General features: G+C 36.4%; 9 protein-coding genes across 15 annotated transcripts; 3 read left to right on the top strand and 6 right to left on the bottom strand.

The window, feature by feature from the left end:
• Positions 1-1,674: 1,674 nt before the first annotated feature.
• On the bottom strand, positions 1,675-4,708 carry LOC113694967 (thiamine phosphate phosphatase-like protein). Its single transcript, XM_027213907.2, has 4 exons — positions 4,421-4,708; positions 3,493-3,614; positions 3,190-3,388; positions 1,675-2,217 (listed from the first exon to the last, which is right to left on the bottom strand). The coding sequence occupies exons 1-4, from the start codon at positions 4,559-4,561 to the stop codon at positions 1,921-1,923; spliced, it is 759 nt and encodes a 252-aa protein (XP_027069708.1). The 5' UTR covers positions 4,562-4,708; the 3' UTR covers positions 1,675-1,920.
• A 1,163-nt stretch (positions 4,709-5,871) lies between these two features.
• LOC113694960 (protein NDL1-like) lies at positions 5,872-10,763 on the bottom strand. Of its 3 annotated transcripts, none has more exons than XM_027213897.2 (11): positions 10,087-10,757; positions 8,415-8,514; positions 8,181-8,278; positions 7,944-8,032; positions 7,733-7,793; positions 7,567-7,653; positions 7,369-7,470; positions 7,224-7,280; positions 7,051-7,106; positions 6,825-6,960; positions 5,872-6,380 (listed from the first exon to the last, which is right to left on the bottom strand). In XM_027213897.2, exons 1-11 carry the CDS (start codon positions 10,150-10,152, stop codon positions 6,171-6,173), a joined length of 1,062 nt encoding a protein of 353 aa, XP_027069698.1. In that variant the 5' UTR covers positions 10,153-10,757; the 3' UTR covers positions 5,872-6,170. The 3 variants fall into 3 exon arrangements, with proteins under 3 accessions (XP_027069698.1, XP_027069699.1, XP_027069700.1); XM_027213898.2 differs by having other exon boundaries at positions 7,393-7,470; positions 10,087-10,755; XM_027213899.2 differs by having other exon boundaries at positions 6,319-6,456; positions 10,087-10,763.
• Positions 10,764-12,375: 1,612 nt separating this feature from the next.
• On the top strand, positions 12,376-17,104 carry LOC113695037 (putative pentatricopeptide repeat-containing protein At3g15130). 3 transcript variants are annotated; one of them, XM_027213995.2, is made up of 3 exons: positions 12,376-15,787; positions 16,100-16,272; positions 16,610-17,104. In XM_027213995.2, exon 1 carries the CDS (start codon positions 12,630-12,632, stop codon positions 15,645-15,647), a length of 3,018 nt encoding a protein of 1,005 aa, XP_027069796.2. In that variant the 5' UTR covers positions 12,376-12,629; the 3' UTR covers positions 15,648-15,787; positions 16,100-16,272; positions 16,610-17,104. The 3 variants fall into 3 exon arrangements, with proteins under 3 accessions (XP_027069796.2, XP_027069794.2, XP_027069795.2); XM_027213993.2 differs by having other exon boundaries at positions 16,100-16,399; XM_027213994.2 differs by having other exon boundaries at positions 16,100-16,430.
• A 938-nt stretch (positions 17,105-18,042) lies between these two features.
• LOC113694676 (toMV resistance protein Tm-2(2)-like) lies at positions 18,043-20,628 on the bottom strand. The gene has a single exon (XM_027213529.2). The coding sequence runs from the start codon at positions 20,626-20,628 to the stop codon at positions 18,043-18,045; it is 2,586 nt and encodes an 861-aa protein (XP_027069330.1).
• Positions 20,629-21,027: 399 nt separating this feature from the next.
• On the bottom strand, positions 21,028-23,999 carry LOC113694675 (uncharacterized). Of its 2 annotated transcripts, none has more exons than XM_072054980.1 (5): positions 23,041-23,999; positions 22,706-22,758; positions 22,202-22,368; positions 21,968-22,032; positions 21,028-21,889 (listed from the first exon to the last, which is right to left on the bottom strand). In XM_072054980.1, the coding sequence occupies exons 1-5, from the start codon at positions 23,840-23,842 to the stop codon at positions 21,447-21,449; spliced, it is 1,530 nt and encodes a 509-aa protein (XP_071911081.1). In that variant the 5' UTR covers positions 23,843-23,999; the 3' UTR covers positions 21,028-21,446. The 2 variants fall into 2 exon arrangements, with proteins under 2 accessions (XP_071911081.1, XP_027069329.1); XM_027213528.2 differs by having other exon boundaries at positions 21,968-22,119; positions 23,041-23,996.
• A 956-nt stretch (positions 24,000-24,955) lies between these two features.
• Positions 24,956-28,997, top strand: LOC113694787 (uncharacterized). The gene is made up of 7 exons (XM_027213656.2): positions 24,956-25,276; positions 25,674-25,784; positions 26,122-26,190; positions 26,525-26,656; positions 28,241-28,318; positions 28,401-28,526; positions 28,605-28,997. The coding sequence occupies exons 1-7, from the start codon at positions 25,058-25,060 to the stop codon at positions 28,794-28,796; spliced, it is 927 nt and encodes a 308-aa protein (XP_027069457.1). The 5' UTR covers positions 24,956-25,057; the 3' UTR covers positions 28,797-28,997.
• A 940-nt stretch (positions 28,998-29,937) lies between these two features.
• Positions 29,938-33,862, bottom strand: LOC113697053 (probable protein arginine N-methyltransferase 1.2). 2 transcript variants are annotated; one of them, XM_027216481.2, is made up of 9 exons: positions 33,487-33,862; positions 33,043-33,053; positions 31,983-32,138; positions 31,719-31,782; positions 31,453-31,595; positions 31,176-31,263; positions 30,871-30,986; positions 30,574-30,724; positions 29,938-30,394 (listed from the first exon to the last, which is right to left on the bottom strand). In XM_027216481.2, exons 1-9 carry the CDS (start codon positions 33,755-33,757, stop codon positions 30,189-30,191), a joined length of 1,206 nt encoding a protein of 401 aa, XP_027072282.1. In that variant the 5' UTR covers positions 33,758-33,862; the 3' UTR covers positions 29,938-30,188. The 2 variants fall into 2 exon arrangements, with proteins under 2 accessions (XP_027072282.1, XP_071911080.1); XM_072054979.1 differs by lacking the exon at positions 33,043-33,053 and having other exon boundaries at positions 33,487-33,861.
• Positions 33,863-36,191: 2,329 nt separating this feature from the next.
• On the bottom strand, positions 36,192-45,030 carry LOC113697027 (uncharacterized). Its single transcript, XM_027216444.2, has 16 exons — positions 44,561-45,030; positions 44,379-44,428; positions 43,956-44,016; positions 43,509-43,604; positions 43,273-43,425; positions 42,723-42,854; positions 41,864-41,991; positions 41,202-41,244; positions 40,029-40,112; positions 39,287-39,328; positions 38,557-38,627; positions 37,878-37,931; positions 37,672-37,777; positions 37,507-37,575; positions 36,829-36,972; positions 36,192-36,516 (listed from the first exon to the last, which is right to left on the bottom strand). Exons 1-16 carry the CDS (start codon positions 44,690-44,692, stop codon positions 36,382-36,384), a joined length of 1,500 nt encoding a protein of 499 aa, XP_027072245.1. The 5' UTR covers positions 44,693-45,030; the 3' UTR covers positions 36,192-36,381.
• Positions 45,031-52,618: 7,588 nt separating this feature from the next.
• On the top strand, positions 52,619-54,492 carry LOC113696289 (1-aminocyclopropane-1-carboxylate synthase 7-like). The gene is made up of 4 exons (XM_027215723.2): positions 52,619-52,819; positions 52,934-53,062; positions 53,167-53,327; positions 53,439-54,492. The coding sequence occupies exons 1-4, from the start codon at positions 52,646-52,648 to the stop codon at positions 54,307-54,309; spliced, it is 1,335 nt and encodes a 444-aa protein (XP_027071524.1). The 5' UTR covers positions 52,619-52,645; the 3' UTR covers positions 54,310-54,492.
• Positions 54,493-54,962: the final 470 nt, after the last annotated feature.

Raw genomic sequence — 54,962 nt, 5'->3', positions numbered from 1 at the left:
CACTGAGAAACGTGTACAATATTCTTCTCGAAAATTGTTCAAAATATCCATCCCATCTTATAAAATAACTTTTTAGTTCCTCACTTTTAAAAGTGTAATTTTATATTCTTTATAAATTTACATTGATTAAATTTGATCCCTACCTAAAATTTCGACTAATTTTTAGCCGGAATCGATCACGTGCCTTGCACGTGATCATTTTTAAGGCAAAATTATTAAGTCAAATTTTATATAATTTAATTTATAATTACTCACATTTCACAAAATGAATTTTTTGGTCCCTCACATTTCATAAAATAAATTTGTTCATCCTTCACATTTTTCAAAATAGATTTTTTCACCCCTCATTGATCATATGTGCGAATAGTTTTTTTTTTTTTTTAAATCTATGTATATATTTATTTGATTTCACATGAACAGTATAAATAGTATATAATATATCTCTATTTGATTTCGTTAGGCGAAATCAAATAGAGATATATTAGATGTTATTTGTATTACTCCAGTAAAATCCAATAGATATATACATGAGTTTAAAAAAATTGTTAGTTTTTCACTCATATTCATTTCCTTTTACTTTAAAATTGAAAACAAAGAAGATATTTAATTCTAAACACTATCAAGTGTTTATATCGAATTAAATTTGGATAGAAAAAATAAACAAAGGAAAAGTATGACAAAAAGAAGTAAGTGATTGGCACTTTCAAATTTTAAAACAATTAGAAGACAAGTAATTCAACTGTTAAAAGTGGTGAGTAAAAATTTCAAATTTAAACTGTAATTTGTTAGCACGATCATAAAATTCGAGTTAGGACCCATTAAATAGATGACATTATTATACAACTTAATAAATAAATTATTACCAAAAAAGAAAAGTCACAAATATTGAATAGGTTCACATGGTGAAATCATATATGGGTTTAAACCAAAATTATTAGTTTTAAACCACTATATATATTTATTGAATAGCATGTGTACAACTACGATTAACCTGTTTTGATGAAATTAAATAGAGATATATTACATGATATTCATACTATTCAGGTGAAATCAAATAGATATATACATGGGTTTAAGAAAAAAACAGTATTTGTTCATATAATCATTGAGGGATGAAAAAATTCATTTTGAAAAATGTAAGGAATGAAAAAATTCATTTTGTGAAATGTGACGGACAAAATAATTTATTTTGTAAAATGTTAGGAATAAAAAAATTCATAAAAAATGTGAGAAACTATGAATCGAAATATGTAAAATTTGATTTGAAAATTTTGCTCTTAAAAAATGATCACGTGCAAGGTACGTGGTGAATTCCGACAAAAAACTAGTTGAAAACTTAAATAGGAACCAAATTTGATCAATATGAATTTTAAAGGACGTAAAATTACACTTTTAAAAGTGAAAGATGAAAAAAATTATTTTACAAAATATGAGAGATATTTTGAACGATTTTCCCTACTCTTCACATCACAAAGGAATCTCATTCATTCATGATAGTCCTATCCCTTGCGTACAATCGTTTATCATCTGTCTAGCTTTGAAAGGCGTAAATATAAAATCTTAACAGGTGTTTTGTTCTTCGTTTTCTTCTTCAAGAAGATAAGTTGATAGCAGATTCTGGGCAAATTTGAGTTTGCATTGCAAAGAGGAACTTATTCTCACCCTTTTACTTGATTGGGTTGTAAAGATTCTCCTCTTTGTTTCTCTAAATGGTATCCGATCTCAGAAGAAAGAGTTAATGGATATTTAGGTCATTCTACTACAGCAAACTAGCACAGAAGATCAAATTTGATGCAATAAGGCCGGGACCCCTCCAGAATGGTAATTAGCACCAAGTTGAGAGATAGACGACAGCGCAAAAGTTGATTATGGATTTATGGGCTTGTGCAGTAGTCACTGGCATAATCCATTTATACCATGCTAACGACTTTCATCCACCGGTGCCTTTTTGATGTCTTCACCAGAGATTCTGTCAATCAGTGCAAGAAGGATGTGCTCAAGTTCTTCACCATTGCACCATTCATGAACTTCTGCTTCAACAAACTCTTGATTGCTCCTGATAAGTTCCCATAAAGGATAATGCTTTCGAGGCAACGCGCGGTCTCCTTTACCAAGCTTCAGAATTGGGCAGAAATCACCGTTTCCATCCCCAAGATATATGAATTTGGCCTCCCTATGCGGAGCAATTGAAGCTTGGATCCGCTTAATAACAATACCCTGCGTGAAAAGTTTGCTGAAAAAGTTTAATTCATTAACACTGATAACAGGATTACTGCTACAATAACAGACTGGTAACTAGAAAAAGGATATGATTGTCAGGAGTTCAAAGCGTAACCACCATCACAAACATCTCTACACAATATTCACGACTCGCGAGATTCTCTCGGAAGGCCTCATTGCCATTGACTTGTGTAAGAGTAATTCAGGAAAGACTAAGCATCAAACAACATTTGTCTTCATATTATAAAGCACTTCAACCAATACATCTTTGTACTTGGAGAGCCTTTTTTCCCCTTGAAAGAATTTAAAATTCAATTGTTACTGCCAATTTTACCATTTTCATCATCAAAAGCAACTAAATGGAAAGTAGTAAAACATCAGCATTCAAGTCCAGTCAAATACCCAAAAACTAAATACAACTGCAGAAACAAAGTATTGCCAAGCAAATACCAATGTTAGCCAAATTGAAAGCACAGTTGAAGCTAGCTCTCTTAAACACATATATTCCATCAGGTAAATAAGAAAATAGCAAGCTGTTTTAGCCCCAAAGAATTACAGATCGTGGGCGAGAGGAAAAGTAAAAGGTGCAATATTTTCAAAATATGGAAGCCTCCATGCACAAAAGGTGCATGAGTTTTGACAGATTGACAACTGTCATCCAAGTTGCTCTTTATCATCTACTAAGTCATGAATAATGGGGGAAAAAAAGGAAAACAGAAGTAAATGGAGAGAACATCAAGAACCAAAAGCAGCTCAAAACAGTAAGAAAGTTTGCACGGGGGACAGTTTTTCTGCTCCTTCGCTAGTGTTTATTTAGATCACATCAGAAATGTTGGGCGTCTATCATGACAGCAGACGAATGCAACTTGTTTGAGGGACACTTTAATCTTGAGGAGAAAGTCTATACTAAGATGGTAAAGTAAGTAGAAAACAAAGTGGCGCGTCGCTTAAATGTAAAAATGAGAATACCTTGCACATGTTGGAAGGGCAGAGATGGCAACCATGAGGTGACGCCAAGTCATTGTAAGGGAAGATCTGAAGCCTTCCATGTTCATCCACCAGAGTTGGGTTTGTGATGATCTCTGAGAAACAGTCATACAGTCCATGATGCTTTAATATAGTCTCAATGTAGAACTTATTAGCATCACTAACCACCTTTAGATCACATCTGACATAACATGAAATAAATTAGCACAACCAAGAATTTTAGTTTCTTATAAACGAAAGTAGATGACATATGTTAGTCAAGATGAAGGCACACTAGAACTTTACCCCAAAGCATGTGCAGATTTAATGGCTGCAGCAGTACGTTGATGCAATGGAACCCCTTTTAAACACTCAGCAATGTCTTTTACTGTTCTTCCCTGTGAGTGTAGTTCCTTAACCATCCTATCCTAGAAAACAGAAGACCGTATCATAAGTGCCAATTACAGCTCATCAATCTTCAATCTAGAATTCCAGCCGTGAAGCCAAAAATAAAGATTATATACCCAAGATAGTTTAAATCCCCCAGTTTTTCTTTTCTTTCATTGCTCTTTTTTTTTTGTCAGTGCAATTATGGTTGGATACAAAATGGTTACAAAATGAATATTCATCTTCAGAAACATTATATGAAGAGCAAAAACTTGAATCACGTTATATTAGACCTTGACACTTGATTAAACATTCGACTAACTTATATGAATCTACCTCATGTTTCTAACTTTCTACACTTCGAAGAAAATCCCTGAGGCTCAGGGGCTTCGATAGCCAATTTTTGGATCCAGCGATCTCCCAAACAATTCAACATGCATTACATGCTTCAACTGTTCAAACCAACTTTAATTACTCAAATGTAAGTAAATGGACATGCATTACATGCTTAAACTGTTTAAATCAAACTTCAATAATTTAGATGCAAGTATATGCATGACATCCCAGCCCAGAAGGACCAACTTGTGATGAACAATTGTTTCCATCAGAAAAAAAAAAAAAAAAAAAGACGAGCTACATCTAAACAGAACCAAAAATCATAACATTCACAAAAAATCAAAGTTAATCCTCAACTAAAACCGATCTCATGCGCCAAAGAAAAAACTCAATTAACACAATCCAAAGTTTTCGACCCATAGAATACTCAAAGACATTAAACAAGTGAGGACCCTATGCATTATGATTGAGCGATCACACTCGGATATTTGCTATAACTACTACTGCTAACCATGAGAGATGTCCAAGATAGAATGGGTCGGAGCTGATTGAACAAGTGGGTCAGACCCATTCCTTTAATAACCCATCTGTCAGAATCGTCGTCTATCAGCGTCCGGTCGAAGTCGAATATTATCACGATCTCGCTAGCCATTTTCAGAGGTTTTTCGGCGACCCGAGAATAATATTAAAAAAATAAACAAATTTTCCCGGGCGCCTATGGTACCTGAAATATCAAATATGGCGGTAGAGTCCAACTCCGCCTTTGACTGCTGGATTTTCCTATTTTTCCTTTTCTGGGTCTGTGTTGTTGGGTTATCAATACATTTACTAAATGATTTCTATGCGCAAAATCAGTACCATTGTTATTGGACCAAAATTTCCCTTTTCCTTTTTTCCCTATTTCCTTCATATAGTTTTTTTTTGAACCTTTTTTTATAAATTTTTTCCCTACTTTTAGTCCTAAAGTTTCGACAATTACTAGATTAATTATCTTTTCGAAAAGCTTACCCAGTGGTTTCGATCCCTCTCCTCCAAAACCCTTTTTGTGTTATCTTGAAATTTGGAATTTTCATTTTTCTCTAAACCATTATTGTGTCTATTTTTAGATGGGTCACAAAATAAAAGGTGGTTTCGGTAGAAAAGTTTTTTTAAAAGCTAAAGTACAAGCAATTTTAAGGTAATTAACAATTTGTGTGTTTGGATTGAAGATTATTTCACTTTATTTACACCTTATTTACACACACTGATTTGCTTGCATCATCAACATATTTTTCAATCATCTTTTTATCTCACATACATCATATCAGAAAAAGTGTTACAATAAAAATATCTCAAATAATTTATACATTTCAAACACACTTTGCGTGGAGCACATATAACAAAACCGCAAACTATATGATTGTGGTGCCATAATTGTGTTGAAGTGGATCTATTTATCCATTTTCAATAATTATTTTAAATGTGAATAGTATTCTGCCATATTGATGTGATAACTTATATATTCAGTAAAAAAATAACAAAGACAGTAGGCATTTATCTACGCTCATTTCTTATAAAAAAGTGCCCAAAATATGGGGTATTAGTCCAACTTCAGGTGGGCGATTTGAGTCTACTCTTGAGGAGTCCAAGTCAACATGGAAATACAACGTCGTCTCCAGGGTGGTATACAAGACGTCCGCAAAACCAAACACCCAGTTGGCGCTTGCATCATATCTTCCCAGAACCACCTCGTCCCATGCAATATAACAGTTGAGAAAACGACTGACGCCAACCTTCTTTTAATTTATGTTAGTGGCTTACATGTGGCGGCAGTCCAGGCTGCCCACCAAGCACTTTGAACCACCTTGGCGAACATGAATTTGACAGTTCCATCAGGAAGCTGTTAGGGAGGTAATGTAGATCGCCGAGAAAGCATGACAAAGTCCAGACAAGTAGAATACGTGTCACAGAAGGGTCAGCACCTCACAAACTCAATTATTGATCGCTTTTCATCATATATTAAAATGTCTCTTTCAAGAAGTTACAACTCCGAGAGAATTTTTATGACTGAACTACAAATGAATGAATTCATATCTCCGCCGTCTATATCCATTAAAGAATATCATCATCATCCTATGTCTATATCTACAAACATATCTACCCCATTAACAAAACAATTGAATAGAATTACAAAAAAGATTAAAAAAAAAAAACGTCGATTATTCATATACAAGATGTAATTTGAATCCAACATTTTCTTGGTCTGTTCAGGATAGTCAATATCAAATCCGAGTTTTGATTGGTTTTAGTTTCAATCCCATGCTTTCTGGAGAGAGAAGCTCCGGTGATATGCAAGTTGGGCTCAGAGGACTCCGAGGGCTACCAGTAAACTGGCTTGGTCGGTACATTCCATACCCCATTAAGAAGTACTCCAAGGGTATCAACATCGCATGAGGCTGCTCTTCTGTCACCATTGATCCACAAGCCTGGACCTGGAGAAGTCCCAATAAATCAGCATTTGACAATTGTGTTGTATTTTCTCCCTAAACTGATCCCACATTAACTCCCCTGCATATCATGCTATAATAAGTAGCCAACTGATTGGGCACAAGATCTCATAATTATTGCCTTGTACAGTGAATTCGGATCTCAGCAATTGATAGAGACATTGTAAGATGGATTTTTCTAAGAGGTGCTACAAACCCTTACAAAATTCAAGGCAGGTGACTTGAGTACTGCTAGTTCAATATCTTTAGTGCATTTCTCTCTTAAAGTCTGACTAATATGAACAGTGGAATATGGTGAAGAAACTTTCCTAGAAACCAAAAAAAAGATCAGGACCCTATTCTATTTGGCTTCATTTGCAGAAAAGCTACGAGTCCAACATGAAGTACAATGACAACATGCCATTTAGGACAACGTCATTCACAGCATACCTCAACTAAAGCACAGTATCTTCTGTCCAGTCTGGCTGTCATGTGGAGAGCCTCACCATAGAAAGGAGAATTCTCCCCGACAAATATTAGTGTTCGACATTTCAGTGTCTTTAAGCCTTCAGTAATATCAGGTCTCCTGTTCATTGGCAAGGCATGTAATTGTAACATCAATCCAAAAACAAAGTTCAAATGCCCAAATGCAATTAAATGCTCAAATTTCTTCTACCTGTTAATAGCTTGAAGAAATCGAAAGACATTTAAGCTTTGCCTCTCATCTAGCAACTGGAAACAATTTATATAGAAAAAAACACAAACCACAATAAGTAAGCATCTGGCCAGATATAACATGAATATGTCTGATTCAAGCAAAAATGCAGAAATAGAAGAATAAAGACTAACTCTTCGGCAAGCTTGGACTATATCTGATTCTGGAACTTCTGCACTACCACGAACTTCCTGATGCAAGTTCAGTTAACTTCCTTAGGTCGAAGGATAGTGGGAGAAAAGGGAAAGAAAACATAGGGCTAGATGGAGGAAGTCTCACTGATTGATCAGAATACAAGGATACCTTGCTGAAGAACCGATAAAGTAAGCACTCCTTCAGCAGACTACACATCCCATAGTAATATAGCAAATTTGACATCACCTACAGTTTAGCAAAAATTTTAACCTTAAATTGCAAAAATTCCTTTAGGCCATGTACAAGAAATAGACGTAAAAGAGGGAAAAGAGAAAAACAAACCTTATTACAAAACCACTCGGTCCAGGAAGGGGTTCTGCATAGTGGAGATACAAGGATCAATCCCAGGACCCGCTCCCTATACTTCATCTGAGACAGAAACAATGTCAATCAAGGAAAAGCAAGCACCATTAGATGACATCTGCATGGATTCATGAAAGTAACATACAGCAAACATGGAGAGGATGTAAGCTCCAGCTGTCACCCCCATGCACATCACTGCACCCAGCCTACATCATCAGATCACACTTTGTTATCAGGAACAAGTGAATGATCAAGATACATATAGGAAATTATGAGCAAATTAAAAATAATAAATATTGGAGGAAACCAGCACAAAATAAATACTGCATTTATTTGACTTGTAGCATAGAAATTACCGAAAATAATTTAGAACCTCAATTATTTGATCTGTTAAATCGTCAACAGACAAAACTGGATCATCAGGACAAATTGCTGCAGCTCCCAACTGCAGGAACTCTTGTGGAAGTCCCCAAAAAAGTATTATGTGAGTAAAAGCATTACTAAGAAAATACTATGTTTAGAGCCGAAAAAAGAACTGCGACCGCAAAACATAATATTTTAAATACAAAGCCAACACGCAAGACTTTACTGACCTCATGCCCAGGAGGACTAATGTGATAGATGCAGAAATTATGTAGCAGCAAAGTAGCTGCTTCCGGACAAAAGAACAATCCTTGAAAACAAGACACGTCTGCAAAAAGACAGTTTAAAACCACTGATCAGACTAGAGAAAATGATCCAAAGAACAAGAGAAATGTATCTTAAAAAAGAAAGAAAAAGAAACATTTTGAGCGTCTAAATTGTAAAAGAACAAGCTCATAACTTACGATTTAGAGCTAAATCAGGATAAGTGACTAGTGCAGGCTTTTCTCTGTCTCCGTATACTATAACAGACACAGAACCACGGCCAGTCCTTACAATATGTTCCTGCATTGACGATAATGTCTGATGTTAAGGAGAACTCTATGAGGCAGAGGGACTTCAAACCAAGGACAAAAAGATCAAGTAGTGCTTGCAGTCAGTCTGCAATTGAAATTGTATCTGACCAATTCTAATTCCAATAGAGAACCAACCGCACCATAACTCCAAATTTCGGGAAACTATAAAAAAAAAGGACAAACATACTCCGTACCATTAATATCTGTTGGACAAAACCAATTCAACTAAGGAAAAATCGTTGCTTATTTGTGGCAAACTTGAAATAAAAGAAAACTTCAGTCCATTATAGGCAATTCATCCTCTCTTGATTAATTAATTATACTCTTACTTTGGCAAGAAAAAGAGAAAAAAAAAAGGGTGGGACAAGAATTAGCTTTTAAGTTTTCCAGTGATTGGACTCTTCAAAAAGAAAATCCAGCTTAAAAGAAAAATGTGGGGCCAACTACAAATAATGCCCTGACAGATGGAATAATCAAGTGATGATTGCAACGCCTAACCAGTAAGAAAAATAACACACAGGCAGCACCAAAAAATGCCCAGAGTAACTGCCACGGTGGTTATGGTTTAAATAACTGAAAATTAGAACATGACAGGTGTCACAACAAAAAAGTTTGCATCATTTGGCAAATTTTAACCAATAGATTTCAAGAATCAGGAAACCACCAACTGGAAACGTCGAGAACAGATAATTCTGTCTTTACCCACCTTATATAAAATGCCCAGAAAAACACCAAACATAAGTCCAAAAAACCTAACCGCTTCAAATATTTTATGCCTGAAATTTCACTTGCCAGATTTGATAGCTCATACAATACTAGCACTTTCATTCTGCAATACTAACGCAACAGGAAACCCTCATTGCAATCCTCCTCCTCCCAGTCGCGAGGGGAAAATCATTGAAGCAAAGAAATAAAACGAGTTAAGATCCATTATCTCCTTTATCTTATAAAAAACTAAACAAAAAAAATAATCGTCAGAATCTAAAATTTTTTAAACCCCCTCAATTGACGCAAATTTGTAAGATATTAAGAAATGGCTACACGGCATTTAGTAACAAAGGATTGAAGCTGGATGAAATTTTAATAACTCAACAAAAACGGATAATTAGCTAAACAAATCATATCTCAAAATTTGGCTCAATAAATACATAAGTTCCAACTGCAACTGCAGAATTACAACTCCAGGGTAAGAGATCTCGTGTTGGATATCGACGATATTTGGTTACTTAATTTGGGAACAAAACAATTGAAGAAGTTCCAGAACTCTAAAGCATTGAAAAGAATTCACCAATTACCAAGATATTACACAAGAAAATCACCACAAAGAGTAATAAACTAACGAATTACCATTAAAGATTATCTTCTCAAGCAAAAAAAAAAAAGAAGCTAGAACTGACGTTTCGTTTCTTTTTTCTTCTTGAACAGACATATTGAACCGAAAATCCTCACACAGCATTTCATCATTTTGCGTAAAATCGAGTGTTTTCATAAATAAACAACACAACTCAAAAAAAAAAAAAAACAGAGCGTAGTAAGTTGATAGGTGAGAGAGAAAGGGAACCTTTCCGCCAAGATAAATGGTCTCGACATCGACAGAAACGGAGTCGCTTGAGCTTGACTCCGCCATGGCCAGTGGCTCCGGAATTCCTCGCTTGGAAACCAAAAGGAAGCTCGATTTAACACCTCTTCGTCTATTATAATCTATATAGAGAGAAAGATACAGAAATATATAGAATATATCAGTCTATATTGAGAGGTGGTACAGATGGATACAGAGGCCGTGGCTTCAGCTGTAATGGCTTATATACCAAGCGATTCTCTCTCTTTATTTCATGTCTCTCTCTCTCTCTATATATATATATATTTTTTTTTTTTCTTGTTTTTCCTTTATTCTTTTTTTCTCTCTGTACCCTCAGAAAATGAGAAATCTATGGCCGTTCCTGCAAACAGAAAATAAACTCCACCCCGTCCACCGACAGTTATAAGTCGAATGAACTAATTCTTTTTCTTTTGGCTGAAGTTTCTCTTTCACACAGTGGAAGCGTGGGGAGGAGACAAACAGCCGGGGACTGCGAATATATCGGATTAAAACCCGGCTCCGAAAGAAAATATGAGAGCGAGAGAGAGGGAGGGAAGGAGTGCAAAGTCAGAACAGGGAAGGGTGTGGTCAAAATTTAACCGCAGTTAAGAATGACCGACAGCTTGGCTGCCTGGCAAAGCCCTGACTCCTGACTCATCATTATGGGGTTGCGGGAATGGGGCTTATGGGCCCCAACCAAAAATTTAGGATGAGGCGGCGGCTAGCCTGTAAGCTCCGGTGCTCGAACCCGTTATGGACGCGAGATAACCACGGGATTCATGGAAACTATCTCTCTTTTTTTTTTTCTTTTTCATTTTTTAAAATTTATTACCAGCCAATTTTAGTTGTGAAAATTTTTGGGAAATGGCCAAAAGGGAATACTAAAATGTGCTATCAGAAAAAGAAAAAAAATAATGCAGTAATAATATCAAGTTTGTTGTTTTTAAGTGAATAAATGAGGAGGGATGGATTGAATGATAATATAGAAAGAATTATAAATAAGAAATTATAAAATTAGAACTATTTTCTTATCAAATAATAATAATAATAGTGAATAAATGTATCTTTATTCGTCCTTGGTTATTTAAAAAAAGTTTTCTTCCTTTTTATGTTTCTTTCGTGTTAATAAAAAATAAATTTAAAAAACACATTCAATAATTGTAAACTATGACATGATTATGCGAATTTTCACGTTCACTTCGAGGGGGGAAAGGTAATAATTTGCCTTAGTGTAATTGAATCCTAAAAACAAATACATCATGGTTAAAATTAAGTAAAAGTTTACTTAAAAAATTGTAAATTAGAGTATTTCATGATATTCCTTTGGTATTTCATTCATCTTGACCAAACAAATATATTTTCTTTTAGAATTTAAATCATATCTAATAAACTATATAAATTAACACACTAACAATTATTACTGTATATAATTGTATTTATATGCTTTTCCTTAATCAATATTATTTTTCAAAATATAAATACCTGAAATCCATCTTTAACTTTTATCAGTGAAGATTAAGTTCAGTAGAAGGATTTCACCAAGAGTCACCCACTTTTTAAATAAGCTCTTTGATGTACAACAAGAAATTGCAAAAGTGAATATCTAAAATTGAATACAACTACCTGAATTTGTATCTAAATGATGACTAAATCCGACGAATAACCACTTCGGGTAGCACGAAGCCAGTAATTCAAATGCAGCACCATAAAAGTAGTACTTATATGTTTATACTGGTATTCTATTTCCTTTCCAAGAAAAAAGAAAAGAAAAAATATACTACAATAAAATCTTGATAAATTAATAACTTCTATAAAATAATAAAATTTTTTTGATCCCGATTTGAACAACGCGTTATTTCCTTTTAACAATCAAAGCATATAGTACTGTAGGATAGATACAAAAGCATTACACTTTTTACAGTATCATTAAAAAAATACCGTATGATAGAAAATTTCTGCGTTTGGATTGACTGTTTTTGAGGATATTTTTGAAAAATTTTGCTGTAACAGAGTTTTTAAATTATATTTTGGGATATTTTTAAAAAATATTTTGAGATATTTAAGAGTAAAAGAATTTCTAAAATATATTTTGAGATATTTTTTAAAATTTTAAAAAAATTTAAATTAATTTTTAGATTACCTTTTATAATATCTTTTAAAAATTTTTATTATATTTAAAAAACACTCCCATCCGAACAGAGTATTTTAGACAGACCCTTATATAATTTCTTTCTCTTTTTTTTTTTAAATTTTTGTCAGCCTCATCGTAAACTAACTAAAATACCTCAGGCAAGCATTTTTTTCCCTCCAATTTAACCTCATGAAATATCTGTCGTCTGACTTGTCTCGGAAGAAAATGTTAGTACACGAACTTACCCTTCTTCAGGTGCGTTGATACTTGATAGCACTACTGAAGAATAATGTTGATGTAGAATGAAATGCAATTTTGACGTTCCACCAATGCGTCTCCCGCCTCCCCCGACATCCGAGGTTTCGTTTCAACTCTTTATCCTATACCTTGCTTGATGTTTTTCCCCAGCAAAAGCCAGGCACTTTTTCTGACACCTCCTTTACTATCTGTGCGGTCTCTTTCTTCCTCTTGTGCTGCTCCCAGAACCATCGAATACAATAATATAGCTACTGATTCTCAATTTAGAAATGCCAAGATCCCAAGATTTAGGCCGCCTGGTGCACCCACAAACGTGTCCAGAAATGGAGGGAGGAACAAAGAAATCCCAAAATTCCGACTCTCAAATGGGTCCAAAACGGGGCCGAGAAATCTCGATTCTCCTGATTCGGTGCTGCTTCCTATGCAAAAAGGGACTAAAAGGAGAATTAGAGGGGATTATTTAGGCGGGGTGGATGACGACGGCACTGTTGTAAATTTGGACAGAGGAAGGGTGTTGAGATGGTACTCGGAAACCTTTCGGTATTATGCTGTAAATTTATGCTTGAATGAGGGTAAAGCTCGTCACGCAAATTTGATCAAGATTGGGATTGACCCTGACAGTCATTTATTTGTTTCGTTAATTAACTTTTATGCTAAGTGTGGGGCTTTGAGCTTTGCGCGTAGGGTGTTAGATGAGATGCCTGAGAAAGATGTAGTGTCGTGGACTGCTTTGATTTCGGGGTTTGTAGCTGAAGGGCTTGGCCAAGAAGGTGTTCAGTTATTTTGTGAGATGAGGAGGGAAGGCATAAGACCTAATGAGTTCACGTTGGCAACAGTTTTAAGAGCTTGTTCCATGGTCTCTGGTTTAGAATTCGGGAATCAGTTGCATGCTGAGGTTGTTAAAGGGGAGGCATTTACAGATGTTTATGTTGGTTCTGCTTTAGTTGATCTTTATGCTAAGTGTGGCGAAATGGAATATGCAGATAAAGTATTTTTCTTCATGCCGGAGCAGAATGCTGTATCATGGAATGTTTTGCTTAATGGGTATACCCAACTTGGTGATGGACATAAACTTTTGAATTTGTTCTGTAAAATGACAGAGTCAGATATGAGGTTCAGTAACTATACCTTGTCAACTGTTCTGAAGGGATGTGCCAGTTCGCAGAGTTTGAGGGCAGGCCAGGTTGTTCATTCAATGGCAATCAAGATTGGGAGTGCCTTTGATGATTTTATTAGTTGTGGTCTAGTCGATGTGTATTCCAAATGTGAGTTGGCAAATGATGCACTGCAAGTATTTAAGATGATCAGGGACCCTGATATTGTGACTTGGAGTACGATGATGAGTGGCCTTGATCAACAAGGACAGAAACTAGAGGCGGTGGAGTTGTTTCATTCAATGATGCAATCGGGATTGAGGCCTAACCAATTTTCACTCTCAACTGTTGTTAGCGCTGCCACGGATTTGGGTGATCCACGCTTTTGCAAAAGCATTCATGCTTGCATTTGGAAATTTAATTTTGAGTCCGATTTGTCAGTTAGCAATGCTCTGATCACCATGTACATGAAACTTGGTTTAGTTTATGATGGTCTAAAGGTTTTTTCTGCGATGAGTCAAAAGGATGTGGTTTCATGGAATGCACTTTTATCTGGATATCATGATGGTGAAAGTTCTGATCAAGGACCAATGATTTTTAAGAAGATGCTTATAGAAGGCCTAAGACCAAACCAGTACACTTTAATAAGCACTTTGAGGTCTTGCACTAGCCAGCTAAATGCTAGTTTTGGGAAGCAAGTGCATGCCTATTTACTTAAGAATAACCTTTGTACTGATGGTCATGTAGGAACTGCTCTGATTGACATGTACTCTAAGTGCAGATGCCTGGATGATGTGGAGTTGATTTTTAACAGATTGAGTGAAAGAGACATCTTTACTTGGACAGTTCTCATTGCTGGTTATGCTCAGACTGATAATCAAGGAGAGAAGGCCCTTGGCTTCTTCAATCGGATGCAGAGGGAAGGAGTCAAAGCTAACGAATTTACTCTGGCCAGCTGCCTGAGGGCTTGCGCTGGGATAGCAAGCCTTATAAATGGACAGCAGCTGCACTCCTGGGCAATTAAGTCTGGACATTTTTGTGATGTATATGTGGCCAGTGCACTGGTTGATATGTATGGAAAATGTGGTTGTGTAGATGATGCTGAAATGATATTTAAGAGCATAGAAACCGTTGATACAGTGCTGTGGAACACAATGATATGTGGACACTCCAAACACGGGCAGAATGAAAAGGCTCTTCACTCTTTCGAAGCCATGTTGAATAAAGATGTGCAGCCTGATGGGGTTAGTTTTATTGGTGTCCTTTCTGCATGCAGCCACATGGGTTTGGTTGAAGAAGGAAAGAAGCATTTCCACTTGATGAGCGAATTATATGGAATTGCTCCTTCAGTTGATCACTATGCTTGTATGGTTGATATCCTTGGCCGGGCAGGCAGGTTTAGCGAGCTGGAAAGCTTCATTCAACAGATGAAAATAGCTCCAAATACGTTAATCTGGGAGACTGTTCTTGGGGCTTGTAAAATTCATGGAAATGTAGAAATGGGTGAAAAAGCTGCTCAAAAACTTTTTGAAATTGAACCTGATGAGGATTCAAGCTATATATTGTTGTCTAACTTATATGCAGCCAAAGGTAGGTGGAATGATGTCTCAAGAATTAGAGCATTAATGTCGAGTAGAGGTGTTAAGAAGGAACCTGGTTGTAGCTGGGTTGGGGTCGATGCCAAAACGCACGTCTTCTTGTCTCAGGATGCTTCACATCCACAATTAACTGATATTTACCAAAAGTTGGAGGACCTGCATCAAAGACTTCAGTCGGTTGGTTATACTCCAAACACACATTATGTGCTTCATAATGTACCAGATGCCGATAAGAAAGAAAATCTCTTTCATCATAGTGAGAGGCTAGCTTTGGCTTTTGCACTTGTGAGCAATGGCAACAGTAGAAGAATTAGAATCTTTAAAAATCTTCGTATATGTGGAGACTGCCATGAGTTCATGAAGGGTGTGTCTGACATTACAAACAAGGAAATTGTTATTCGTGATTCCAATCGCTTCCACCATTTTCACAATGGAATTTGCTCTTGTAAGGATTATTGGTGATTATGACATCGATGAATGAAGTGAAGTTGAAGTGCATAAAAGGTCAAGTATTATAGCTGTTGACTGGAGCAATTCTGAGTTCAAGACATTATTCACGCTGATAACATATTAGACTTGCTTTCTAGTGGCTGGAAATTCAGGTATATTCTCTAACAGTACCATCCTTTCCATCTCTTTTCATCTTTGGTTCATCAACTCTATTTCTGTCTGTCTATGCACAAGACATAGTTTACAAGCATTTCAGTATTATGCAGTTTTGTCATACTTACAGGTGACATAGGAACAGTTACGAATTTTTAGTTTGATCTTGCTATTTTGTTACTGGATTATGAGTTCTGGATATACAATTCTGATTTATGGTCCTTGATGCTATTAACTATCACCTGGCTATAGTCCTGACAAATGCACTACTTCAACACATCTAAGAGAAGAGATTGTGTATTTTTATGCAGGTTCATCTGCAAGCATAGAATTGGAGGATTACAGTGATGAAATATCATCACCGAGTTCTTGACGAACTTAATCCAGTGGATACTTGATCAACATTCCAGAAAGTTTGGTATTAGTGTTGCTACTGCTCTATCCTCCCAATATTTGATTCAAACGTTGAAAGAATATTGAGAAGGTACTCTACTGACGCGCATGGCCTACAACCTGCTTTGATCATATTTATTAAAGTCATCAAGATTGCTTGCTCTGGCACATGGCATTGTGGGGAGCGTATATTAAGTTCATTCTTTCAGCTGTAGGAGGTCAGTTACTACGATTGTGACTCATGGTTTGGTATGTCCTTGTTTTAATGTGCACATTCAAAAAGATGTTTTTTCCCCCTCTATTTGTTTTACTATGATTGTGACTCATTTTTCAAGACTATCAAAGACTGGTAATCCTTCTTGCTATTCCTAGAAGCATCTGCAGAATGTTTATTATGCAACACTAAGAATTTCTTTCCTGGCTTTCAGGCAAAGAGGCTAATGAAATGCAGAATAAAGTACCCCTGTTTCCTACACTGTCATCTCTGAAGCTGATTTAGTTCGTCCAAGTACTTTTCAAGGAGATTAATCAGGCTTCCAGGCTATTTGATAGGACCCTGAAGGCAAGAGGTCTTTAAGAGAATTTCACCTTTCTTTTCTTCCATAAAATAGGACGCTAACATGATGAAGAGATTTAACGTGTAAAATTTCATGTAAATTATTTGGAGTGAAGCTGGGTATTTGTGGTTTGAAGAGGACGGAATCCACCTATTTGCTCGAAGATTTCCTGGAATTGAGGCTTTTGCTGAATACAGAAGTTCGCTTTTTGGCCAAGCTTTATCTTGCCCAAAAATTGCCCATTGAGCTTTTTGTCATAATCGATACCTGGAGAGTCCCTTTTGTAGTTTTAGCTCGAATCCAGGCTTAAAGTATTTGAATGGACCACTGGTACATTCTGAATAAGCATTCTCATAGAGTTTAAAATCGCTCAGAATTTACATACTCGTCACAATTTCCACCATTCCTTCACCCACCCAAACACCATTTTCTCTCGTTTCGCTTAAAGAACTGTGAATACATCACAAGACCGAAAATCTTGGTCTTGCGTCTTTAGACTTCGACCAACGGGAGAGGTCAGTGATTGGAAAACTTCCTTTTTTTCTTTCCGGGTCTGGATTTATTGCGTCGTTTCCGTCGTCGTGGACGACATCCGAGACTAAGACTAAAGCTGAAGGAAGCGGCTCGAATAGAGCAGCAGATCGAAGAGCAGATGCACTAAGAAATTCGAGCCTTTATACACACTCAAGTTCGCCTTCGATACTCCAAGCGCTATCTCAGAGGGAAAGTAAGAAAGTGATTCCCTTTGCACGGGTCATCAGTGTAGGTGTGGTGAATACGCATGCTCGCACGTGGATCAAGGTCAATTTCTTATCTTAATTGTGTTATATAACCCTCTTTATACTATGAGAGGAAGAGGATTAGAAGAGGACATGAAGGAGAACCACACTGAATAACCATAAACAAAAGTTTTTTTGCATATGCACAGTTTGGCAGAGCAGCTCTCTCCCCAGCCCACAGCAAGCTTGTTAGGCAAGCGCTCACTGATAGATTCAAGTAGGAGAGATCTCGCCAAAAAAAAAATGAGCAAACAACCCTGAGAACAATCGCTTCAGTTCTATTAAAACCACGATTATACAGCTCGCAACGATAGTTATTATTCCACGCATTCCGGAAGAAAGCCAAAAATATGATACTCTATGTTCGATGTACATGCAAGCCGGAAACGGTAACTCATAGATTATCATTAATCAAGTTAACATAGTTCCTTTCCAGAAGAAGGATGTAAATGTAATGAAGAAAGTGCAAAAGTATAGAGACACAAATACACCGGTAAGGAAATACAACTGACTTAACGATTTGGTCTAGCGTTCTATAATTGTTCTGCTGAGGAACCTCTTGGATACTTTTAATTTCCAGCAATCGCGGATGGTTATTGTTTTGAGTTCCTGCATTGCCCCATCCTCCGCAAGCAGATTTTCCAGATCATATAACTGTCGCAGTTTTAGTACCCTAAGTTGGGGAAAACTGTCAGCTCCGGAGCAAACCAATTCCTTTGAAACGTAGGAACGATGGCCCAGTTTAAGGATCTCTAATCTGGGCAGTTTCTTTAATGTGTAGAAAGGATCCTCCTCCAATTCAGTGAATCTAAGGGAAAGCTTGGTAAGATTCCGAGGGAATTCTTTGACATCAGGCAGCTTCTCTATCACTATCCCCAAATGCAGCTTAATAAGACTCTCATAGCGATACAGGTTTAATTTTCCCGTGGGAGGATAAGACCCTGTCAAACGCAGGTTCTCGAGCTTAGTCAATATTGGCCCTGCACCTGATAAAATCTCACTTATTTTCGTTGAGGGATACCTAATTCCAAGTTTTCTTAGACTGGTAAACTTGTGTAGCCAATGAGGTTCCAAATGGCGACAATTCACCACATCCAGTATTCTCAGAGAGGATAATGAAACTTCATTCTTTAAACGTCTAGAGGTGGTAAAAGTAGCAGATTCATGTAGAAGAAAGAACTTCAACTTCTTCATGTTCCAAATGCAAGTAGGAAGACAGATACCTCTGCATTCTCGAAGATCCAATGTGGTCAAGTTTTTGAGATTTCTTATACTTGATGGCAAGCTTCCACGATAATATCCTCTTAAACCAATGTAACTCAGGAGGCGCAGGTTTCCAATTTCATCTGGGACAGATGATAGAAAGGAGTTTGTTTCAACTGACAGCACTCTAAGAAACGTGAGGCCTCCAAGTTGATGAGAAACTACGAAGTCCTCTTCTTGAAGATATTGGTTTGTGTCAAAGCATAGCATGGCGCGAACTTTAAGTATTTCATAATTGGCACCAAAATGGTCAGGCTCACGAGTATTACTCGGATTATAAGTGATTCTACGTCCCCTTGAAGAACTAGAATCAGTGTTAGAATGTTTGTCTCCACCAGAAATGCTGCGGAAGAAGTTAGTCTGCTTCGCGATTGAAATGGAGAGGTTGTGGAGAAGATCATGGATACGACAGCTTCTAATCCTTCCATCAAACCTCCTGCTAGCAACTTGAATTAAGTTCCTCGCCACCAGATTATTTAGGTAGTCCTCTGCAACATCTTCAACATCTTGTTCTCCACTTGCAATGATGAATTTCTCAGCAGCCCACATGTTGATAAGCTGAAATGCAGGGATTTCATGGTCCTCAGGAAAAAGTCCAAAGTAGAGAAAACAAGGCTTCAATGTGCTAGGCAAATCCTTGTAACTCGTGGCCAACACCTTCGACAATTCCCCGTGGTCATCTTGGCTCATGCTCTTAAGTACCCCATTCCAAGCATGGACAGTTCTTTCTCGCTCCCTTAACATGCCTGCTGTTACCACAATGGCTAATGGTATGCCACCACATTTTTCAACTATCTTTTTACCTATGTATTCAAACCCTTGCAAGTCCACAGCGTTTCTTCCTCGACTGATCATAACCATTTTAGAAAAAAGTTTCCAACTATTTTCCGGGGTCAATGGTTGCAGCAGGTGAAGTGAGCTTTCACCTCCGATATATCTCCCTACCCCAGTATTTCTTGAGGTGATAATAATTCTGCTCCCGCTCATAGGTTTGTTAGGGAAGCCGAGTTTTAAACAATCCCACGTTCTAGTATTCCAAACGTCATCCAAGAAAACTAAAAACCTCTTTCCTCTTAAATATTCACCAAGGTTGGCCTCAATGGGGTCCTCGAACTTCCCCTTCTCCAGTCCCACTTGTCTAGCAATGTCAAGCAGAAGCTCTCGAATACTTGGCTCTTGGGACACATAGACTTGAGCTGAACAATCAAAGTGATGTCGCACACGCCGATAAATTTCCTTTCCAAGGGTTGTCTTCCCTATTCCCGGCATGCCCACAATTGAGATTACGCCATTCTCCAAATCTGTGTCCAGAAGTCTGGTCTCTAGATTATCAGAATCTTGTTCCAGACCAACAATCTCTGATTCATCAGCATATAGAAATGATCTTCTCGGATCCCAAGTGTCTCCACTACGAGTTCCACCTCTATCTACAATGCCATATGTTGTCCTAAGGCGATCAATGTCTTCAATCTTTCTCTTAATCTTTTCGATCTCTCCGACAAAATGTTGTGCAGTATCATTACCACAGGAAAAGACGTGACTGGCGGCAGTAAGACAACCGAGGTGCCCTTTACTCTTGCGTGATGCCAGCCAAGGAAGGAGTGTGTCCAAGATGTCCTCAATGTCATGAGCAAGATCTTCAATATCCTGAACCAAATTCCGTACCAGATGATTTTCATCTTGCCTGGCCTCTGCCTCATCCAGGTAAGACCAAACGTGCCTCGTCTCTCTTTCGATCCATCTGATGTCCTCTTCCAGCCAATGCAAGCCAGAGCTACCTTCAGTTATCAAATTGCTGATTACTTCAATTGCTTTGTTGATGACAGCTGTAAGGACGATCTCTGCCATCTGTGCTTCGTTCAGCTTCTGTTACTGTTCTGTTTTGCCTTGACGATATGTTCTCCGGGGCTGTGATGGGGCGGCAGGGCGATCTTTAGCGATCTTTGACCCTCAGGAGTAGATTTTCGTTGTTGAGAAGTCCATTATGGCTGGTTCGCACTTCACAGCAGTTGAGGATCTTATCTATCAACTTTCTTTCACACTGCTGAAGGAGACTTTCGTTTCAGAAAAGTCCATTATGGCGGGTTCACAGCATTGAAGAGCTTATTTACTGGTCAGCTTGGAGCTGCTTTGTCCTTTTTTCCTTTTCCTACTTTTTTCTCACCTTTGGTATGTTATTTCCAATTTTTTAATGTGTTTATTCTGCAAGTCCTGTTTTGTTAATTGAAAATTTTAAACTATTACGAGTTTTGATTTGCAGCAGCATATTGCTTGGCTTCTCATTCCGTAAAATTAGTACATCAAATGACTCGTCACAGGACTAAGCGTTCGACCAAATGGAAAACTAACAATTCAGGCACTTGTACCATGCCTGCTGCAAGATGGAAACTACAACGAAATCATCCTATAGCTTTTCCGTCAAAAAAAAAAAACTAATTACTCCAGCACCAGCTCCTGGAGGATGCGCTTAAAAACCAGACCTTTTAGTCCAAGTGAAGCAGCTTTGCCAATGATGCCCTTCATTTGCCGGGCAATGTACATTCCGCACCACATGCCTTGCTCATATACAGGGTAACGGGTTCACAAATACAGTTCCATTCAGTGTTCTCTGGAATCCTTTAGAGACTTCCATCTTTCTCAGAAGCCCTTATTGTGCCACTAGACCACTAGTTCTCGTCTTCATCAGAGGATGGATTCTCAACATCACTTCCACTACTCAAACCATTATCATCAACAACTGCAGCCTTTGCTGCAGATGGAGCAGAACCTTCATAAAGGTCATACTTGAGAAATTTTAGCCGATTGTTCTTCTTCATATTTCCACCTTTACGTTTCCTCTCTCCATGTTCAGCTGACTGCAGCGACTGGGCAGCAGCCACAAATGCAGCACTCACAGCTTCAGTCATCGTTTCATCTTTTTCGACTTCATTTTCAGCATCTCCCTTGTTATCAATGTAAAAGAAAAGATCGGCATCTGTTTTCTTATTCTCCTTGTAAACCGACAAATTGAAATCTTCTTCCGAATTATCAAGTATCAATTTGGCATGATAACTTGACATGTCATTATCAAATATTTGAATCCCTTGATTTCCTCTGTCAAGTATCCATCCTGCACCATTATACCCATAGTAATCAACACATTTAAGCAATATTAACTCCATATTAAAACATACTAAAAACTACTCACTTAAAAATGCTTTTGGTGATGATCCATTTGGTCCATTGTTGTTGTCATTGACATCTAACTCACACCTGATCCATTTTGTTAGTTCAGATGGTAAGCTAGAAGTAGAAAATGCATTTGTACAAGAAAGTGCTTTAGTATGGTCCCCATGTTTCCTGCATGTAGGGCAAATGATAATGAGATTCTAAAATTGTCTTTGCTGAAATTCTCTTTCAAAACGTGATCACTTCTGCCTACCTGAAGAATTCTATTGCTTCGTGCGTAACCATCAATCTTCCCAATGCAATACTTTTGGCATGATTGGCAGGCAAATGAGCCAATCTATCAGGACTAAGAAAAGAGTATTCAACTAATATTACAGGCTCATACAAGAGTTTTCTCAATGATTTTTCATCTTCAGAAATCTGCAGAAATCATAAAACAGAGCATGGATATTGGATTAATCAGAATAAAATAGTTGACAAACATGACTACAGAGCTGCTCAGAACATCCATCAATTTTTTTTTAGGTCAGTGTAGTCAAAGTTTCAGATTACTACATAGTTGAAGCACAGTTCCTGCACTAAAATAGAAAAGTATGTTGCATACATCCACCACTAGGGAAGTTTCACACTAATATCAACAACCCAATGTCCAACCCGAAGAAATGTTCAACAAAGATACCACATTACTACATCATCCTGGCAGTATAATGGGCCAGAAACTACATAACAGAAAAGCACTGAAAGAAAGACCACTCACCAGTAGGAAGGTCACAGGCAAAGTCGGTCCTAGCAGCATCCTCAATAAAGAATCTGAGTGACATTAGATATAACATAAGAGCACTAAAACTGTATATGAAGTCAGAAAATTAAAATTTTATTTATCAAAGACAACTAGTACTATGTAAACTAGTACTCCACCGAAGTCTAAACGCAACGACTGTTGAACCCCAAAATTAAAAAGCAAATAAAAGCCTAATACCAAACATGAAACCGAGACTTCTGCCAATTTAGCATCCCCACTGATACAATATCAGAATTTTCAATCCAATAAGAAGCTCCATTTATCAAGATAAAGCGACAATGGAAACTAACCAAAGAAGTAAGAATTCTGAAGCCCGGTAATAGAACCAACCACCCAATTTCTTAGCTCATTCTGTAATTCCTTTCCTGAATTCCCACAACGAAATGCCAAGCAGAGCTTTAAAAGAAACACCTCAGCAATAACATAACCAGCTAGTTCATTCAATTCACACCCTCCAACGCTAATCTTTTCAACTAAGTCTTCCCCCAGAAGTGGAAAAAACAGCCTTAGCCTGTCTTTTTTATTTTCATTCCAAATCCAAATACTAACTAAATCCTCAAACGGCTTAATCAAGCCTTCCAAACCATCAAAATCATCCTCCAGAGCTTCGCAGCACACATTTATATATCCCAGAATTGAATCCACCAAGCCCTTAATCTCTTTCATCAATTTCTTTCCTTTCTTAGACCTCAAATCATAACCCTTCGAATCTACAGCAAATTTATGCACGTGATAAATTACAGGCGACATCAAAACAATGCTTTTCAAAGAACTACAGCTGGCAGAATAAGAAATTATGAGCTGAAACAAGTCTTTTATTGCTGCAAATTGATTCAAAGTCTCATTTTTGGATGAATTGAGGTGGTGAAAAGCTAAAGCTGAGTAAACCCAGATGGTTTCAAGAGATGGGTTGGTTTTACATTGTAATAATATCTTAAAATCTGCGGACAAAAGTGAGATCTTTTCAAAATTGGAACCATGGAGAGAGTCTAATAGGGTTTGAATTGATTGGCTAAGCGCAATTTCATGGTTTTGGCCGATCAAATGTTTAAACTGATGATTTATTTGGGGTTCCCCTGGGATTGACTCCATGGTTATGGAAACTCAAATACAGATTAAGGGATTTAGTAGAACGGAGGATGGCGCTAAAACCCTGGATTGATTTGGGGCTGATGGGAGAGAATTAGGGTTTTACAAGGGCTTTGTATGTGGAGCCACCGTTTACTCCTTTAATTTAGGGTAAATACTCTAGTTTCCCCCAATGTTTGACATAGTGACAGAAATTTCCCTTCTAGTTTCTATACATGCATTGTGTCATGTGGATACATACATACATACATATATATATTTCTCTTTTTTTTTTGTGGGAGGTGTTGCACTCCTTCTCCCGTACCATCTCTTGATTGATTGATTTAGGATAACACATTTTGAATAAAAATATGTTTCAATAAACTTAATATTTTTTCTAATTTTCTTTTACATTTATTTGTCTCTTTCAAAGCTTTTTTAACAAAAATGATAATCACATAGAATATACATAAGCACATAATGGAGTCTTCATACTTCAACACTTTATAGTTTTTAAATTTTCATAAGAGAAAAATAATCATGCAGATTATGATTTTATTTTCCGAAGATGTACTAAAGTATATGATTACTAGGATACTTTACATGTATTTTATATTTGTATCAGTGAATTTGGACTTTTCGAAAGATTTAAAAAGAAGCTTTTATTTAAAGTTTTAAGTATATAATTCTATTGCAAGAAAAAAAAATTATGTAATTATGAATTTAGTTGCTTAATGATACCTTTGATAATGAACTTTTTTGAAACAAAAATAAAAAGCATGAAATTCATTTCACTTAAGTCTTTTGAACCAAAAAGAATCTTGAACATATATATTTTTCATATTATAGTAGCAATATCTCTTGGTATCATGCTATAATAACATCAAGTTGATAAGGTGCCTGAAATCTCAATTCTGAAATAAAAGGAGTATGCAAAATAAATTTGGAGAATTAGGGGTACGCACTGGAATTATACTAGAGTAGATCGACTCTAACACAATTCCTACACAACTAGTTTCCTTAGCGACGTCGCTGTGTTTTGTTGCGATTGGCCGGTAGAGTGTTACACCACACGTGGATTTAAAATCAACCAATCAGAAACAGCAGAACACGTAATAACTTAACGTCTCTAAGCCTGTTCGTGTCTCCCCTTAACAAAGCCAATTCCGCAGAAAAATCACTGCTCAAAATTCAGATTAGCACCTTCAACGGTGTGCTTCTGATTGAGAGGGCGGCTGCATGTTTTCAATGGAGAAACTGAATAAAACAGTAGCTCTGTTACTATCTTTGCTAGTAGTGATATCATCATGGATATCAATCTCAGAATGCTCGAAGAAGCCATCTGGAGTGGCAAGAAAAGAGGACATACCGTACATTAAATGTCAGGTCTGCGAGGAATTGGCTTATCAGTTATACCAGCAAGTCCAGGCTAAACAAGCTGAGATCTCTCCCAAGAAGGTAACTTTACATCTGGGTTCTTCTCTAAGCTTCTGTTTATGCTACTTCCAGCATTGAATCGCTGGTTTTTTGTTTTCTTGACGAATTTTTATCTGCTGCAGCTTCCATTTTTTAGTTACTGGGATTTTATTTTATTTTTTTTAAAATTTAAGGCAATGTTGTATGTTCTTTCGAATTGATGAGGTACAATGCATGTTGTGATCGTAGCGAAGTTAGTTATGAGTGTTTTGGATTTAAGATTTGCTTTCTGCTTTCTGTTATCCGGTTTTTGGGTCAAAGGGCTTTGTTTACTTGGATAAGATTATTATTTGAGTTCTGGAATGGTGCAAATTGGTTGGCATTTTGCTTGGTTGTTTGACTTGGTTCTGACACATGCTGATGGCAAAACATTGGGCAGATTTCTGAGTATCAAATTATTGAAATTTCAGAGAATGTATGCAATCTGAAGAAGCACGAAGCTGATTGGATCCTTAAAATTGATATTGTGGAAGAAGGGGATAGGTTGGAGGTAAGAGTTTCTCAGTTTTTAGCTGATTTGTGTGCTTCAGAATTGCTGTACTTTGTTTTCTTAATTCATCTTTGGATTCCATAACTTATCAAAAATAAAGAAAATTAGTTAAGGTTTTGGCACTCAAAAACATAGGAAAAGTTAGAAAAAGAAAAATTCACGTCAATTTAAAGGTAATTAGAAATACATTCTCCTTCAATTGTCGATCCTTATAACGAGGTCTTGCCTGGTGGAACCTTACTGCAGAGTAACAAAGTATGCAGTCTGATATCCCATCAACTTATGTTTTCGACTTTCATCCTTATCATTTATGTCTCTTTTATTTGCTTGGATGCAGCTTGTTGAACAAGACTCTGAAGGACAGTGCAATTCAGAATGTAAAACAATTGAGCGAGCTTGTCAAGAGGTAATATTTGTGGATCATTTTTGTTAATAGGATTTTACCAGTTGTTCCGCTGTATACTTTGGCTGGCCAAAATTTCAGATACTGCATGTACAGACATTCTTAGTATTACATAGAGCATATGTTAAGGAAAAATCAATTTCCTGTTACTGTATGTGGCAGTCAGAGTTAGGAAACTAATGTTACAACTGTTAACAAAATAGATTACTTGCCTGGCCTGCTTAAATTTGACAAGCCCTTTCTGCTTTCTGCATGTCTTGTTGAATTTGCTCCCCTCTTTTATTGACCCCTTTGGGAGGCATAACACCAAGATATTAAAAACTCCAGCATTTTGCAGGTCATGGGGTATTCGGATACTGATGTGGCAGAATACCTGTACAAGAACAAACCTCAGGTTGATTCTCTAGTGAAATTTCTTTGTAAGGACCTCACAGGAGCATGCAGCAAAAAGCCACCAAAAGTTCCTGAGGTGAATTTTCTCTGACCTCTACTGGCTAGTTTTCAAGTTAAAAAGATATGCTGAACCGTGGACTTCAGTAGTTTTTTTTCTCTATTGGGCCCATAAGGCAATCCATATAGCTATTTTAAATGCTTCTCTAGTCCTTCGTGACCCAAATCCTCAGGTGGCAAGAAACTGGACTCTGTTGCTGTATATAAAATTTTCTGTGTTCACAAACAATTGATTCAAGTGCCTTTGGTATTCGTTATAGATGTAGACAACTAGGCTAGTTTCTCTGATTCTATCAAGTAATGGTAACTACTGAAAATTTAAAGTGCAAAGGACTTAGAAGAGTTTAAAGCAAGGGCATAAATTCCTGGATTAGTTCTTATTGGTAGTATGACATAATAATTTTATGAATATAACCAGACATAGAATTAGTGAAAGAGCCAATGAATGTGATTCTTGATAGATATTGTACCAATTTTGAGAGCCATAGTGGAATTTATCTGATGTTAACATTGAAAAGTTTGACCATGACAAAACCATGTGTAACATGTCTAGTTTTTTGTGGAAATGAATAGGTGGACTAAATAGTGACATGATGGGTTAAAATTTGATAGGTGTGGTTGTTGAATATTGGTCCCAGCAACAAAAGGATGTTAAGAAACAAATTTGTGTGTTATGCCCAGGTAAAATGCTACATGGGTTATCCATGCCGCTTCAACGGATGCATCTGAAGTTATGAAGGGTCTGCTCTCATGCTTCAGTTTTTCTTAATCTGCTTAGGAAAAAAGTGATAATTTTAAAAAGCTGTTTTAAGAGTTAAAAGGATATTTGTTCTTGAAAGATTATGAAGGTTGTACGTACGAAGTACGTCAAGCCTGCTTCATATAGTCAATTCTTTTTTTGCTCAGTAATCTAATTGGAAAAGTATGACTGATGAGAACTGTCTAGACAGATGGCATACAACAATTTCTATGTTTAGGAAATTCGCAAGGCTCAGGTTATTTATATTGATAGTGACAGGAGAGAGAGAGAGTTGTTAAAAACCCATGGAAGTTTGAAGGTAGAACATATAATTGCCATATCTAACAAATGCGACAAAATGCAAAGCTGGTGTTGAGAGAATTTTAAAGACTGGATAGGGTTGCTTCTAAAGCATGATGTTGTATTGATAGATCTTGTCACCAAAATGATGAGCATATACCAAGGATACTGTGGTTTTGATGTTGAAATATTTCAATGTTATAGCTTATCCATAAGTACCACCAAGGTGTTATTTAGCGCATGCATTGTAGCCATTGCAAGGCCAACTCTCCTCTACCCCCTACTTTTAATTTAATCATCAAGTGCTAATTCTATATGGGTGCACCATGACTTTTAAGACGTTTACAGAGATCAGAGATTACAGCTGACATCTCCGTTTGCACATGCTTTATTGCAGATATAAGCATCATCTCTGAGTAGAATTTAGTATGGATATTTGAGCTTAGCTAACAAGAAAAACTTGTTGTACACGTTTCTTTGATTAGTTATCATGGTTGCCTGTTCTGTTTATCAGTACCTTTTGCTAAAGAAATCAACCTTGTGATTCTTTCATTGTCTTGTCAGGATAGGATTCCAGGAGAGCCTTTTGTTCCCAAGTCCTCCAAGGAGGCTGAAATGGAGAAGATACTAAAATCTATGGAGGTGATTATCTGATATATGAGAATGGCAGCCTCCTTTTACCCTTACGGTCAATCTTAATTCTGATCTTACTTTCGTGCTTCAGGGGATGCCAGGAGCTCCTGGTATGAAGATGTACTCAAAGGAAGATTTGATGAATATGAAAAACTTCGGTGATGATGATGTAGACGAGGAAGATGATGAAGATGAGGCACAATTTCCTTCAAATTTGGTAGCCAAGAAGATCCTTTTTTGTTTGAATGTCATTTAATATAAGTGATTCCCATGCTAACTCAAAATATTGCTGCAGGGAAAAGTCTTGAGGGAAAAGGAAAACAAGAAGGACGATTGGAAACGAAGGATTACAAAAGGTATCCTAAATGCTGGCGAGACAGTCAAGAATCATGCAAACAAAGTCTCCCACCTGATTAGAAAGTGGTGGAAAGCAAAGAAGGCTGTATTGAACAAGAAGAATTCAAATGCCAAGAAGGCAGAGCTCTAGTCCGTAAAACACTTTTTAACAACAGCAATTCCTAAAGCTTTTTCTTTTAGTCCCTTAACCTTTTCTTCATTGTATAATCTTAAATTCCGATACATGTGTTGCTCCGCAGCTAGTAAATTGCTGTATTTTTTCCAGCAGTTTTGTTTTGCCTTTTGAATCAGCAAAGGTTGAGCTCCGTAGCAGGACTTTTATTGGTGCTCATTCTGTATTTTGAACATCATTCTGGTGCTGAAGCCATCTATTCTTCCCCTTTCACCTCACAAACTCCCGCACCAAAAACAAGGATAGAAGAAGAAAACAAATTTACCTTGTACGCTGCTACTAGCGCTAATGCTTTCATGCCTTTTCCAAATTTATTGGATGAGTTGGAGTTGGTTACTGCTGCATTGGATCTGTTTTAGAAAGACGCACGTCCAAACTTGGTGTGTAGACAGTGGACAATCACTGATGACCGGGTACTCGGGGAGATTACTTGAGGCTTCTTTATCAAGCACCAAATTTTCATTCCTTTATTTTCTTTCTTGAAAATGAAAGAATTTGCAATCTGCATTAACTTGTAAGTACCCTGCCTGGGTAAAAAAAATCCTAGGATAAGGAGAGTTCAAGATTGACACAAAGTAATAAAGGTATACACTAATAAAACCAAAAAAAAAAATCGAGGGGTCGGTATCCAATTTAATTTTATGCACCCCACATAACTTGTGTCATGCAGATTCTTACAGCGGCGGTCCATTGCCACTAGCTTATCGACTCCCCACTTTTGTAAGCTCGAATGACATTGAACACTCCATCAGGCACCATTATCGGCGACAGCATATGGCAGCGCCGGTAAATTGGCTGTTCACTAACTGCTGATTGTATAATCAAGTAGTAAAAAATGAACACCTTAAGGGACAGACGCAGATGATTGATTAAAGGAATTTCAAATAATCTCCAAATCGGGGCGAATATGAAATTCCTCATTATCTGAACGCTTCAATTCTGACCGGATTTAATATCCAAATCTCTTCTAAGCTATCCAAACAAGATGTGGATTCAAAATCCAAATCCACCTAAATCCCTCAATCACAAAAAGTAAAGTAGAATTAGAACCACGATCAGGGGCTGCCGCCTACTAAAATTTCTTTCAGAAACACAGAGATTCCTAAACGATCACAAGCAACATTATGAATTTCCAAACTTTAAAGAATAAGAATACACTGTCAAGTTGAATCCTCGACAATCCAAGTTACAATCACAAGGATCCTGCTTCACGCATGAAAGCAGGCTAGAGCGTGCAGCAATCCACGCTGACATAATGCACTGTAGATTATCCTTTGCATCTCAACCCATAGAGCAAAGAAAGAAGCAGGAAGAACGAGAACCAACTTTGAGCATATGAGCGCCAAACTACTAACGCATCCGGTAAAACTGAGTCCTTGAGGCCTGACAGCGTCGACCATTTATTGAATATTTGAGCATTATATCCACATCACGGGGATTCTTCTTGTTAGGGGCCACTGTCATGCTTCCCACTATGGATTCTCCTTGGCAAACTGTCAGCACATCTTCAAGGTACAGAACGGTTTGTTTCCAATGTGTGGCTCGTGATTTTGGCCCTGTATGTACGACATTTTTTGAGGTCAGGAAAATTACTACCAAGTTGTGCTTAATCAATTATTGCTGCCTTCATCCAAAGACACTACACAACAGTCATGCTAAAAGCCCAGGCGAAAGAGAAGCCATTAATATTTGTTCAAGCAACAATGTAAACAAAACAAACTGAACACAGAAGAACCTGTTGAGAAGCCCATCAATTTATGGCACTTTGTAAATGACACATCAAAATAAGCTACAAGAGCATGGATGTAGTCATTCCGTTCTGCGACAAGCTTGAAAGGAGCCGTGAAAGAAGCATCGCCTGTGGCCATCTTAGATATGTCCATTGTCTGCACAACAAATTAGCTAACTTCATCAATAAAAAGATTAGGTACTCGGATACAGCACCACATTAATAGACAGAAACACTTGAGAGATTGTGGCCATGATTATATTTCTGTCATAAGTAAAGGATGATAGTTCTGAAGCCTCCCACCTTAAGCATCTGGCAATTTGTAACAATCTGATTCTGATCCACTGTGTCAACAAGTGGTTCCATGATGGACTGCTTCCTGATGCAGCTCATATCAAAGCCATATACATTGTTCCAAACTGCAATTGCATGATAACACCACAATAAATAGAGTATAAAAGCATAGCAACTCCACCACCAAAAGACAAAAAGGACAAAATAATGCCAGTTAAAGAACTTGAACACACCCATGCACGGGAATGAGAAAACTCAATATAGAAGCAAGTTAATATCCATGAAGTAGAATCCACGGAGGAGATGTAGCTCACATTCAATCTTGTCTTCCTTGTAATCTGCATCTTCTATTGCGGTGAGATAGAGAGTAGCTTTATCGGGCAACACAAGTCCATCTGCAACCTGCGAAAATGCATAGCAGTACACAAAATTCATTTCAGTGAGAAGGAAAAACAAAACAACAAAGAAAACTATGGACTTAAATTTTGAGCAAATACTGGTGGTATCAAAGAAAAGTTTCAACTGATTTCATATATATACGTTTCAGACACCATTAACGAAGAAACAGTAATAATGAGAAAAACAACTCACTAGCCACTTGTTACGCGCATATAGTACAGTGTCCAGCATGTTTTCGTAGAGTAAAAAGTATCCCATCCACTCTGAAATAATTACATCGACTTGGGCAACTGGAAGCTCTATCTCTTCAACCTTCCCCTTAATAACAGTTATAACTGAGAAAATGGATGGAAATGACAGGGCAGATGAAAGGCATCAAATAAGATAAAATATCAAGAAAGACGCCAAATTGAGAACCAAAAAGTATCACATTAATCAGGTTTTATTATGAATCTCACCATCTGCAAATCCATTGAGTTTCACAATCTCTCGCGCCATGTCAGCCATACTGGAGCATTCAATCTGATAATTTGCGGTTGCATGAATCATTATTAGAAAAGTTAAATAGATAGTACAGAGACTGAGAAAACTAAAACTAATTTCATGAACAACTGCAACAAGATAACTCTTTACGTGGGTAACTCCAGCTTTTGTATGAAGAATAAGGCAATTTATTTCAATTGTATGATAAATAGGAAGTGGAGAGAGAGAGAGAGAGTTACGGCATAGACATGTTTTGCTCCAACTTTTGCACAAAACAGCGAGAGGATTCCAGTCCCAGCACCCACATCAAGAACTACCTTATCCCTAAAAAGAAAGCTATTTTTATAGATGACATTTTGGTATGTTTTAGTCCTTACAACATCCTTCAACATTTCCTGCAAAGCCAAAAAAACTTGGATGAGTTAACTGAGAAGCATTATATGCAACACATATCCCAAAAACCCATCATTCATGGTGGACTTATAGAACTCAACAGCATTCCAGAGAAATGAACGGTAAAGGGACAGAGAGGGAGACAGGGACCTACTAATCTCCTTTAAAGATAAGATGATTTCATTTAAAGGTAAATGCTTTTGGTGTTGCACAAAATTATAAACAGAACTCCAGTTCTTCAGAAATTTTAAAAATCACCAAACCAAAGAACAAAACTAAATGGGGTTTGCCAGGTCAGTTGGAAAGAGAAATCCCACAAAAGGCTGCAATGCACTTGACTACTTTATTTGTACGTGTAGCACATCCAGTAGGCAGTCAAACGCCCCCCCCCCCCAAACAAAAAAAAATAAAACCCCTCCCCCAAAAAAAAAGGGAAGCACAAACAAACTACGCCAGTTGGAATGATCCAGTGGATGCTTTTTTCCTTAGAGGCTTTCTGAAGTTCCTAAGTGCAGAATGTAATTTCCAACTAAATGTTGTTCAAAAAACTACAGAAGTATGCAAGGTAAATATATACAACTCTAACATCCAAAAAAGATAGTATTTTGCTATACAAAGTTAGCATGGCGTAAGTGTGATAACAAGTTTACAAGCCATGAAACAATACCTAACAAAGTAAGTATAAAGTAACATGTAAATGAAAAATGGTTCAGCCGTGTATGCAGCAGAACACATGAAACACTCAACCTGCTCCATCCGGCACATCAAACAAAGAAACCAATGCTTACAGTAATATAAGCAAAGCGTAGTTAGGACGTGTATACAATAACAGAAGCTGCAGTACTAATAGCAAGGCCAGTTACAATATCCAGACATTAACTCGTCATCTCCACAAACAATACTTACTTCGTGAATCCCTGCAAGCACAGAAAACAACAAAAGAAAGCAGAAAAATTAGTTCTTGGGTGTCTGGAAATCTCAAAAGCAAAGAACAAGAAACATAACGACAATTCTCAACCCAAGAACTCCCTTTTCCAAGAGCTTTTAGAATCAGAAGAAGAAGAACAAAACACAATTAAACACAATAATCTTCATCAACAAGATCAAAAGCAGAAGAACATGAAACATCGGCAGCCAAAACAAAACGCGTAAAGAATTTGGATCTCCCAAAGAAAAGCCGAGTGTTTTCCATCTTTCAAAGCCCAATTGAAAAAACATTCAATAAGCCAAATTAGTACAATACTCGACACCAAAATTAAACAGCTTTGGTAGCTAAAACGAAATAATTAACACACTAAATACAGTGGTAACTACAGAATTAGTATGTAGCAAAGGGAAGGAGGTGGATACCGAAGTGAGAGTAGGAATCGAAGTAGTAATCGGCGCTAGTTTTGTCGGCGCCGATGACATTGGCGTCATCGGGGTCAGGCTCGAACATAGCGAAATCTTCCTCGATGTTGGAACTTTCGGTGGCTGTTTCTTCCAGGGTTTCGTCGTCCTGGAATCTATTATCATCGTCTTCGGACTCGAACCTGATCTTCGCCGGAGGTCTTTTGTTGGGATTATTGCTACCGGTGCTTGTGGCATTCTGACTCTCATTGGTGCGTCGATGACGATCCATTACTGTGTTAGCGAGTTGTGAGGAGGGTTTTGCAGAGCGGGAGTAGGAGGCTATCTAGTATCTATCGTTAGGGTTTAGCGGACCGTACAATTACGGTGCGATGTATTTGACTATTTATACAACGCTGGTAAAACCCAATAATACGTTTTTTCGAAATAACGCGGCACTACCACCCTCTTGTATCCATGCAATCAAATTACACACGGTTTAAGTTAACTAAATCACACAAAGAGGGTGTCTTTTGACAAAGATAAATAAATAAAGAGTTATTATCACTTTACCCTCTTAAACTATATTACTACTATCAATTTATTTTATAATATTATCTTTTAGTCACTTCACCCTATAGGTAATTCAACTCAGCATGTTAATAAATTTTTGACAAAAATACTCTTTTATTTCATAGCATTATTACGTTGTTATTATCACTTTATCCCTTAAAATTATAGTGATATAATTGTTTTACTCTCTAAATATTTTACCCTATCGTTAATCTAAAAAATATCTTCAAAAATGTTTAAATGTATTTACCTTTTTTGTATATAATTAAAAATTAAAAGTTGAAATAGTTATTCTTCCTTTTTTCACTCTAAAATTCCAAAAACGTAAAAATAAAAGGATTTTCTCAAATTTTTATTCACACTTATTAATACTTAGAAAATAAAAAGAGATAGGACAGAAGGAGACAGAAAATTAGATTTTACAAAAAAAAAAAGAAAATAAGGAAAAACTGAACCATATTACTTTAATGTTCTCGGGATTAGGATTGGAATTAGGTAATAAACAAAAAATAATAATTTTAAAATAATCAAAATATTGAATTCTTTCTTGTTTGTATTTAAAAAAAAAAAAAGAATGGAGGTCTCTCTCTCCCTCCCCTATTTTTCTACTTTTTTTTTTCAATATTAATAAGATTGTCAAGAAGAAAGAGATTAATGTTTTGATTTTTTTTCTTGATACTAAAATGGAGAAGAGTCATTCCAAATTTTTTATTATTTTTATTATACCAAAAAGAGGGTACTATCTTCTAAAGTTTTTTAACTTGTTAAGTTGATTTAATGGTAGGATAAATTGCTTAAAAAATAACTTTATGGGGTAAATTGATAATAAGGTTATAGTTTATGGGGGTAAAGTAATACTAATTTTAAAGGTTAAACATGTCTTATCACTTGAATTAATAAATTCCGTTAAGTTTGACCGTTAGTTTTGGGGGTAAAATGATTAAAAAAATAATGTTAATGGAAAAATTAATAGTGATGTCAAACGTTAAGGGGGTAAAGTGTTAATAACCCAATAATAAGAGGTTGTGTTAACCAACTTAAGCCTCTCTTTTCTCCTAAATTTATTTTTCATTTATCAAAGAAAATTTTTAAGGTAATCTTTTAGTGTATAATTTTTTTCCACTATCAGGTTTAGATAATATCATATAACATGAGTTTCAATTTGAAATTCAAATAACACGTATGTAGCATAAATTTAAAACTACTAATGTAAGAAATCACTATACTGTTAGTCCATAAAAAATTAATCCAAAATTTTAATTTATTCTACTATTTACATGTTTACAATTACATTTTATTGATTTTGTTGTGATTGTTGTGTTTATGTTTACCTAATCATATGTTTTAGATAAACCCTGTGCGAAAAAAAATAAAGTACTTGCTCGAACTGCAAATGAGTCGAGTCGAATCGAGTTTTAGCCTAATCAAATCATGTATCAACTTAGTTTTATTAAGTTCGAATTCGAGCTTAAAAAATAAAAAAATAATTATTTTATTTTTTAAAAATAAATAAAATAATATTTTTTCTTAACAAATAATAAAATATAAATGTAATTTTACTCTTAAAATAAAAATTATATATATATATATATATATATATATATATCGAGTCAGCTCGCGAACTAACGAGTTAAACATTTTTAAACTCGAATTCGATATTTTTAAGCTCGCGGCTAAATTCGTTTAAGACCCCAATATTAGCACACAGTGATAGAAAGTACCAGTACAAGGGAACACTACAAGAGCAAAAGAATTACATGCGGTGCCGCCTAATTCAACGCGTAAGGATTTGAATCTCCTGTTCCAAAGCGTTTAGAAAACAAAAGGATGAAAGCTAAAACATGCTGAAAACCATAGACCCTGACTCCTCACGGGATGACTGACCTCTACAATTGCCAATGATAATTACGCCGTGCAATGTAAGTATTAATAAAACAAATATATTATAGAGACGAAACCAACAAATACAGACACTAACATAATTTATTGTTTTTGCATATTGTTACGCTAATACTTACATTTAGTATTTTAGGGCCCATATTTGTATTGCCGGCGTCCACACCCCCTATGATGCTTAATCCACTCCTTACCTAAATTTAGAGTTCACTTGGGTCGAGTATTCAAAGGACGCCGGGAAAACAAACATTGAATAGTTATTTGCAAGGATAAGCCGGCACTCATATAGAGATTGATTATTGGTCAAAATTTGAAATGTGCAACCACTAGCTGCTTGCTGCTTATTTTACAACACAGGGAAAGGTGTAAAGGTTCCTTTCAGTGATTTGAGACTCAAAAGAATATTGCTGCATGGAAGATGATAAGAAGCAGTAACAGCATTACAAATCATCGACTCTCTCCATTTTCAAAAGGAATAGATGTCCTTTTGATAGGCCAAGCTGCCCCTGCCATAACAGCCTCAATATCTTTAATCTCCCGAGGACACTTGGTCATGTTCACGCATCCACGGGAAGTAACATACTGGAAAGACGACACAACAAGAAGTTAGAACTACTAGGGAACAAATTCCAGATTCAACAAATTTCTCTTGGTACTTGGAATTGTAAATGTGGGAAAACAAAATTTTTCTTTGTTAATGATTTAGCCGAAAGAACCAAGCGAGCTGCGTATTTAGAACAGTAGGCTTACAAGATTAGCATACAAGATCAAATAAGACTAGCAAATTGTTGAACAGATGATATGATGCATGTCAAACGACCAAGACTTCTAGGGGATAAAGCAGAAACATTTATTAGGTTCAGATATCAAAAGAAAATTTAACAGTAGTAGTACCACATCACTTTCAATTCGAACCCCACCAAAGCCTCTAAATCTGCTAATCTGCTCATGATTGAAAAACCTTGACGTCTTTGAATTCTCCATTGCTGGAACCAAGACAGCATCAATGAAATAGCACCCGGGCTCCACAGTTATCACCTGCAGTAAACTCCTACTTCACAACATGTTTAACTATACAATATCTTCAAGCATGTGAGCTAAAATAATAAAAATAGACTATTGCAGTTAGCATGTCATCACAGTAGTATAAACAAGACACCGAGACATTTTAGTTCAAAGCATTCTTTCTCTGAAAATTAAATTCACAAATTTAAATGTACCTGTCTTGATATCTTAGTAGATACAAGAGCCATAAAGGGGCACTTCTTTAATTGAAAAATAAAACAACTGCATGAGTGAAGTACATACTTAAGAGCTGAAACGGAAAATATCAACAGGTAATGCAGTTTCATACCAAATTGTATCATCAAAAAACGTGAGCAACAATGCAAGGCCATCACAAAGGTTAAACAGCAAGTTAACTGAACGGAATTTAGCTCACTACATAAAACATGAACAGATATTCATCTCCTGTACCAGCAAGAAGTCTAAACTGTCAAGTTTAAAATGCATCTATAGAAGAGAGAGAGAGAGAGAAAGAGAGGGAGAGGGGGAGGGAGGAGAGAAACGGACCATTCCTTCCAAGAGTTCCCTACTGGTACGCAAAGACCTCAATCCAGGTTCTTTGGGTCTCTCAGCTCCCTACAATCACATCATAAAAGTATGTTTATCAATTATGAGCAACAAAGAATCCCTCCAATGCAAATTAAAGATCAATAAAATATAAGAACAAACAACCTTCAAATAACCTCCAGGGTCATGGGTATCAATTCCAAGGAGGTGACCAAGGCCATGAGGCATGAACATAGCACCCAATCGCTCAGAAATCATGGCATTAATGTCACTAAAACCAAAATTCGCTGTCAAATAGAGAACTCAGATATCCTAAGTCACCTAATTAGATTGCAAAAGGTAAAGGGCGCAAGGAATCGAGATAGAAATACCCAATAAGAAGGCTCCCTTTCTTCAACGCCTCTAGGATAATCTTTTCTGCTAATCTGAATGATGGAATTGAACAAGGAAATAGTTGTGCTTATTGACAAGTGAAAGTCAAACTATTGATGCAAGATAAAATGCCCAAAACGTTCTTCATCCCAAAAAAAAGAGGTGTCAACAGAGATCAATCAAATTATTCATAAACAGCTACTCAAATTTCCCTCAAAGTTTTAAACTACATAACACAGAATATTGAAAGATTTGATTCAGTCAAATAAAGAATTTCCCCATATATTTCAAGGCAAGCATGAACCTACATGTGCAAGATTCAAATCTTTCAAATACATATTGTTAATACAACATTTTAACTGAATCTAGTTGACAGCTATACTAGCTGTTGAGTATTATGTTTACAACTGGAATCTCTTATACATTGCCTTTTTTGCTGTATGCAAGTTTTTTCTCTTATTTTCCATTCTATTATAGGCTCTGTGATCAGAGAAAGACAAATTTTGTCAATAAACCAACTCAACAAAATTAGAGTTCTTTCCCACTTATGCAGCTTCTCGAGTAATTTCCCAATTATTACAAGAGCTATAACCATGACACAAGCCACACAAGACTCCAAAATTTACATCAAAGGAGTGCACATCAACAATTTACTTTTTCATTTAGACAAGATCTTACTTGTGCATATCAACCCAGCATACTCCAGGCTTCATTGAAGATATAACAGCATTATGAGCATCAAGAACAGCCTGCAAGAGTAACAAAACCACAGATAAACTCTATAAAGCTGAGATGAATGAGTCCCATAACAGTATGCATGTCACAGAAGCACGTGAACCATTATAAACTAGAGGTAAGCGACTTAAGATCCAAATTTACATCCAGTAAACCTCTTTATTAAACTTGGCTAGTGTTTTGATGCTTAGTGTAGGTCTCCAAAACCAATTCTGAATCCTTAAATGATATTGCTATTTTAGCATGGGAAGGAAGCCTACGTAGTAGTCCAAAATGTGTCTCCGAGGAACTCTAGAATTAGTATGTTGATCCCATGGGTTCTTTTAAGGTAGTAGACTGATTTATTTGCCGGATGCTTTTAACCAATGATAACTAATTCACTCATGGAAGAAGACAAGAATGGAAAATCTTCAATGAAAAATTTTTACTTGATTTTAGAATTCCAAGCAAATACTAAACAAGATAGATTTATGTGCGAGTTAATTAACTCTCATCAAGAAAAAAAAGTTCTACAACCTAAGAATAGGCTAATCACCCAGATAATAGATAATCCCAAATCAATGAAAGACCCAGGACATACAACCCTTCTCGAGAAAAAGAACATGTAAAGAAGTTACAAAAGAAAATCCCTAAGACCCTTTGAATAACTACAGTTTAGAAAGGCAAAACTCACATTGTATATAAGGGACTGATCACGAGTAAATTTTCCATTCACCTGCATGTACAAACACATATCATCAAGAGAAACCTGGTATACTTGGTATGCAAAAGAATGTGAATTTTCAGGAAGGAAAGCAATGAAGAACAGAGGAAAGAGGAAACCACATACAAGTACCCCTAGAATGTTTTGGTAAAGTACAAACATTCTTGCACTTTGAAATATATTGCGGAATTAGGAAGAATTTTGGACGAAAGGAAAGGTGACAAACAGCATAAATGTACATGAAAAGTATATAGTAGAAGAAAAATCAGTGGGGTACGAAAAGCTTGCGTCTTAAAAATACCTAAGGGCTTAAAAAATAATATATTTAAGGAGGAGATAGGCCAGCTTCTTATGCCTCCTGAAGCTCAATATAAAGGTCCAATACGTAAATTAGATGCTCATTGACTATCAACATCCCAATCAAGGTTGCTAATTACAACTAATCAAACATAGTCAAGATGGAAATAGACCAGTTTCTTGTCCCATCTGAAGCTTATTAATCACATGAGATGTTCATTAACTAATCAGCATATCGGACCAAAAAGAATACCTACATCTTTAATGCTCATTGATTATCAAAATCACAAAAAAAAAGCATCAATTCAAACAATTTTCTTTGTGAGATATTAATCTACATCTATATGCAAGGCTACAAGCTAAAGCAAAAATTCTAAAGATGCAAGAATTATTCAGTAATTCATTGGATACTCACTGGGAAGGAATTAGTTATATCAGAACCATAAAAATGAAATTCAGCTCCCATATCAAGCAGTGCCATATCTCCATCTTGGAGTGTCTGCAACAAAGATGCATAAATGGTAATGCATAACTTGAAATCTTTGAAAGACTTCTCCCACTCTAGTGGAAATTACTAGCATGAAGTCAAGCGAAAACAGGCAGCGATAAAAATTTATCAACAAATGGACAGACTAAGAACTAACTTATAGTCCTGGCTAATATATAGGTCAAACTATAGGTATTACCATTATCATACACCAACCATAATAAGAGCTGTAGCATCTTCATTGGGAATCACAAGGAGCAAAAGAGCAACACAAACTACAAATAGAACTCATTATACTATACCAGCATCCATTGAAAAAGGAAAAAGAATCTAATACAAGTAGCAAAACATATGTACTAAAATTATGTTTCCAATTCAAAAACCAAAATGAACCCAATTAATACCTCTTCAAAAAAAGGAAAAAAAAAACCTCATTTCTTTATTTTAATCCCTGTTTGCACAGATAAAAGTAAACTGAGTAAATCTACCAACATGGAGTTAGAATCACTTTCAGACTGCAAAGCTGCCTCAGAAACCCGCAAATAAACATGAAACAGCTAAAGTAATCCCCAAGGCACTCAAGCAACAAAATTATGTAGCCAGAGAATAGTTCTTCAAGTTAGACTACAGCTGATTCTCACCTCAGAAACAGCTAGGACACAAAAAACTTGGTACACATACATATACAGATACATTGATAGCTAATATTATCTGATACAGCGATACCTAAGGATATTCTTGCACACATTTCCAGCCAATTTATCCATTGTGTTTAATTAAATGCATAACTTAGTAGACAATCGTCTGTCTATCTTCTTTTGCACATTCAAAGAATACTGTTGACAAGGAACAATTCTTGCCCCTGACAACTTGCTTAAGCTATTACAAGTGCAACTAATTTCTTGCTGCTGGTAGAATATTCAAAAAGAACATACACAGAAATCTATATTCTACATTTTTAGCTACAACATACAACACTCATATCAAAGGAATGACTAGAGTTAACGAAATGGCTGATTTGCAAGTTACAGGTACAGGGCCCTATTTTGTACTTCTTTGATTTCTGAAATATCAGAAGATAGAAGCAAGAAAGAAACCAACCCTGTCATTTGGGGCTGCAGCATGTCCATAGTGGAGAACAGCACTGAAAATGAAGACATAAACTATCAACCAACAATTTTTAGCAATCAAAGAAATATCCATCTTACATACAACTGACCTGTTGAAACTCATTTGCTAGTAAAGACACAACTAGCCCAAATAATGACATTGAAATGGGAAAAATAATGCAAACTTGTCCAGACAAAAGGATCTCAAATATCATTAACAAAAACTTCAAAGACACCATAAAACAAACTAATGAAACAAAATCAAGCCTAATCAATTTCTTTAATATTCAAAAAAATCTTAAGCGGCAAAAATTAAAAAGAAATTCTCAACTGATAAACACTAGCATCCAAGTTTACATGAAAAATTCTCTAATCTTAGTTGAACTCATAGAGTTACATTTAACCTCAATGCTACATCATATAAATATAAAATTTCCACCACTTTAATGCTTCCAGTTTGTTTGTTGTCTCAATTTTCACTAGAATTACCAGCAGCCATTTGCTTCAGTGCCATTGAGAACATAACTTTTATACTTTTAACTGTTGCTATACCTTTCTAAGATGAAGATTTTGTTATGTAGACTTTGGAAAGTTAATTTTTAAACAACAAGGAATGAGAGGGGCAATAGGAAGAAAAGGAGGAAAGAAGCAAACCTGTTGTCACCTGTAGCACATATGCATGTATATGAACAATGTCTACAGCCACCAAACATGTACGTGTGATGAAGAAACATACTTTCTAACTGATACTCTTTCATGCCCACTTTGGCATTTCTCATGACCTATCGAACAAGAAATATGTGCAGTGAATAGTTATGCCATATAGAAAGCTGATGCACATAATGGACTAGACCAGCAATATTTCAGGCAAACAGTGTCTTGAAATCTAAAGTTTATTTTATAGGACAAGGAAACAGAAAGAAGAACACCGAGAATAATCAGAAACAAATATCAAGAACAAAATATTTGGTTTCACGACTTGATCAAACTTCTATACTACGTAACACATAATCCTTGGTTCTAGTGTCTCATACATCAGAAAGCAATTGCGGAAGAAATTATAGTAATTCTTTGCAAGTCAATCAAATGAATTACCATTCTTTACTTTGCAGAGCTAGGATTGAGGAAACCCCTAAAATGTGATTGTTGCTACAAATCGCAAATGCTTCGTAACTCCAGATGAATGCTTGCTTGTTCTTTTTCATGAAAAATCAGCTAGCTCATGTATCACTTTACATGGAGCACGCATGACAACCAAATCAACTAATTAAGATGGCAAATTTTTCCCTTTTTCTGGATTGCCAAGCAAAGGAGCACGTGAGATTGGAGTCTATAACTCCAAGGATCATAAAGGGCCCTTTAAAACATTGCGCAATTTTCCATCTCATATTAAAACTTGGATTTCAAAAACACAGGTTAGGCTACATATGTTGTTTGTAGGCACAAATTATGAGCATTCAAAAGGGGGCACGTTTACTCTTTTACGAAAGATTCTACATGAGAAAGTACTGACCTCCACATGGGCTTCTGAGCTAATATCGTTGGCAAATTGGATAAGAGCAAGCTCCAGGTCCGACTTCAGGACACGGCATTCAGTCAAAATCGGATGCAAGGTGTTCATATCCGTCTCGAACTTCTCAATCCCCTAAAAAGACATGTTAAAGACTGAGTTGCCCTTCAAACAGTGTGCAGTTTAAAATTTCATCAATGTCCGTGGACCATAACTTCTCTTCTTATACTATTAAAGTAAATAATCCTAGTTGCTTTTACTGGATTAGTAGTAAGAAATATAAAATGGCTAAAAATGAAAAGATACTTAACCAGAGAAAACATCATCAACGTAGGAATAATTTGATTGTCAATCATCAAGAATCAACCCCAAAAGTTCAGTTCTATATTTTGAAGAACATGAGATTCTCTATCTGAAGCTTATTCACAAGGAGAATGGGTGGACTATTATCTCTCTTGCTCTTGGTTTCAGGTTATAAAAACATATGAGCTTCAATTTTCATCAAGAAGTGATAATCAGTTCAAGCTTTCCAAAAAAGAATAGTTGCACAGACCTCAAATTCTGCTGGTTTTGAATAGTTGTTGCTATCAGTGTTGAGCCCATGCAAGAGATATAGCAAGGGCTTTCTTCCTTGTCCTTGGTATTGTTCATGCAACGCCTTTGTAATCTCATCAGTATAGTACACCATGCTTACCATGTATCTTTCCTGCAAAAGACGAAATAGTATCAATTAACTCATGCCATCCCATATTAATCCTTTCTGACCTCAAAGCATAAGGAGCCACTCACCTTGAAGTAGGACAAAGGCTTTATCTCACCCAACCAAACAGCATACTCAGCAGGTAATCGTGGAGCAAATAGAATGGAATTTCCGCTTGCTACATCCTTCAAATTTTGGAAATTATTAAAGATAAAACAAAAGTTAGCAAAGGGTTGAGAATTCTGATTGAAAAATAAAGTTTGTGCAAAGATCTAAATCGTTCCTAACAGGTGCTGAAGTTATTGTGGCTGTCTATCTCTTCACTAAAATGGTTATCATGTAGATTGACAGGCAGCGTGGATACCACTCTTAGCCCTCAATTTTTTTTTTTTGTTTTGGATACATTCAGTACGCATCCTTAGCTATGCCTTGACACTTAGCTTGCATCAATTTCATAGACACAAATGTCAGTTAAATCTTGCGTAGCCAAGCGTCTTTAGAAAGAGAGTTCAAAGATATAGAAAATATGAACTTACAAGAGCTCCATAGAACCCAGGTTCTCGAACTCCAAACAAGTAAGCAAAATAGCTCTCCTGTCTAAAAATCAAGTACACCAATCAATCACTCGCTTACCCACTAATAGTAGGTTACAACAGAATTAAGAAGGTAATTGAGCAGAAAAAGAAAATTTGAATACAAAATACAACATAAATAATCAGATAAAACGCTTGCAAGATTATAAACTAGTGGCTCCAGACGATATTATATGTCGTCAATGGATATCAGCATTCGATAGCACCAGAAAACGTGTAATTGTAATGAAAACAGCAAACGAAGGGAAAGAAAAATAATCACGCTTACAGCGACTAAGTTTATTATTGCACTTTCGTCTACTATCAATACCATGCAATACGAGTAAAGAACAAAGAATGGGAAGCAGATGATCAGTAATCACAAACCTGAAGAGTTCCGTGTGATCGGTGCAGTATCTGGTTCGCTCCTCGCCTCCCTAATTGACAATCAAATTCAATAAAATCAATCTGTTATAAGAAGGAAAAACAATAGAAAAAAAAAAAAAAAAAGACAAGAGAGAGAGACAGAAAGAGGAAATGGAATTTGGGTTTGAATTTACGGTTTGTACCTGGAGAAAGACGAAGCCGTGGCTAGGGCGAGAGGAGATGGAGAGGTGGTCCCGCAGTGAGTTTAAGAGCTTGTCTCTGTTGAGTCTGTGGAGTTCCATTGGAACCTCCGGGGGAGAGAGGGAAGAAGCCATTGCCTTCCTCCTCCTGCCTTTTGCATACGAGATTGAAAACTCTCACGCCTCGAGACTCTGCAAATTGTAAAGGACAAAAGCTTTTTCTATTCCAATTGTTAGAGTAGTATTACTATTAGGAGTTATGGGACGATGAAAATGAAAATCGGATTCACGTGACGAGTTTCTGCGTCTGTATAGCGCAAAGATCTACTCCTGCTTGAGAAACTCGTACTAGTAATCAACTAAAAAAACAGAAATAAATTATCAGTAGCATTTTTGCTGTTTATTTGGCTCAACGATTCACAAAAACGATCGGTTTAGACATTTTAGTAATTGGGAATCAGGTGTCGTTATTGTTCAATAGCTAATAAGTTTCATCGTACTCGTAATAAATGGCATCGTGCTGGTAATAAATGGCACTTCATTTCATGGAGCGCTAATGTGACCAAAAAAAATATTGTGAGAGAGATGTTTTTCACAAGGAGTTCGGTATGGCTCGAAAAGGATTAGTTGCAAATCATAAAATAGATACAGAAACTTGTGAATTATACACAAAAAAAAAAAAAAATGGAACGCTAATAATGTGCAACTTAACCATTTTAGTGAAGATCATAATCCCTGGACTTGTTTAAAAAAAAAAATCTAATATGCGGACTGATTGGAGTCAACCAGCAGCAGAAAAGTGCTCGACTTCTCTCAAAACTTTTAATATTCTGGGTCTGTCTCTGTATACTAGGCCGGGCTTTAACTTCGTGGGCCGACTCTCCTTTGAACCTGAAGTATTTGCTCTTGTTCTAACATCTGTTCCAGATGATTACTTTTTTTCTGGACTTAAATAATTGGGCCAATCGAATATCCTCTGGTAAGAGGTCCGAGGCTGATCTTACACGCGTTACGTATTATGTGAGCTTCCGGTTGTAGATGAGTTGCTCTTCAAGAGGCCCAGAAATATGCATGAACTCAATTGATTCACAATCAAAAGTGAAAACGTGGAACTTAAGAGGAAGTGAGAGTTTTTCTCAGACCTAATTTAACTTTTAGAAAAAAAATAGAGGAATGAAATGAAGGTCTATCAAGCTGTTAGATGCTTGATTTGACTGGTCAGCAGTTGCGGCTTTTCCTTTTCCTTATTTTTAAAAAAAAAAAATTTTTCCTGAAACTAGCTGCTGCGAGTTTAGACTATTATAGCTAGTTTGGGAGGATGGAAATGAAAAGAAAAGAAGAGAAATGATAAATTAGAAAAGAAAAGAAAGGATCAAAGTTTCTATCTAAGTTGTTTGAGAGTTTTAAAAAAGAAAAGAAAGTGAGTAATTTTCTTTTGTTTGGAAGTTGAATGCAAAGGAAAGGAAAAGATACTTAAACAAATTATTTTACAAATATGCCCTTTCTATAAACAAATGTGAGAGGGATTCATCGGGTATTAAAATGTTTTGTATAGGATTTTAAGAGTAATTTGGTCATATTAAAAAATTTACTTAAACTTCTGTCCGTTTCTTCCCTTTCCGCCCAATGTTGGGCGGAAAGTTTTCCGAAAGATGGAGGGCAGTGGAATCTTTCCTATTCTTTTCTTTTCCTTCTCATTTTAACTCCCAAACAATGGAAAAACTTTCTTATCCCTTCAAAACCTTTCTTTTCTTTTCATTTCCATCCTCCCAAACTAGCTACTATTAGATTATCATGATTCGTGGAAAGATTCATCAGTTTCTTGTACTGGATGGAGTACATATATGTAACATATATAATTTCAACATCAGTTTCATTTTCCAGTTTGTAAAATTTTGTTGGCTAATAATCAGAAGATGCCGGTAGTTATTTCAGCAAAAAATTATGAAAAATGAAATTATCACAATCGCTTTAAAAATCAAGCATCCTTCTTGATCAGGGAGAATAATCCATCCTTTTCACTATATTCGTGTAGAAAAAGATTAAAGAACCTAATGCTAGTTAATTGCACAGTAAAGCAGAACGGAAGACACTTGCAGACAGAGATAAAGAAGACAAAAGAGCGGAGAAGAACAGGACTGTTCGTCTTATATACTAATAGACATGCGTAAATAAATGTTGAAGATTGCATGGAAGTAAGTAATTAAGGGTCTGGGCTCCAACACGATGATGATTTGACAAGAAATATCAAATATCTACATCAACCAAGCATGTGTTTTAATTTTCGAGGTAAATTGAGCCATTAATAATTGATATGAACAACTAATTACGACTATAAATAAACAAGTTGATGATTTCCAAGGCAACCCTTTTTGGTTGACTCTTGTCCCCTATGTGTGCATCGTTGGACGAAAGCTGGCACGTACTAATCTATAGTTTCGGCAGTAAGTGGTAGCTTTAGAGTTTAGACAGTGTAGATGGGGCTGGCTATTCATGCTAAAGCATTAGAGTGTTTTGTTTTGCTTTTTAACTTCTTCGTCATACTAGAGCAAATGAAAAAAAAAAAAAAATTCTTTTAGCTAGCCACTGCTCATTTGTATGCATCCTATGTTTCGAACTGCTAAAGTAAGTGCTTGTTTGCTTGATAAGACTGGAGTTCTGAATTTTGAAAAGTAAGTATTGAAAATATTAAGTTATTGAATTGATTAAATTATATCTGTTTGATAATTAACTGAATTATAATACTAAATTGAAATATCGTAGAAATATTATTATGTTTTTATTTTTAAAAAAATTGCCTTCATTTGTGTATTGTTTAAACGTGCATATTTAATTATTTATGTGTGAGAGAGAGAGTATATTCTCATGTGTGTATATAAACAGAAAGAGAATAAGGTGGCGTTTGGTAAAAGGGTTTTGAAATGGGGAATTAGAATAAATCTCGTGATTCATGTTTGGTTCACTACTATCGGAATTGAAATTTTGGAATGATTTCTAAAAATTTAGCATTCCTTAGCAAGTTGGTGGGTTTTGTCCAAAATCCAAGTGTGATTCCCAAATCTTATAATTACATAATATTTAGTATAATTAATATTTATATATAAAAAGATATAAATTAAGCTAAAACAGATGCAACTAGAAGCAAAACTAATACCAGTAGCGAAATTCACAGTCCTTACATAATGTAACTACAACAAAAAGCTTATGTGGAATCTTTCCGATCACAATTCCGTGACCACAAGTTGTATTCTTCTGTTTTCATTTATCCATTCTTTTTAAACTGGTAAGTATGGAGTGGGTGAGGAGGATAGAAGCGGTGTCTGTCGAGGACTTCAAAATTTTGAAGCTCCCTCATTAGAATACAGTTGATGTCTTGTACATCAATAATTTCTAATTGTGAGGTTCAGATAGATTTATTAAGGCGGTGTAATTATTTGTCAATAATTTATGTGGGGTAAATTGTATTTCCAACAATTTATTAAATTTCCAAGTTTGAACGCAAGTCACCAACAAAAATGAGCGTATCATTTCGTTTCCAATTGAAACCATTGAGGTCCCCACTACGATCAAAAGCATGGATTTGATTTTGTACGAGCAGAGAAAACTTCAACTTCCGGTGATTAAATTTAAGCAGATTCTTCTTCCTAAGGTGCTCGAGGGAGCGCACCCGAGTTCTCTCAGACCGACATCGCCAGACGGTTCACCCGGACTCAACCAACTCGAGAAGGATACCCTATTCTTTTTTCTTTTTTTTTTTTCGGAGACGACAACTGTTGTACAATATAATCTATTCTACACTAAGGGGGAAGGGCGGACCTAAGGAGGGTCAGGGATACCCTATTCATTTGATCGATATGACTTGCATTGCTTCGCACTGTACTGTAATGTGACAGGTCTAAACTGAAATTATTGAATCTCTTGCTAGCAGTGGACACGGGACCTGAGCAGAAAAAAATAGTTTGGATCGATTTTGTATAAAATGTATATGATGTAATTTTATATGTATACGATATAATTCATTTTTAATAACGTGTAACTATATAATAAAATTTTATAAATTTCACATAAAATGATATACAAGATATAATATGAACATTATATATATATATATATATATATATATATATTTTTATAAATTCTTGATCATGAACACGTTCAGGAATTGTTAGTTCCTGCAACAGCAACCATTCCTGCCCTCCTCCCCTGGCGGATTCGATTTTCCATGATTGTCACTCTTCACCGCTACCACAAATATCTTCTATTCTCCTCCACGGAGAAGGCAACTGTCAGTCCTCTCGCCCTCTTGAGTACTACCTCAGTCTCTTGCTGACTGAGGCATTGGAACAATAATGTGTTGGGGATAGTGCCGCTCCGTTACCTTTGTGTTGTATCGCAGGAGTTGTACGTCGGCAACCCAAACCTCATTTGCATGGTGCTTGAAGGCGAAAAAAACAACCCATTGAATTCCCTGAATTATTCTTACAGGTTGAGGTTAAACTAAAGCCTGATGGGGTTCACAAAACGTGTTCGTACGAGCATCTTTTTGAACCTTACTAATAATTAGTTTTGCAAATCCAAATTAAATATACGTGCAAATATGATGGATATGGATACGGAAGAAGATCAGAGAGGAAAACAAAGTGGTCAAACGCGAAGAAAAGAAATCTATCGGGGAAGAGGGCCACAAAATAAATATTATTAATATTATCCTATTTATTGTTCGTGGATACAGTACTGTGGTGATCTTGATTAAATTTGTGCGTGGCGCATCATTACTGGCACTGAATCTTCCGAGAAGATTGCCGCCATCTTATAAACTATTCGAGGAAGATGTGAAGAAATTCCCCAACTATATTCCCATTTTCCATTGTTGTGTCCAAATTCGAGTGTTGTATGTACGCTATCTAAATTGGGTGATTAGGTGGGTTCAGTTCGTAATCCCCTTTCCTAATTTCTTCCTCGAGATCGACATCTATTTGACACATATGAATTCGATCAGCAATTAATGAAGTATATATCTCGCATAATATTTATGACTTTGGAGAGATATATAGGGGAAATAACACTTATAAAACTTCAAGATAATATGATATTAATGTCAGCAGCTGTTTATTGTCTGCCGTAAGCAAAGATTTGTGTTAGTTAAGGTTAAGACTAAGTCACATCAAAATTCCAAAGGGTGATTACTATGAAGAAAAAAAAATGATCACCATGTGTAATCACTACTGGCTACCTTTCCAAACCTTTAATGACAAATTAATGACAAATTCTTTTGTATAGTATTTCAAAAGAATTTTCTTTGCATATTACTAATTTGTTTAGACCACGAAAAATTTAGATTAGCCAATCAAAAAAAAAAAAGAAAAAAAGATGGAGTTATTCCCCGAATGACGAAAATGGTCTAGCAAATGCTCTGCAAATTTTGCAGGACAAATGACTAAACGAAGCAAAATTGTCCTGCAAAATCCCCGAATGACGAAAATGGTCTAGCAAATGCTCTGCAAATCTTGCAGGACAAATGAATAAACAAAGCAAAATTGCCCTGCAAATTTTGTAGGACAAATACTTTGCAAAAATGGAGTTATTTATTCTTATCTATTGAAGGAAGAAAAGATTGTTGTGCCTGCACGAATATTTCTTCTTGGTAATTAACACAAATGCTGATTGTACTGTAGCCCTAATGACCCCCTCTCCGGAGACAAATGCATAATTAACAGCAAGTGCACGAAGAATCTCCGAACAGCTCTTCCGTGGCCCGCTGGATTTTGTACTAAAATTGAAGCACTTTTGGGCACTGTTTCCTTGCACTCTGTTTGCACAACATCGGATAATCCGTCTTGTCTTTTACTACATATTCACAGACAGGGTGAGTTGTTGAAAGTGTTCTTGTCTTTTACTACAAAATCACAGACAGGGTGACTTGTTAAAAGTTAAAAACTAATCTTGTCTTTTATGCTGCGTAGCTAAGATACAATTACGATTTGATTTGCTGAGGAATTTAGTTGTTGAAGTGCTTAATTACATACCAGGCAGCCAGTTTCATTTCTGCGTCTCAACTAGTTGTAGACAGACACTAAACATGAAACTAGCTACTCAATCAGGAATGGATGCATAACGTTCTTTTTTCATCAATGATAAGTTGAGCTGAAACCAAATTAATTACCACAGTCCTTATTTGAACGAGTAATCATGAAAAGGCTCAAGAACAGAAATCAGATTCAAGTCAATAGTCACGACGGCTAAACCCCGATACCCCTTGTCCAGAAACATATTCCCTGGCCCGCCCACCGGTTGCTTTCTTCTCTATCGATCGATCTGTCTACAGCTATACATGCATGCGTAGGATTGTAAATATTCGGAGTATATTTGATTGACTTCATTTTCTGCAGTCCCATCAAGTCCTGAGGATTTTAGTGACGCCAGTTGGGGATTCCGAAGTTGAGATTCGCAAAGAAATTCTTTCTCTCAAAGTTCAGAATAAACCCTACCAAGATTAAGAGAAGAGAACTCGAGAGGAAGGAGACGTAGGGTAACATATGTCCTACAAAAATGTATAGGAGTACTATTAAGCTAATATATCAAGGACAATGACTGTTGCTTAAACTGAACCTCGAAACCTGAAAGAAGCCTCTTAGCAGACTCGCAGTCATCATCAATCATACTCTTCTCTCATTCTTCGTTTCACTTTACACATTTCAACCAACCAAAGCAAATCTTTGAATTCCAGCAGGCGGATTTCGGTGACCTCATGCCCTTCGAGTTTACAACCATGAACAACATTAGTACATGCACTTTCCTTGTCATCCTCATCCAAGCTCTTTATCTTTTCTATCCGTTTTTATTAGTCCCTGAACAATTACAGCGACAAAGTGGTAGTAGAAAATAACTTAAAATTATGTAACGTAGGAATACATGTATAATTAACGTGCATGCGTCTACATATTTACCTGCGAAGATAGGACCAAGTTCATGTTTAGTCAAAGTAGGCTATTCATTCTTCATGGAGACAAATAAGAATGACCATAACGCTTAAAGAGCGAGGAGCGGAGCATGCAATAGTGGTAATCTGCCTACTACTATAGATATAGTGCAGACATTTGCCTAAATGAAAGAGATTTAGCAGTTGATGAAGATTATATACCGATAATTGTCAATGATTAGGAGTTATAAGAACCTTAATAACCATGATTGCAATCTTTAAGAACTCCCAAGTTATGCATTCTGTTGATTGAAACATGGGAGGTGGGGCCATCATATCTTCTTGCAGCTTCTATTTTGTCCAGTTTCTGTATGCAAATCAGCATCTTAATGATCTTTATGTAAGTATCTCTGTCAGGTCAGCAAGACTTAACTACTCCTAGATCTTCTCAACTAGCATTTGCAGGACTAACGTGCATTGTTCAACATTTGACAACAGAGGTTTTACATTTAATCTGGACGAGCTCAAAGGCAAAAATAGCGAGAATTTTAAGCCTGTTATGCTCCGTGTTAGGTTCACACCTATGGCATTTATTACGTTTAAAACAACTATTGCCTGCTCCACTGTCAAGTTAAACAAGACCATTGTAAAATAATGGCTAATAGAGAAAATTTAATTTATATGCCCTGCAATGTTAACCGCCAGTTTATACTATAATTTAAAGATGTGGTAATAAACAAGGCAATTTGTAAACTTAGTGTCCACTACACCTGTGTGCAGCAGCTCCCTGAAGAACAAAAAAATAAAAGATAAACAACCACCCCATTCAACCACCGTATTTGCTTTGGATCATGTGGAGATTGAGATACAAAAAAGGTTTGAAAAGATGACAGAAGCTAACAGTTGTCACCAGTGATTAAAAAGATATATGTGAAAATCTTGGTTACTTTAGAGAATCAATGATTGGTTCTTTTGCTTTTTTTGGGAGATTGTATCATCTCTTGCATTTATGTTGAGGGCCCCTTTTGAGTCCAAAATTCCTATATATAATGGGCATTTCTCAGGTTAGGATTCATAGTTCATAAAACAACTAGTCTCTCCTCTTATCTCTCTTTCTATAACAGTTTCCTGATCAAGAAGGTATTGGAAGTTGCAACTAAAACTTACTAATGGGTGTAGAGTTTGAGCAACAGCCTTCTGTAGAATTATCGAAGGTCGCAGTCTCGGATACTCACGGAGAAGATTCACCATACTTTGCAGGATGGAAAGCATATGATGAAGATCCATACGATGAATCCCGTAATCCATCCGGAGTCATACAGATGGGATTGGCAGAAAATCAAGTAAGGTTCACCACCATCTATTAGGCAAAAGAAAGAGCTACCAAGACTCGAGTCCAAAATTAAGGTCTCTCGGTTACTGTATACTAACCTTGCTTGTTTATGTCTTGTGTACAGGTTTCATTTGATTTGCTGGAAGAATACTTGGAAAAGCATTCTGAAGCAGCTAGTTTTGGAAATAAAATTTCTAGCTTCAGAGAAAATGCACTATTTCAGGATTATCATGGTCTACAATCCTTTAGAAAGGTACTATGCGTTAGGCTTTTGAGTTGGAGTATATCTTTCAGTAGAAAATGCACCTGCATGTGAGCATGAATTTATCCCCTAACATCTTCTGCACATAATAACAGGCAATGGCAAGCTTCATGGAACAAATAAGAGGAGGAAGAGCAAAATTCGATCCTGACAGAGTTGTCATCACAGCAGGTGCTACAGCAGCTAATGAGCTTGTGACTTTTATCTTGGCCAACCCGGGGGATGCTTTATTAGTTCCAACTCCCTACTATCCAGGGTATGCGTCAACTATATATTTCAAGCTTCAGTGATTTTCATGTTAAGTATGTATCTGCACATTTTCAATAAATTTATATTAATAACAAGAAAGGTCCATCCATCCTTACAGATTTGACAGAGACTTGAGATGGAGAACTGGAGTCAATATTGTACCAGTGCACTGTGACAGCTCGAACAATTTTCAGATTACTATTCAAGCCTTAGAAGCAGCATATGCTGATGCAGTATCCAAGAACATCAAAGTTAGAGGGGTGCTAATCACAAATCCTTCAAATCCATTAGGTGCAACAATTCAACGATCTGTCCTCGAAGACATTCTTGATTTCGTGATAAGCAAAAATATCCATCTCGTCTCAGACGAAATCTATTCAGGATCTGCATTCTTTTCTGGTGAATTTGTTAGCATTGCCGAAGTTCTTGAAGCAAGAAACTACCAAGACTCCGAAAGAGTCCATATTGTTTATAGTCTATCCAAGGACTTGGGGCTTCCAGGTTTTAGAGTTGGGACAATTTATTCCTACAATGACAAAGTTGTTACGACAGCAAGAAGAATGTCAAGCTTCACCTTGATTTCTTCGCAGACACAGCAGCTATTGGCTTCTATGCTGTCCGACAAGGACTTCACCGAAAAATACATACGGATTAATCGCGAAAGGTTGAAAAATAGGTACCACATGATAATTGATGGCTTGAGAAATAGGGGCATCGAGTGCCTAGAAGGAAATGCTGGATTATTTTGCTGGATGAATTTAAGTCCATTGTTGAAGGAACGCAAAAAGGAAAGCGAATTAGCCCTTTGGAAATCAATATTGTATGAAGTGAAGTTAAATATATCTCCAGGATCTTCTTGCCATTGTTCAGAGCCAGGATGGTTCCGAGTTTGCTTTGCCAACATGACCGAGCGGACACTAGAAATTGCACTCCAGAGAATACATGATTTCATGGAAATTAAGAAGGAAAATGACGTCCAGCAGCAATAACTCCTTATAGTTTCATCATACTACATATTCTTTTTTTTTTTTTTTTTGGGGGTCTTGAAATTCTTTGGATCCCTATAGATCAAGTTTGACAGAGATCAATGTCGTTTAAAGCTTTGCCATATATATTGAGCTGAACTTCTTTCTTGGAGTACCGGTTCTATACTCCATAGTTGGGGAACGGACAATGGGTAGAAATGGTAGAATAATTTGAAGGTCATTGACTTGGCCTTCAAGTATATTAATATGCAAGTGTTAATAAATGGCACAGTCCATTTTCACATTGATTTGTTGTCTAAGAAGATTAATAATTTTATTGCCAGTTTGAACTAAATCACCATCACCAACTGAACATTTATAATTACGTGTATGACGAAGAACTGAATTTTCAAAAATCAAAAGTATCTCAAAATATCAAACACTCTTTAGCTGCTTTTTTTTTTGCCCCATCATTTGATCAAACATTCATTTAGATTCTGTAGAGCTTCGACTTGTAATTGAGAAAAAGGAAAAAAAAAAAAAAAAAAAAGATTTTGTTGAGCTGCATGCATCTTAGCATTGAATATGATCAATTGTCAATGCCGTGTCTGCGTTCCACCAAACACTTTGAATTAATGTTAGTTCCACCAAACACACACCTTGCTTTTATATTGAAC

Source organism: Coffea arabica, chromosome 6e (genome assembly GCF_036785885.1).
Source record: "Coffea arabica cultivar ET-39 chromosome 6e, Coffea Arabica ET-39 HiFi, whole genome shotgun sequence".
In the NCBI taxonomy this organism is placed as follows: domain Eukaryota; kingdom Viridiplantae; phylum Streptophyta; class Magnoliopsida; order Gentianales; family Rubiaceae; genus Coffea; species Coffea arabica.
Note: the sequence above shows the minus strand (reverse complement) of the source record. Positions and strands in the feature narration are given on the sequence as shown.

What these genes read in the sequence shown, in the direction of transcription:
- LOC113694967 (XM_027213907.2), bottom strand. Translation starts at nt 4,561, where the DNA reads ATGGCTAGCGAGATCGTGATAATATTCGACTTCGACCGGACGCTGATA. An exon ending in TATCTTGGACATCTCTCATG is followed by an intron (nt 3,615 to 4,420) that starts GTTAGCAGTAGT and finishes TCTGTTTTCTAG; the next exon opens with GATAGGATGGTTAAGGAACT. An exon ending in GCCCTTCCAACATGTGCAAG is followed by an intron (nt 2,218 to 3,189) that starts GTATTCTCATTT and finishes CTTTTCACGCAG; the next exon opens with GGTATTGTTATTAAGCGGAT.
- LOC113694960 (XM_027213897.2), bottom strand. Translation starts at nt 10,152, where the DNA reads ATGGCGGAGTCAAGCTCAAGCGACTCCGTTTCTGTCGATGTCGAGACC. An exon ending in TTAGTCCTCCTGGGCATGAG is followed by an intron (nt 8,033 to 8,180) that starts GTCAGTAAAGTC and finishes GAGTTCCTGCAG; the next exon opens with TTGGGAGCTGCAGCAATTTG. An exon ending in ACATCCTCTCCATGTTTGCT is followed by an intron (nt 7,654 to 7,732) that starts GTATGTTACTTT and finishes TTTCTGTCTCAG; the next exon opens with ATGAAGTATAGGGAGCGGGT.
- LOC113695037 (XM_027213995.2), top strand. Translation starts at nt 12,630, where the DNA reads ATGTTTTTCCCCAGCAAAAGCCAGGCACTTTTTCTGACACCTCCTTTA.
- LOC113694676 (XM_027213529.2), bottom strand. Translation starts at nt 20,628, where the DNA reads ATGGCAGAGATCGTCCTTACAGCTGTCATCAACAAAGCAATTGAAGTA.
- LOC113694675 (XM_027213528.2), bottom strand. Translation starts at nt 23,842, where the DNA reads ATGGAGTCAATCCCAGGGGAACCCCAAATAAATCATCAGTTTAAACAT. An exon ending in TCAGAATTCTTACTTCTTTG is followed by an intron (nt 22,759 to 23,040) that starts GTTAGTTTCCAT and finishes AATGTCACTCAG; the next exon opens with ATTCTTTATTGAGGATGCTG. An exon ending in GAAGCAATAGAATTCTTCAG is followed by an intron (nt 22,120 to 22,201) that starts GTAGGCAGAAGT and finishes CCCTACATGCAG; the next exon opens with GAAACATGGGGACCATACTA.
- LOC113694787 (XM_027213656.2), top strand. Translation starts at nt 25,058, where the DNA reads ATGTTTTCAATGGAGAAACTGAATAAAACAGTAGCTCTGTTACTATCT. An exon ending in AGCCACCAAAAGTTCCTGAG is followed by an intron (nt 26,657 to 28,240) that starts GTGAATTTTCTC and finishes TTGTCTTGTCAG; the next exon opens with GATAGGATTCCAGGAGAGCC. An exon ending in AGATACTAAAATCTATGGAG is followed by an intron (nt 28,319 to 28,400) that starts GTGATTATCTGA and finishes TTCGTGCTTCAG; the next exon opens with GGGATGCCAGGAGCTCCTGG.
- LOC113697053 (XM_027216481.2), bottom strand. Translation starts at nt 33,757, where the DNA reads ATGGATCGTCATCGACGCACCAATGAGAGTCAGAATGCCACAAGCACC. An exon ending in GAGCAAAACATGTCTATGCC is followed by an intron (nt 31,783 to 31,982) that starts GTAACTCTCTCT and finishes GCAAATTATCAG; the next exon opens with ATTGAATGCTCCAGTATGGC. An exon ending in CAAATTGCCAGATGCTTAAG is followed by an intron (nt 30,725 to 30,870) that starts GTGGGAGGCTTC and finishes TTTGTTGTGCAG; the next exon opens with ACAATGGACATATCTAAGAT.
- LOC113697027 (XM_027216444.2), bottom strand. Translation starts at nt 44,692, where the DNA reads ATGGCTTCTTCCCTCTCTCCCCCGGAGGTTCCAATGGAACTCCACAGA. An exon ending in GATCACACGGAACTCTTCAG is followed by an intron (nt 44,017 to 44,378) that starts GTTTGTGATTAC and finishes CTTGATTTTTAG; the next exon opens with ACAGGAGAGCTATTTTGCTT. An exon ending in TTCGAATTGAAAGTGATGTG is followed by an intron (nt 36,517 to 36,828) that starts GTACTACTACTG and finishes TCGTCTTTCCAG; the next exon opens with TATGTTACTTCCCGTGGATG.
- LOC113696289 (XM_027215723.2), top strand. Translation starts at nt 52,646, where the DNA reads ATGGGTGTAGAGTTTGAGCAACAGCCTTCTGTAGAATTATCGAAGGTC. An exon ending in TGGGATTGGCAGAAAATCAA is followed by an intron (nt 52,820 to 52,933) that starts GTAAGGTTCACC and finishes TCTTGTGTACAG; the next exon opens with GTTTCATTTGATTTGCTGGA. An exon ending in GTCTACAATCCTTTAGAAAG is followed by an intron (nt 53,063 to 53,166) that starts GTACTATGCGTT and finishes ACATAATAACAG; the next exon opens with GCAATGGCAAGCTTCATGGA.